The sequence below is a fragment of the Mustelus asterias genome, chromosome 11 (assembly GCF_964213995.1).
Source record: "Mustelus asterias chromosome 11, sMusAst1.hap1.1, whole genome shotgun sequence".
NCBI classification, from domain to species: Eukaryota; Metazoa; Chordata; class Chondrichthyes; order Carcharhiniformes; family Triakidae; genus Mustelus; species Mustelus asterias.
Window position 1 is genome coordinate 48,650,480 of NC_135811.1, and position 72,089 is coordinate 48,722,568.

At 46.7% G+C, this 72,089-nt stretch overlaps 1 protein-coding gene across 1 annotated transcript; it reads right to left on the reverse strand.

The window, feature by feature from the left end:
* Positions 1-18,873: 18,873 nt before the first annotated feature.
* On the reverse strand, positions 18,874-54,402 carry htr7 (5-hydroxytryptamine receptor 7). The gene is made up of 2 exons (XM_078224411.1): positions 53,855-54,402; positions 18,874-19,627 (listed from the first exon to the last, which is right to left on the reverse strand). The coding sequence occupies exons 1-2, from the start codon at positions 54,400-54,402 to the stop codon at positions 18,874-18,876; spliced, it is 1,302 nt and encodes a 433-aa protein (XP_078080537.1).
* Between the last annotated feature and the right edge of the window lie 17,687 nt (positions 54,403-72,089).

Below are 72,089 nucleotides of genomic sequence, written 5' to 3' on the forward strand. Positions count from 1 at the left end.
GTAAATCGCCTCTGCACCCTTTCAATCTTTTCCACATCCTTCCTGTAATGAGGCGACCAGATCATGTGTATGTTTCCCTCCATCCAGTCACCTTCCACCCTCCCCCTCTCATTTTTGATCCCTTTCTGAGTGTGGTTGATATTCCTGTCCACGCCCTGAACTGTTTGATGTTGATGCCCCCATGGCTCACGTTGACCTTACCCATCCCGACCTTGAGGCCTTTTGTACTTATCGAGCGCCCATACTAACGTTACCTCTTCCCCATCTGCAGGCTGCAGATGCCCCCCCCTGACTGTGCCATCTTCGGGCCAGTATGAAGCCAAAGACCCCCCAGACCCAGGGAATGACCACACCCTGCACACCATGCTGGGTACGATTGACAAAGAACTGACAGACCCTACCCCTCCCTGGCCTCGTCAAGCACAGCCCTTTAAATTGTGGTGCAGATCCACAGGACTGCCTAAGCTTTCTGGCCCTGACTGCATTAAACTCCTCCACGTAACCACCTCCCCTCCCCTCCCACCACGACCTCCACCACCCACTCCCACCATGATGTGTCTGTATATACTGATCCCCCCCCCCCCACCTCCCCTGTAGTCAAACCTTTACCTTTCAGCCCCTTCCCTCGCTTCCCCACTCCCACCGCTTCCCTCCACCGACAATGGTAGTCTCAGAGACCCCCATGTCTCCCCTCAGATCTTGCCTGCACAGCCTGGTAGAGTCAGAGCTGCCATGAGTGCAGTGCACTGAAAGGTGGACAAAGAAACCTCAAGGTCAGATATGAAGCGGTGCTTGCCTGGAATGGGCTGTTTATATCTGGTCATGAATCATGGCAGTCGATTTTGCCACCAGTATGGCCCTATGCTCGAGAATGGGGGGTGTGATTCAGGCCAGCTGCCTTTATATTGAGCATTTATGATACTTAAATGCGGTTCCCAACATGGCAACGGTGGGCCGTCCAATCCACCGTGTAAGTACGAAGTGGAAAATCGCAAACCTTTTATGTTGGCGGGTAACCGACTTCTGGCCCTCTGCTGCATTTTCCAGTCCCGCCTACCTTTGATTTGATTTGATTTGATTTAATTTGATTTAATTTGATTTGATTTATTATTGTCACGTATTATCATACAGTGAAAAGTATTGTTTCTTGCGCGCTATACAGACAGAGCATACCGTTCATAGAGAAGGAAACGAAAGAGTGCAGAATGTAGTGTTACAGTTATAGCTAGGGTTTAGAGAAAGAAAAGAGTTAGAATGAATTATTAGAAGTACAGAATGAGAGTAAAAGATAGAATTAGAAGGAATGCTGGGCACAGCTTGCACGAAGTCGCCTCACTCCGGTGCCATCTTGGATAACATGCCATGACGCCAGCCACTGATGGAACTGGAAGACCCCACCCTATGAGAAAATATTGAAGCTGGCTCTGGACTGCGGAGCGTTACTGGCATCAAACCAGCATTTCCAGTGCCAATGCCTATAATGCAGAGCCTCCGGCGTCTGGTTAATAAATACCCTTTGTGTTCACTAACGCAATCTGTGAGAGTGCATCTTAACAAGCGGAGAGGTGGGGTTGCTGCACAACTAAGCCTTAATCATGATGCTGGTCAGGGAATTGCTTGACTGACATCTAATTGTATCAGGCCTCCTCAATGGAAGCGATGCCTCCTTCCATACCCCCCCCCCCCCCCACCCCCCCACCCCGTTCTCCCATTGGCAGAGGGAGCCCACATCACTGGAACAAAATGCAGCTCAAAATTGATTCTTAATGGAGAAGCAAGGGTTAAAGAGAGATAAGCAGCACAGTTAATTTAGGTAAATAGGAGCACACGGTATTAAAGGGGTGGCGTCAACTTGGCTACTAAAATGACTAAAGGATGGGAGTTGGAGGGCCCATGGTGAACTAATATTTTTTGCTTGGAGGACAGTGTGCAGTGACATCCCCCATGGGTCAATATTGGAAACATTGTTTTCCTTCTTTGCATCAATGATCTGAACTTGGCTACAGGGAACACAATATCAAGGTTGTGGACAATACAAAACCTGGCAACATAGTAAGTCACAAACAGCTGAGTTTGGGAGGGCATAGACCAACGAGTGACATGAATGGACACATGGCAGATGCAGTTTAATGTGGACAAGTGTGGAGGAATGTACCTCAGGAGGAACATTGAATCGGGAGAAGGGAAATCATATTAAATGTCCTTAACAGATTTCTGGTTAGTCCTCAGCAGGTGTGTTGTGTACATTTCTGGGCGTCATACTTTAAGAAGGGTGTCAACATGCCAGAGAGGATACAAAGGAGGTTTACTAAGATGATTCCAAAATGAGGGTGCTCAATTATGTGGAGAGATTGGAGAAGTTGAGATTGTTCCCCTTAGAGCAGAGGCTAAGAGATGACCCAATGGAGGTATTCAAAATGATAGGAAACAGGTAGAGCAAGCAGGGAGAATCGATTTCTTCTGGTAAGTGAGTCAGCAAACAGAGATTGTAGTTGTAAAATAACTGACAGAAGAACTAGAGGGTAAATGAGGAGAAATGTCTTCACACTGAGGGCTATTAAGAGCTGGAAGAAACTGCCTGAAAGCGCAGTGGAATTTTATCCCAGAGGAACCCTGAAAAGGTAATCGGACGGGTACGTGAAGAGGACTAAGTTGCAGAGAAGAAACTTGAGAATAGAACCTAACCAAGATAGATATTTTAAACAGCTGGCACAGAGAAATGGACAAAACAGACTCCTCCTATTCTGTAGATTTCAATGATTCTATAAGTAGGGATTCTGTGATAATTAGAATTGATGGATCACATCAGGGTAATAGGTATTAAATATTGATTGTACATAACCTTGCCTTTGCCCATTGAATTTTTAGCGTGGCACGGTGGCACAGTGATTAGCACTGTTGCCTCACAGCACTAGGGACCTGGGTTCGATTCCGGCCTTGGGTGGTCGTCTGTGTTGAGTTTGCACATTCTCCCTGTGTCAGGGTGGGTTTAATTAGGATGCTCCGGTTTCCTCCCACAGTCCACAGATGCGTAGATTAGATGGATTGGCCATGCTAAATTGCCCCTTAAGTGTCCCAAGATGTGTTGGTTAGGGGAATTAGCAGGGTAGGTCTGTGGGGTTACAGGGATAGGGCAAGGGGTGGGTCTGAGAAAGATGCTCTGTCGGTGAGTCAGTGCAGATTTGATGGGCCAAATGGCCTCCTACTGCACTGTAGGGATTCTAGGATTCTAAATCTATGATTCTAACTTGAGCCCAGTTAGCACACAAATCCAATTCTGGGATGCAGAGCACCCACAAATGTAAGGATAATTAATTAGACATTACACATGGTGTACAAAACATTGCAGGATTCATCGTCGCATGCCTAGGTTTTGACACCTAGAATCCTACAGTACAGGAGGCCATTCGACCCTTTGAGCCTGCACCGGCAACAATCTCACCCAGGCGCTATTCCCATAATCCACATATTTACCCTAGCTAGTTCCCCTGACACTGAGGGGCAATTTAGCATGACCAATCAACCTAACCCATACATCTTTGGAGTGTGGGAGGAAACCGGAGCACCCAGAGGAAACCCACGCAGACACGGGGAGAACATGCAAACTCCACACTGACATGATACCGGATGCAACAGTTACAATGTTGGCCTAAATCAAACCATCCTGAAGAATATGAATTGAACGGATATTCTATGATATATATATAGTCTATGATATGATATTATGATTAACAATGGTTGGAAACTATTCAACAGTTAACTAACCAGAAATTAAAACATGAACAGCAATACAACAAGTACTGAACATTCCTTTATTTGTTTTAGTGTGCAAAGATGTGTTTCTGGAATGATCATCACAAGAAGCACTGTAACCTGGCTTCAGAGTCAAGACTGCACAACTCTAACAAGTTTCAAATGAATATGGCACAATCACAACCTTAATATGACAGCATCACAATCCTGCCCAGTTCAGCTTCATACATTCTGGGACTACACTATGTGTAGCATTCCTTCTCCATTCTGTGTATACCAGAATAGCCAACAGCAAGTGTGTGCTTCCCATTCAAATCTATGACTTACAACCTAATTGCTCTGTAAATGGATTGATTATACCAAATAAAATTTTCTTTTTGTGGCAATTTACTTCTGAACCTGCAGGCTGAGGAATCTAGGTTATCCTTCAAATTGTCCGGCATTCTCTCCCCCTTTGAACTGCTGCTAAATTAATTGCCATGGAATCGAATCTCTCTGAAATTGACTGGGAATTTCTTTCCTCTGTACAAATTTCTTTTTTTAAGCTTCTGAAAGAGTCGATTTCCTTTATTGGCTCCTTTCCAATATTTCTGGTCTTTCTGAGTCCACTTATGTCTGCGTATGACTTCAGGAGACATATAGACCACTCCTGACAATAGTTGGAAAGCTCCATTAATCTTTGCGGTTTGGACCTTACAGTCTGGACTTTCCGACCTTCGATTTCAGAGTGGCATTTTGGAGGGCGAGAGCGGAAAATGAAGCAAAGATCTGTTTTCCTGATCTCCTTCCTTTTCTCTGTCTGCCACATTGTTTGATGGAATTTCCAGGTAATGGCTGAAATTCTCATTCTATTTTAAATAAGGCAACAGGGTCACCTCATCCCTTCCGTTTCCCACCTCTTGCATTGAGAACTCATCAGATCCACAGTAACGTAAGCAGCTACCATAGTAAAGTGTTGCAAGGTGACAAGTCAAATAGATTTAGAGACAGGAGACAGCTGCAAAAGGATTTATTGGAAGCTTATTTAGCATCTGATTTAGATCTTTTCCTTGCAATTGCCTCACATGTGGTTGGCACTGCTGCCTCACATTACCAGGGACCTGGGTTTGATTCCGGCCTTGGGTGACTGTCTGTGGGGAGTTTGCATGTTCACCCGCGTCTGCATGGGTTTCCTCCGGGTGCTTTAGTTTCCTCCACAGTCCAAAGATGTGAAGGTTAGGTGGATTGGCCATGATCAATGCGCGGGGTTACGGGCTAGGGTGGGGGTTTGGACCTAGGTTGGATGCTCTTTCGGAGGGTCAGTGCAGACTCGATGAATCGAATGGCCTCTTCTGCACTGTAGGGATTCTATGTATCTTTATACCTTTTACTGTGGAGCTGAGTGTTCTCCCAATCCCCTTTCTAAAGAAGCTACAATCAGTTTTCCCACTGGGTCTTCCCCTGTACTTCTTAGGAGGATTAATGGAGATGAGAGGCTGGTCAGTGGTTGATTGGTGTCCTTATTCCAGAATAGGTGGACTGAGGTAATCCACCTCCCATCTCGGCAGCTGGCAAAATCTACATTTAATTAACAAAATCTGTAATATGAAGCTAATCGCAGAGCATGGCAACTAAATCGATTGTTGTTTAAAAAAACCCATCTGGCTCACTAATGTCCTCCAGGGAAGGAAATCTGCCATCCATACCCGATTTGGCCTACATGTGATTCCAGACCCAGAGTGGATGACTCTTAACTGCCCTTTCAAGCAGCCTAGCAAGCCAATCACTACAAAGGCAATTGGGGATGGGCTGGAAATACTGGCTGTTTTTTCAGTCTACATTTTAAACACCAAAAATGTGCAATCCTTCTCAAATTTCAAGCACAATGGAGTTTATTATCATAAAATCGCTACAAGTGTAAGCAGAAATCTCTATTTTTAGTCCTCACTGTGCCTTTAGTAACTGGTAAAACAGCAGGGGCATGAGATATTTTGTGTACCTCCCTCTTCCCTGCACAGTACGTTAACAAATATAAAGCACTGTATAGAGTTCCTTTATTAATGCAAATACAATATTCCTGACCTCAGGAGCTGAGTGATTACTCTGGTATTGCGCTTATCTGCTGTGACCAGATATACCTACTCTCATCCGTTTGTTCAAATTTTGAAAAATAAATTGGAGGAAATACAATTGGACACATACAATGAAACAATACATTTCAAGCATGTAGAAATACCACTGAAAGAAAGCTCCAAAAATATTAAAAAGTGCAAAAACAGAACATGACCACTTAATGACGTACATCAGTAAACTGGGAGCCATCTGAAATATCGGAGTAAAATTATGAAACATAAAAAACATTATTATCGTATAAAGAGAATAATGCATGAGCTTGAAATCAGTTTTGAAATCTATGGTCCTAGTGGAATGTAACATATTTTGTCACTTATTATTGTTTAAGTTTACTCTTATAAGGGCATTCCCTCTATGGATTCTATAATGTGCCTCCTGCTGTAACATGTTTTTTGGATGGTTAGGCTCAAAATGGGATGTTAAAATATTAATGCCCTGAATCCTGGTCCCAACCAGCTTTCAACTCACCCACTGCAATGGGATGGGAGATGGGGACCAGCAACCAAGCTGTTTGGAGAATGTGGCAGGGTAAACAGTATGGTGAGGCTATGTGCTTCCTGTTCATCGATCGTTTTAACGTGAATCTCCATTGGCAGTATTTCCTTTGAATCCTTTGGAGGCAAGGACTGCTGGATACAGGAGGCGGGTGCTTTTCCTCTTACCTGCTGCATCAGGTATACCTACTTTATCAAGCTCCATGACCAAACCTTCCAATCTGCTCCTCGTGTTTCCGACCTCAATTTTCCTTCCCTCAGCATTGTGATCTCCCATCCCAACCTTTCCGATCTCCACCATGCAAGCCTCCCGTCTCTCCCCTGACCCCAAACTCTGATCAGCCGCCACACGCCAATCTACCCACAGTCCTGAAGTTGCAACGCTGCACAACCTGATCATTCCCAGCAATGTCTCCTCATTCCTCCACAGCAAAGGACTTGTGCACCCTCCCGTCCCCGCTCCCCCACCCAATCTCTCCCTCCCTCCTCAATGCTCCCCGGTTGTGATCTGGTGGCAAAGGCCTAGCCTCCTGACAACCTTTCAATCCCGCTGTCAGGAATGGAGACAAAAATGGTTAATCAGATCCAGCCCTGAATTCGGAAGGCGTTTGGGAACCTTTATCCTTGTGGGTTTCCTGACTTCAAAACAGCAACCAAATCCTTCCCGCCTCTAATTTCACATCCACCCCAATCACAAGAATGAAAGAAAGTGTGGTGACTAGGGGATTTTCACAGTAACTTCATTGCAGTGTTAATATTAGCCTACTTGTGACACTAATAAATAAACAAACAGGAAACACTTAAAATAAACCATATAAGTGATGACACATGTTGTCAGGTGTGTCTAATTGCTCTAATCTGCACACTTTCTTTAATATTACAATCAGATCTATTTCGAATGCTTACAGACTTTTAATGGGTGCACCTTTTGACAGCAATCAATATGAACAAACCAGGTAAATTTAGCATTTAACCAGTTTCTTTTTCCCTCTAATTCCTTTTCTGTCCAGGATTTTAATTTTTCTGTGCATTTACAAAAAGAGAAATATCACAAGACCAGCAGTCAGAAATGGGTATTAATCCTCCCAGCTCATGTCGTCCTGCTGATCCAGCCTCTGGAACCAACCTGACAGTGCCAGACTGGTTCCATAAACACAGCGATGGTGTTACTACTCAGATCCGGGTATCTTGTTCAAATACACGGGTACCTGAGGAGCAAACTTTTCTTTTACAGTTTTAAAGATAAATGGCCAGTTTTAGCTTCAGAGCTTCAGAGCATGGTGGCACAGTGGCACAGTGGTTGGCAATGCTGCCTCACAGCACCAGGGACCCGGGTTCAATTCCTGGCTTGGATCACTGTCTGTGCGGAGTTTGTATGTTCTCCCCGTATCTGCATGGGTTTCCTCCGGGTGCTTCAGTTTCCTCCCACAGTCAGAAAGATGTGCTGGTTAGGTGCATTGGCCCTCAGTGTCCCTGAACAAGCGCCAGAGTGTGGCGACTTGGGGATTTCACAGTAACTTCATTGCAGTGTTAATGTAAGCCTACTTGTGACACTAATAAATAAACTTTAAAGGAGTTTTGTCTGGATTAATCATTGGCAGCGTAACAAGAAGAATCTTTTCTTGCAAAAGGCGATTACTTCTAGGGAAAAATACCTCACATAAACTGCAATTTCAAACACCAACTATTCCCATGTAAATACAATTAATAGCAAAGAGAGTCGTGAACAACAAGTAATTATGGTTTGCTGTCATTAGGTCTAATGGGAGGAACCTGTCAAAAAGTATGGAAAGATATTTGTTTGAAATTTGCTGTCACATGAAGAAATGATCCCCTCTAAACGTTCCCCGTTGTGAACAGCATGTTTAATGTGTGGTACCTTTAAATTTTTCCTGCCGCTGCCCACAGAATATCTTAAAGGAGACAATTAGGGCACAGCCTGCGCAATGTTTTTCACAATCACCGTGCGGCCATGCAGCTTAGAGGGATTGTTGGCAAAGAGTAATACTTTTCAATGTGCCTATTCTCCACGTCCACAAACCATATCCAAAATAAGGGGGGTTTTTTCTTGTGTGTTCATTCAGTTCCATTCAATACAATTTGATGTTGGTGGCTATTCAGTCTTGAATCTAGAAGAATTTCTCCATCTATAAATTGCATTGCAGTATGTGATATATATATTAAACATTGATCAGCAAAGACAAAACCCTACATTTACGCATATTCTGCAATCATTTTGATGCTCACATTTCATACAACGTACACTACGGGAAGGACAGCATAAAGCCGGTGCAAAACAACTTAGTATATTGAATAGTCATCCGCTTTTAGATGATAAATTGGCTAGCTTGTGGGGTTTCCTGCATTCTTTGAATGATAGACATCCATCACATATTCTAGTAGCTTCCACAAGCTTGATTGTGTCTGAAGAATGGAGATTCTTCAGAAAGCCCGTCACACAGCATTATGTGATCATGGGATCTCCTACTACCTCATTGGGTAAAGCCCAAGCAACTATACAGTCGCACCAGTTTGATTCGTCATGAAACTAACAAGCACTGGCAACGATAATCATTGTCAATTCAAATCAACTCTATCGGGGTTTGGCAGGGTGGGATTAAAGTTTGGGAAGGATGTCTGTCATTTGATGAATGAAGAGTCCCTACAAAGACCAGAATCCATCACACAGAAGAGGGACCAAAGTAGTGGTAGAGAATATGGAGGCCTGAACTGGAAAACTCTAAACCCTATTGTCAGAACAGATTTACCAGTATCATCATCCGTGCACTCGTCAGGATTCAGAGCTGTACTTGGTATGTGTGTCAACAGTATTTCATGGAGTTGCTTCCAACACTGAATCCTGATTAAGCAATGCCTAAGAATAGGCCGCAGAATAGGATCTTTACCTGGACTGTTTCTCAGGTAGATGGCAGCAGTGAATAACATACCCTACCAGCTACCTGTTGCCCAACTATCAAATGTCGGGTAAATTGTTTATGGAGTATACGCAAGTTTTTTTTTACATTTACTGAACGCTCAGGCATTGAAGGGAAACATCTTTGTGAGTATCTGCACATCAAAACCGGATTGATAAATGAAATGAGGAATGACTCTTGAAATTGGGAAACAATCTGGGGAGAAACCTGGGTGAGTCCTAAAAGCTATTGGAGCCACATGTCAAGTCAAGAAAGGTTGAACCCAGCCTCTGGTGGCTTTTTACAAACATTGCCAGTCTAATTTAACAATGGCTAGTAGCTCTTTCAGAGACAGGGTAGAAGGGTCTTCTTCCGTGCTAAAAAAAATCCGTGTTACTAATAAATCAGAAGCTTTAAGTTACATGTTTTAAGAGGCTTGAATGGCAGGTCCCATTAGTTTGCAAGGGACTATGTCCAGGTCACAATTGAAAACTATAGAGGCCTGCTTAACTGTAACTGACATCCCACATGAAGTGAGGCACCATAGGATCTGATTCACCAGGCTCAAAATCAAAGGCCAAAATAGCAGCAACATACAAGTGAAAAAAATTGTATTTTAGTTCAAATTTACATTGCATCTATTCTCATAGAATGTAACCCATAAGCTTTAATTAGTTGACTGGGAAACATTGTCAGTCTATGAATTTATGCCATTTAGTATTCTAAGCTCTATTAGCATATGTGTTATAGGGATAAATCAAGTTGCTAACTGCACTCAGTTAAGAATTTGATCTTCACAGTTATCAGCATCCAATTACCACATCCTGTTTTTTGTTTAGAAACAGTTGGAATGAAGAGCAATTTCTATCCCAGCGTATTTGCCGCTCCCTCTTTCCGAAGTTGAATAGGAAGCTAGAAACTTGACCTTTGACTCTTGATTTAATTCCAATCAAATCAAGTGCTATTCTTCTTCTTGGAATTCCTCAAAAACTGCCTCCTGAAATCTGAAAATGAATAGAGGGTAATAACAAAATCAGCCTACGTGCTCCTGGTGAAGCTTTAATTGTTTTCCATTCTCTTTGTCTAAAGTGGTTGTGTGAAGTGCCACTACACAATTAGCTTTAATCCACATCTCCCAGTTCTTGGTTGTCTAATAATTATAATCTCTCGACAGTTACATTCAGTTTAATTGAATGGAATGGTGTAATATTAATTATACAAAGGCTCTTCTGACATAACCAGAAATCCCAAGTCTGACACCAAGACTGGAATTAAAGACAGGGATAGAAATTTTAGATTTTGAGGTGTAGGGGGACGAGGAATCAATGTTATTATCTAAAATAAGAAAGCGTGTGAGTGTTATGGGCAATTTTTGTGACATTACCTATTCTCACAGTTTAAGGAATTGATGTACTTCACGCCATGTCTCTCTGTTGCTCCACACCCTTGAGCCACTTTGCCAATGTAGAAAAGGTGTTCAAACCTAATGACCCACATTTCCGATCAGACAAAAAAACTACCTATTCATTTTCCTCCAATTTTTCTGGTCAAAAGTCCAGTGGAGACTCCCTCAAAATTCCCTCAGTGCAGGAAACCCCGGAGAAATCAGCGAAGAGAATCTGCACAGAAGGTAGACCTCTTTTTTAAGGCAATAGTTGCCATATTCTGATAAGTAAAAGTTTAAATATCCCAAAGCTTCTTTGAAGAGCTATTGAGAGACTATATACTAAAGCACACATGTTCATCTTTGCAATCCATTTGAGCACTCCCGTTAAAGAGCTACCATTTTGTTTGGTACAAATAAAACTGGGCACTAATTCTCGTTTAATTTATTCACAACAAAAGAAAACATATTCTTATTTTTCTCAGCACATGATCTGTTTTTACTTTTGACTGTGCTGAGCAATATCCAGGGTCCACTGGAATACAAGTTGTACCAAACCAAGTACAAATTTATTGACTGTGCCACTGAAGGTGGCACGGTTGCACAGTGGGTTAACATTGCTGCCTCACAGCTTCAGGGACCTGAGTTTGATTCCCGGCTTGGGTCATTGTCTGTGTGTAGTTTGCATGTTCTCCCCGTGTCTGCGTGAGTTTCCTCCGGGTGCTCCGGTTTCCTCCCACAGTCCAAAAGACTGGTTCGGTGCATTGGCCATGTTAAATTCTCCCTCAGTGCCCCGAACAGGCGCCGGAGTGTGGCAGCTGGGGGATTTTCACAGTGACTTCATTGCAGTGTTAATGTAAGCCAACTTGTGACACTAATAAATGAGCTTCAAACTTCAAAGAAGCTATCTACAGGACATTGGTGGGCTGAAAATTTTGTCTTTTCATTAAAGGCAGAAAAATCTCCAAAATTATCAATGTACTCATAAAATCACTGAAAAATATCACATCAAAAAGTATGATTTCAGAGAACGTAATCTCGCTTGTAAGCTTTTAATGAATTAGTGAGGAGGTAAGTGTTAGTGCATGAGCGAATGAGTGAATGGGATGGTGTGTAAGGGGGTGAGGTAAGTGGGGTAAGAGGGGAGGATGGCAGCTGGGCACAGTAGCTGCTGGGTTAGGTGGTAGATGGGTAGGATGGTGAGGTTGGGTCAGGTCAGGTTGTGAGGGGATCGGGGTGGGAGCTGGAGGATCAGGGAGATTAGTTAGGTAATGAGGGCTAGATAGGCCAGGTCAGGGGTGAGTCAGGAGGGAATCAGGGGAGTAGGGGCGGGGGGGGGGGGGGGGGGGGGGGCGGCGCGGTGGTTGTGAGGTGGCAGCTGTATAGTTACCCAGGAGCTAAGCTAGAACTTTTCTGTCTAACATTTCCTACATAACTATTCAGATCAGTAAATCAGAACTTCTGAAAATCCCCTCTGACTCAGAGTTGAAGACATTTTGGGAGGGTACTGGGAGGCAGGGGAATTGTCTATTGGATGTTCAAACATCTCAGGCAATTCCCAAGGAGTTAGTGCACCAGAGTTTTCATGGGGTCCCAACACACATCTCCAGTTGCAGGTCTGCTCCCTGACGATCTGGAGATAAGAAGATCGGGGCCAGTGAGTACCACTTACTATCTTGCAAAAATCAATGGAGCTGATGGTGCCATCTTAGCTGAAATTACTCTGGAGTATGTGTAATAAAGAACTCCTCTGCAACCACCAGAGTGGCTAAAGATGTCTACACTCATTCTAAAAGATGTTCCTTATATTCCAGTTACAATCGTCACCCACATATTAATCTAGTGTACAGGATGAGCAGATCAGAAGATTTAATAAGTGTTTCTGCTCTTTGCAGATGCATCCTGGAAGACTTGGGTATAACCTGGGGGATATTTTTAGTTTTGACGGGCTATATGGAATTATATTGTATGTGATTGACTAAATGAGAGGTTTGAGGGGCTAAATGTTGCACTTCTAATCTCCAGCTGTGAGTCAACAGTTGCTTCTCTCGTTCAACAAACCATCATTCATAGATAACCAACTCCTGAAGGGATCATAGTTATTCCAGGATGAATGTTAAAGATTGTGTGCTTTTATGCATTTGGCAGCCATAATGGTTTCTATTGAAGTGGCTGCCAAGAAAAGTGGGGGTTTAGGTTTAATTGCTGTTGAGTTAATTGGTGGCAACCAAGGAGTTGGAACATACCTATTAAACTCCATATCCATTGTCCAGTGAAAGGGAAAATCCAGTTTCCAGCTCTTGATGCATGGTTATCGATGGTAGGGCCATAGAGTACAAGAGCAATAATGTTGTTAAACTTGTATAAAACACTGGTTTGGCCTCAACTGTGTCCAACTCTGGGTACATTTTTGGAAAGGTATGAAGGCAGTAGAGAGATTTTGGAAAAGAGAATGGTTCCAGGAATAAGAAACTTCAGTTTTATAGATAGATTACAGAAATTGGAACCGTTTACCTGAGAGAAGAGAATTGAATGTGATACAGGTATTCAAAATCATGAGGGGTCGGGACAGAATAGATAGGGCGAAACTGTACCCAGTCACGGAAGGATCGAGAATGAGAGTTTTTTTAGTTTAGTTTTAGTTTATTTATTAGTGTCACAAGTTGGCTTGCATTAACACTGCAATGAAGTTACTGTGAAAATCCCCTAGTCGCCACACTCTGGCACCTGTTTGGGTACACTGAGGGAGAATTTAGTCTGGCCAATGCACCTAACCAGCACGTCTTTTGGACTGTGGGAAGGTTGAGAGAGCTAGGGCTGTTCTCTCTGGAGCGAAGGAGGCTGAGGGGAGACTTAATAGAGGTTTATAAAATGATGAAGGGGATAGATAGAGTGAACGTTCAAAGACTATTTCCTCGGGTGGATGGAGCTATTACAAGGGGGCATAACTATAGGGTTCATGGTGGGAGATATAGGAAGGATATCAGAGGTAGGTTCTTTACGCAGAGAGTGGTTGGGATGTGGAATGGACTGCCTGCAGTGATAGTGGAGTCAGACACTTTAGGAACATTTAAGCGGTTATTGGATAGGCACATGGAGCACACCAGGATGATAGAGAGTGGGATAGCTTGATCTTGGTTTCAGATAAAGCTCGGCACAACATCGTGGGCCAAAGGGCCTGTTCTGTGCTGTACTGTTCTAAACCGGAGCACCCAGAGGAAACCCAGGCAGACACAGGGAGAACATGCAAACTCTGCACAGACAGTGACCCAAGCTGGGAATCGAACCCGGGTCCCTGGCATTGTTAAGCAACAGTGTTAACCATTGTGCCACCATGCCAGTGGGTGCAGATTTAAGATAATTGACAAAATAAACAATGGAGACATGAGGAGAAACTTTTCCATGCAGTAATAGTTAAGACCTGGAATGTGTTGCATGAGGGTATAATGGAGGCAGGTTCAGTTGAGGCATTGAAGAGGGAGTTGGATTATTAGTTGAAAAAGAATAATACACAGAGTTGTGGGAGAAGGCATAGAATGGTGCCTGGCGCATTGCCCATTTGGAGAGCTCATGCAGACAAGATGGGCCAAATGGCCTCCTTCTGTGCTATAACAATTCTGTGATATTAGTGGTATTCTTCCAGGAATGTGTTTGCAGATGTTCAGTAGCACTCAGTATTCTGGTAACACCTCCATGAGTACAACTGAAACAAAACACTTCCCTGTTGTTTAGGTACAGCCAGAGGCAAATTGGACACTTGTTGGCTTTGCACAGGGGTGATTGTTGATAATAAGTCTGAGCCAGCTACCCCGTTCCACTTCCGGAAATTGGCCAAAGGATCAGTGCCTTAGACAGACAAATATCTTCATGTACTCTGCTCACTGCCTTAAGGGGAGAACATATGCTTCTTGCTTAGAAGAAATTTACAATTAATTTTATTTTGAACTATGGGGTGAATGTCCCTCCTTCTACGCCGGTCTATTTGAAGGTGTGGGGGGCACGTCAAATAAAATGGGTAACCAGCCCACCACATTCCTACCCACTCCCAGCAATGGGCACTACTGCATTATGGTGCTGCTGGGGTTAAGTTGCTGCTCAGATTGGCAGCTCTTGAGGGTGGAGCTTCCTGTCCCTGAGGGTGGGGCTTCCTGTCCCTGAGGGTGGAGCTTCCTATCCCTGAGGGTGGGGCTTCCTGTCCCTGAGGGTGGGGCTTCCTGTCCCTGAGGGTGGGGCTTCCTGTCCCTAAGGATGGGGCTTCCTGTCCCTGAGGATGGGGCTCCCTGTCCCTGAGGAACAGAAATTCTACTCCCACCTCCCTCTAGCACCCAAACCCACCCCCACCCACCTCACCCTGGTGTATTATCGTTGTGGGGCAGCCCTTTTTAAAGTCGGCAAGCCGCTGACTGACTTTTCCACCAGGGTTGGGACCGAGCAATATGGGCCCCCGCCTTTTTAAAATTCACTCTGTTTCTTCAAGACATTGCTTTGTTTTGTCCTAAGGCAGTAGGAGAAACTTTGGGCAATGTGTGAAATGGGTGATATTGATTCAGCTGCCTGTTATAAAGCACTTATGACCTTCATTCACAGTGCCAATGAAACCCAAGTACCAACATAATGGATCATGTTTTAGAGAAAGTCAATTTGAGCAAATTACCTGCTCCTGTGCAGTGGAACAGAGGTTGCTGCATTATTTTACAGCTTCTGGGAGAACAGGAAGGAACAAAACATTCCCTCCTCTTTCCTGAATCTCTCACAGTCACAGGTCTGAATATTGTTTCAATTTGCACAGTGTGGAATTACTCAATCTCAGTTGCGAGTTTAACTCTTCTATTCTACAGTGAGAGTGGCTAGGTGTTTTATTTGCTTCTCTCCAGTTATCTTTATTGTCGCGTTCTCAGGTTTGACTCCGCACTAAAGATCATTTGATCACTGATTAAAGCTGTAAGCCGGAATTCTCCCATCCTCCCGCCACTGGAATTTTAGCGGCGAGAATCTGAAACGCCATTGATGGTCGGGTGGAAATTTCCAGCTTTTAGACCAGCACGGCTGGAGAATTCCGCCCACACTGTTTTTTCCACCTCTCTTTGTCAGAGTCTAAGGGTGGGATTTTCCAGTCTTTCCCACCAGCAGGATCTTCTGGTCCGGCCAAAGTCGATCCCGACCGTGGGTTTCCCTGTGAGGGGACAGGCGAGTGTGCAAATTACCATTGACTTCGGCGGGACTGGAAGATTCCACTGGCGGCCAATGGTGAGCTGCTTCCACTACGGGAAAACCCATCATGGTGGGGGGAGGAGGTGGATAGATGTTCTGGCCCAAGAGACTGAACCAGAATATTCCGATCCAAAGAGGGGTGTTTTTGTCTCCAATTAGTGGGGATCAACAGTTGTCCTAAAACTTATGATAAATGAATATTTGCCGATGTCTTGTCCAGAATTTCTATTCAAGGATTTAGGTGCTAAAAGAGAACACCATGAAAATGGAACAGATAAAAGGGGCTAATGCCATACTTGATCATCTGTAGATAATCGTTAGCTCAGCATTCTCACTCCTGAGACAGAAAGCACTGGGTTCAGATCCCAGTCCAGAATCAAGCACAGAATCTTTACTTTAACCCATACATGCATTGGAGGCACTTCAGAGAAGGTTCATTCAACTGATTCCAGGGATAAATGAGTTGTCTTATGAGGAAAGGTTGAGCAGGTCGGTCCTATACTCTTTGGAGTTTAGGAGTATGAGAGATGATCTTATTGAAGCACATATGATTCTGAAGAGGCTTGACAGGGTAGATGATACGATGTTTCATCTCAATGGGGAATCTAGAACTAGGTGGCACAGTTTCAAAATAATGGGTCTCCAATTAAGGACGGTAATGAGGAGGAATTTCTTCTCTCAGACGGTCATTAACTTTTGGAATTCTCTTCCCAGAGAGCAGAGGAGGATGGGTCATTGATTATATTCAAGGCTGAATTAGACACATATTTGATCCACAAGGGAGCCAAGTGTTATGGGAGACAAGCAGGAAAGTGGAGTTAAGGCCACAATCAGCCATAATCTTGTTGAGTGGAAGAACAGGTTTGATGGGCTGAATGGCCCACTCCTATCCAATTACTTATGAACTTATAGAGGGAGAGCTGCACTGTTGGTAGGTGCCACATTTCAGATGATGTGTTATACTAAGTCCCTGTCCACTCTCTCAAGTAAAGATAAAAGATTCCATAGCACTATCTTGAAGAGGTGCTGGGGAAATCTCCTGGTGTCCTGGTCAATATTTATCCCTCTCCTGACACCAAAAACATTCGCCAAAACCTCCGACTTTACTTGCGGTTGGGATTCTCCAGTGCTGCTGCAGTGAATGGAATTTGACAGGGCACCAGATTTTCCATTCTCGCTGGCAATGGGGCAGGAATGGATGCGATCGGAGAATCCTGCCCGAAGTAGCCAATCATTCTGACTTTGTCGTTTTTGGGAATTTGCTGCGTGCAAATTGGCTGCTGCAATTTCATCAATTTAACAGTAAGTATACTTTGAAAAAGAACTTTCTTTTGCTGTAAAGCACTTTGAGATGTCCTGAGATTGAGACAGGCACTGTACAAATATTGGTTCTTAGTTTATTCTTACATCTCCTGATATGCAAAGGCAGTTGTAATGAATGACCCAGATGTTGGGAAATTGCAATGCCAGACATAGACCTTTCTCCAAAAAGAGGGAATAAAAGTTCAGGCTCAATTGTGGAACTTTGCATGGGAATGGGAGCTCCTATGAAGTATAGCTGCCAGTTTTTGGGGTTTTGCGGATCACATGGTGATGTTGATTTGGACAGGAATGTTCTCTTTGGATGGGAGACCAGCCGGAGAGATCAGAGGCCTGAATCCTTTTTTATTCAGTATCATTAGCAGATCACCAATTGGATGTAATGAAATGTGACAGCTGCTCTGCCTGCTTACAATAAGCTAAAAAGGATGGTGGAATTTTTTTTAAAATCATTTTACGGGATGTGGGCGTTGCTGGCTGGGCCCGCATTTATTGCCCATTCCTATCTGCCCTCCATTTCAGAGAGTATTTGAGATTCAACCATTGCTGTGGCTCTGGAGTCACATGTAGACCAGACCGGGTAAGGATGGCAGATTTCCTTCCCTAAAGAACATTAGAATCTTAGAACCCCAACAGTGCAGAAGGAGGCCATTCGACCCATCCAGTCTGCACAGACAACAATCCCTCCCCTGACCCTATCTCCACAACTCCACACATTTACCCCGCTAATCCCTCTAACCTACAGATCCCGGGACACAAAGAGACAATTTTGCATGGCCAATCAACCTAACCTGCACATCTTTGGACTGTGGGAGGAAACCGGAGCACCCGGAGGAAACCCACACGGACACAGGGAAAATGTGCAAACTCAACAAAGTCACCCAAGCTGGGAATCGAACCCAGGTCCCTGGAGCTGTGAGGCAGCAGTGCTAACCACTCTGTCACCGTGTCGCCCATTGTGCCACCGTGTCGCCCATAGTGTACCAGATGGGTTTTTACGACAATTGACAATGGTTTTGTGGTCATCATCAGACATTTTAATTCCAGGTTTTTATTGAATTCAAATTTTACCATCTGCCATTGTAGAATTCGAATGCAGGTCTCCAGCGAATTACCCTGGGTCTATGGGTTACTAGTCCAGTGACAATACCACTACACCACCACCTTCCCTGCTGGAGAGGTAGCAATCATGAAGGAGTGTTGTGGAGGGAGGAGTTGGTTTGAGGGCTCTGCGGATCATTAATGTAGCAAACCACTGGTCAGGCCCCTCTGTGCCAAGTACTAATAAGCAGAGCTTGCTCCAGCAATTGGTACTTCAAACTCACATCAAGGTTTTATTAATATCCTAAAACCCCAGGCTACATGGGCTACAGGAAACTCTGGTCTATTTCCACTGGGGAACGGAATGATTCATTCCAAGGTCTCCATCCCCACCCCCACCCCCCCACCCCCACCCACCAAAGTGACAGTGGGCAATACCACCCTATTCCCACCTGGCGATAGCTCTAGAGCTAGCTTAGCTCAGGCGATCCCTTCGCTGTGTGAAGGATATCTGATGAATGGAACAATTCCTAATTCATTTTTTTCTCTGCTTCAGAGCACAAGGTACAGCAACATCAGTTTACAGACTTAAAGAGAACTCTTCTCTCCCTGAGGTATATCTGCTTCAAAGGACCTGTCCCTCTTACAGTACCAGTTCCGGCCTCTCCGCCAGCTTCAGAGCTTCGTGCATTCCTGCGGCAGAGAGTTTGCGGTTAATATTCCTGTACCTGCACCGCAACAGATTGTGATAGGTTGTCCGCAAGTCTCGGTTGAATAATGCATAAATGAATGGGTTCAGCAGAGAATTTGTGTAGCCAAACCACATGATCGTTCTTTCCAACCACAGGGGTATACAGCTGCACTCGGTGCCACAGATGAAAGGTCTTGCGGTAGAAAGTATGAAAAATGGCAACCAGCACAAGGTGAATGCCCCCACCACAATGCCAAGGGTAGTTGCCGCTTTCTGCTCCCTTTTGAAGATTGACATGTTCTTCCTGTCGTTTTTCAAAAGTCGGGCAAAGTGGGTGCATTCCTCCGACTCTTTGTGGGGTTTTGCTCCTATTTTAGCGACCTCGCTCATGCGTTTATCACCCGCCCGAGGGAATCCCGCAAACGTGTGTTTGGCAGCGCTCTTCTTGGCAGCCTTGAAGATCTGATGGTACATCAGAAGCATGACTGACATCGGGATGTAGAACGCCACTGCAGTCGAATAAATGGTGTAACCAAAGTCTTGGCTGATCAGGCAGACCTTGCCATCATTGATATTCTTGGCCCAGCCAAACAGAGGCGGTAGTGTAATGGATGCAGCCAGAAGCCACACACAAAGGATCATTTTAGCCATGCCTTTCCCATTCTGTCTGACTGGATATGTCAGCGGTCTTGTTATTCCTAAATACCTGCAACAGAAAAGAATAATCGATGACTTTCCACATCGAATGCACCCCACTTTTCATTCCATTAAATGTTAAAAAAATGTGCCGAATAAAACTTTGCACCACAAAAGAAAGCTAGAGTCTACATTTACATCTGTGTGCACAGTTGAGTCTAGTACAACAACAATAGTTTGTATTTATATAGCAACTTTAATAGAGTAAAATTTTCCAAGAACAATTATGAAATAAAATTTGTCATTGAACCACACAGGGTTAAAGAGGTATTTATTATTTGTAAGTAGGCTTACATGAAGCCACTGTGAAAGTCCCCTCATCGACACACTCTAGCGCCTGTTTAGGCACACTGAGGGAGAATTTAGCCTGGCCAATGAACCTAACCAGCACGTCTTTCGGACTGTGGGAGAAAACCGGAGCACCCGGAGGAACTCCATGCAGACACGGGGAGAAAGTGCAAACTCCACACAGACAGTGACTCAAGCCAGGAATTGAACCCGGGACTCTGGCGCTGTGAGGCAGCAGTGCTAACCACTGTGCCGCCGTGCCACACAGTAGGTTTTAGAGAACTTCTTAAAGAAAGAAAGGAGGGTTGGGAGGTAGGAGATTCAAGGAGGGAGTTCCAGATCTTCGAGCAGCGGCAGCTGAAGGTGTCAATGTCAGTGGTGGGACAATTAAAATCGACGATGTTTAAGAGGCCAGAATTAGACAAGCACAGAAATCTCAGGGGGTTGTGCGGTTGGAGGAGATTACAGAGAAAGGGAGGCAGTGAAACCATGGAGGGATTTGAAAAACAAGACTATGAAATTTAAAATCAAGGTGTTTCCAGAATAAGAAGGCAATGTAGGTAAGTGCGCAAAGGAGTGATGCATGAGCAGCACTTGGTGCAAGTTAGGACATGGGCAGCAGGATATTGGATGAACTCAGGTTTACGTAGGATGGGGAGTAGGAGGCTAACCAGGTGAGCACTGGAATAGTCAAATCAGGGAGTCACAAAGATATGGATGAGAGATTCAGTCGCAGATGAGCTGTGGGACATGTGGAGTTGGGCAATGTTACGAAGGTGGAAGTAGTCTTGGTCATGGGTGGAATATATGGTTGGAAGTTCATCTTGGAGTCAAATACGACACCAAGATTGTGAATGGTTTGGTTCAGCCTCAGACAGTTGCCAGGGAGACGAATGGAGTAAGTGGCTAGAGAAACTAATCCGTGGAGGGACCTGAAGACAATATCTTTGATTTTCCCAATATTAGCAGGAGGAACTTTCTGCTCATTCCACACTGAATGTTAGAGAAGCAGTTAGAGAAGACAGAGGAGCAATCGTAAATGGTAATGGTGAGGAAGAACTGGGTGTTGTCAGCGTACGGGTGGAATCTTATGTTGGGTTTTCAGGTGCTGTTGCTAAGAGGCAGCTTGTAGATAAGAAATAGGAGGGAGCCAAGGATGGATCTTTGGGGAATACCAGGGTTAGCAGAGCAGGAGATTTTCTGGCTGTGGCCTCAGAGGTAAGAATGGAATCAGAGGAGGAGAGGCCGCTCCTCTGAGCAATGGAGAAGGATGGTGTTGTCAAGCGTGCCAGAAGCTGCGTGAGGAGGGATAACTTACCAATCTCACAGTCACATAGGATGTCCCTTGTGTCATTAGTAAAGGCAGTATCAATATTGTGACAGGGGATTGGAGGGATTCAAATAAAGAGTTGCTGGAAGGTTGTGCCTAGATTTAAGAGACAAAATCATAAGCAAATTATTTGGAGAGGAAACATAGAAACTAGAAGTAGGAGTAGGCCCTTCAATCATTCAATATGATCATGGCTGATGTTCTACCTCAATACCATGAGTGGAATCCTCCGGCCGCGCTTGCCTGAAAACTGGAGATTCCCTCTCGACTTCAATGCATCTTTACATGGTCCGCCCCCCTGCCCACTAGAATTCCAGTGGCTGGTGGGATGGGAGAATTCCAGTCCATATTTCCGCTTTCTCCCCATAACCCTTGGTGCCAGTAAAGTCTAGAAATTGGAGCTGGGATGATAGCTTGCATGGACAATGGACAAAAGCACCAAGGGTGCAATTTTAAGGTGAACAATGATGATAGCAGACTTGAATGGGAAGGAAACAATACCTCAAGAAGGAACTGTTCCAATGAAAGATCATTGAACTTCCCTCTCTTCAGCTGCTGCCAGACCAGCTGGGTACTTCCAGCATTTCCTGTTTTTCCAACCATTAACAAAATGAGCTAATGTGAGGACCAAGAGGGATGGTTGGATGGTCAGCGTTTAGTGGGAATGGGGTTGAAGGATCGGGTGATGGGTTTCTTAGACAAGATGAACTCAGATGAGGGGAGACAGGAGAGAAATTCGAGAAAGATGTATGTTTAGGGCTAGGGCTTGGTGAACATTTGCTTCAGTGGGTTAGGGATAAGCAGCAAAGCAGTTGAAGTGGCTGAACAGATCGTTTCTTGTTGTTGGAGGTGCAGGTGAAGGGGGACAGAAGCGCAGGGTTTGATAAGGCAGTTCCTCATGGAGAGGTTAGGCTGGGGGTTATCTATACATTCCAGAATGATCCTGGAATAGTGAGTAATTTAGACACAGCAGAGCAAGATTGTGCTTCATGTGGTCCAGTGGTGGTGAGTAATAGCTGAACCAATTAGTCTGTGGGCTTTGAGCTCAGGGGATCAGTGACAAAGGCTGCACCATGGGGACAGCCAGGGTGAGAGAGTCATGGTTTTAATCGGGAAAAGGGCATTAAAGCTGGAGGTGAGGGTATGATTGAGCAGTTGCAGAAATTTAACCCTAAGAGGAGCATCACAGGCTAGAGAGTTGGAATTTTGAAAGGTGAGTTGGGAGAATGTTTTGTCCAGGGATGGACACAGAAGGATGGGGAAAGGGGGATGAGAGTGGAGGGAAATACAGGAAGTGATTGGAGATGGCCTTAGCTATGATTGATGTGATAGGTGTAGTGAAGCCACGGGGGATGACTAGGTCAAGGTGGTGGCTGCGAATATGTGGAGGAGAATTTATATGGAGGAAGAGATTAAGGGAGGATAGGTAGACAGTATTCTCAGAGGAAAGTATTCAGAATGAATTGGGATAGAAGACAAGAGCCAGTCTAGATCCTATAAATGAATCAGACTTAGACAGTGAATGTGAGTAGGCTGTCGTTTGAAAATGAAATGTAAATTTGCAGCATTGAAGGTTAAACATTGAATAATGAACCAAATATAAAGCAAAGGGTAGGCAGAAAAGAACTGGACGAGTGTTATCAGATGGGTTCAAAAGCAACCAGTCTATCAGATGTTAAGGGTGTTAGTGCTATTAGTGTCGGTACCAAGTGACTTTTACAGGTTTAATTTGGTAGAAAAGGGATGATTTTGATTGTACATTCAAGGTCAGTTAGTAAATTATGTAGTATTTATCGGGCACCGTCTTCACATTTTTCTCATTGCCTTTTATACAAACACTGCATTTCTGGAAATCTTATTCCATTTTCAGACATAAAATCAAAAACATTAATGCGAAGCAGAATAGCACATCTTTCCAACAGGTTTTCATTACAATTGAAAATTTCTTTCAATGAAATGTTCATCTCAATTGAGTCGAGATTTGTTTTTGCAAGAATAGTCTGTTGCTCTGATGAATCTGGGTTGAGGCTAGTGGCTGAGTAAGTTAAGAGCTGGAAAATGGTCTCTGATAAATAATGATTTGAAATACAAGTTGCATAACGCTTTCAAGATTACAGAAGCTATCGTAATTGCCTCATTACCCTCTTTGCAACATGTAACAATGGGCAGCTTCAGATTCCAGCTGACAACTCTTCAGGTACACCAACAGACTGGAAATCTGCACTGCTGGATGGAATTGTTTGCTGAAGGATCAAATACACTTATTGCATTGTACCGGTCATGTATGTTATATGAGTAGAAAATCGGATTTGGCACATGCTCAGTGTGATTGTTTTGTATACTGCCTTGACTATACCTTTGAAAACAGCAGAGGAACCTGCTACATGCAATAGGTCAGGACTGCAGGAGGTAAGTCTAAACCAGATCTGCATGAAGCAAGAGGCTAAGCAACGGTTTTTATACTGAAACCTTAATTCTATTTCAAAGTTTATTGTGGAGGAACTTGGTGTGGACTGTGTTCCAGGGCAAATTTTTGAAATGTGTTTTTCCCCCTCATTACCAGCCTCTTAATAGTGGCAAGACTCTCTCTTTCAATCAGTATCTAATAATTAGACTGAAATTTCCTGGTCCATTGGTGATGGGTTGGGAAGTGGGAGGGCTGCCAAAGTGGCAGGGGGAGGTATCAGGAGGGGAGCCAGATGTTTCCCCGCTGCCATGATATATTGCCCATTGGGTGGCAAATTGAGTCGCTAAAGTGGCTAATTAAGGGTCACTTCTCATCTCTGCAGATATTTTGCCCTTGTTGGCAGAGCCCGCTGTTTATGTGGGGATAATGCTAGGCAGCATCCCTGCAGCTTCCTGGTGGGCCCTCCTTTAAGGACACTCCATGGTCTGCAGAGAGGTCTCCCCATGGTACTAGATGTCCACATGGCAACAGCTCTGCCGATATTGAATGACCATCAAATCCCATTCTGATCACTGGGGCCTGCTTGCTAAGCACTGGTTTCGTGCAATCTTACTCACTTGCCTTCGAGAGTGCCCCACCATTGAGGAACTCTCTGCCCGGTATTGCAATCTTAGCAAAAGCCATCTCGAACAGCGAGTTCCAGGAGCTACTGGCCCTCTGCTCGGGACAACAGCTCCCAGAGATCTGGTCACCATTCTGATTGGATGGCAGTAGCTATATCTGATTGGCTGGGAGTGGCAGCACACCTCCCTGCATACAGTTGCTCACCAAAGTGGGGACACCACCTGCTTTTGACTCCAGTGGTGGGAATTGCAGATTGGCAACACAATTCAATTTGTCCTTGCTCTTGATGATGTGGACAATTCCCCCCAGCATGGCTATACCTATTGTCCATCCCTCTTTTCATCTTCTTAAACTTTTACAACCCTTATGGTGATGGCGCTGACACCACATGCTGTTGGATAGGGAGCTCCAGCATTTTGACACAGAAATGGTTGAGGAATGGTGAGCAATATACGCCTAGGTCAGGATGGTGTGTGACTTGAAGGGGAACTGGGAGGCGATAGGGTTCCCATGGCACTGGTGACTTTCTCCTTCTCAGCACTGAGGGTCACTTTGTTGAGTTGCTACGGGGCATCCTGTCGCTAGCATGTGCTACAGCCATGCTGTAGACCGATGGTGGAGTGGGTGGTGAACATTATTTCCCCTATGCTACGCAGATTTAAAGTAACTGCATAGCGCAAACAAGCAGGCATGCAAAGCAAGTTAAAATCAGAGGGATCACTCGTCAAGTCCAGTAGCAAGAATACTGGTTGAGCAAATTTCTCCGTTATGTATAATACAGCCACATGTGCAAACTCAAGACAAGGACCGACCTTTGACATTGTTTACCACCAGATTATGGTGTAGTAACTTGATCCCGTTACTCTTCCAGCCTGTGTTGTACATGTCTGGCTCAAGTGAAAGCCTTGCTTGGGAGCTGAAGGCTTTGAGACCAACAGATGTGCCTTATTTATTATTATTTGGACGTTTGATCCACATTTGTGATGGGTCCAAAATGCCATCTGAATTAAGAATTCTTTTATGGGAGGGGAGGGACAGAAAATGCCAAGGAAAACTATCAGGTGCCAGTTTACTGGAAAAGTTTAAACTTAGAATGAAAAATGAAAAGTATCCAACAAGTGCAGGGTAAATATGTGGGGTTATGGGAATAGGGCCTGGGTGGGATTGTGGTTGGTGCAGACTCGATGGGCCGAATGGCCTCCTCCTGCACTGTAGTGTTTCTATGATTCTAAGTGTCCTCCATACCCTGTGCTTATATCGACAGTTTCAGTTTCCACTTATTAAGTGTTGAGTTCATCATTGAGAATTATCCTGCATAGTAGTTTGGTTCTTTGACAGAAGGTAAGCTACACGGGGAAGTACCTGGACCAGTATACAGTACAAGAGGGGAAGCATTAGACATTTGGAATTTGGTTCGCTGAAATTGCAAGATTTTGTTTTATTCATTCGTGGGACATGGGCATCGCTGGCTGGCCAACATTTATTGCCCGTCCCTTGAGAAGGTGGTGGTGAGCTGCCTTCTTTGAAATGCTGCAGTAGTGACTGATACAACTGCATGTCTGACTAGGCCATTTCAGAGGATAGTTGAGAGTCAACCACATTACTGTGGCTCTGGAGTCACATGTAGGCCAGACCAGGTAAAGACGGCAGATTTCCTTCTCTAAAGGACACTAGTGAACCAGATGGATTTTTCCAACAATTGACATGGTCATCGGTAGATTCTTAATTCCAGATTTTTTTATTGAATTCAAATTCCACCATCTGCCATGGCGGGATTCGAACCCGGGTCCCCAGAACATGAGTTGAGTTTCTGGCGACATTACCACTGGGCCATCGCCTCCCCTCTAAAGGAATTAAGATGGGAGGGGATAGACAAGATGGGGGCTGTTGTCAGCAGATTAGGGTGAAGGATTCAGGGGAGTTAGTAATAGAATACATAGAATTACATAGAGTTTACAGGACAGGTCAAACTGGACTTTGCCAATGTTTAGTCTCTATATGGGGCCTCCTCCCATCTTACTTCATCTGATCCTATCCACCATCCCCTTCGATTCCTTTGTCCCTTTGTACTTACTTAAGTATGCTTCCCCTTAAATACATCTACATTATTTACCTAAATTATGTCATCTAGCAACAAGCTCTGCACTCTAACTATCCTAAATCCGCAATCTGCACTGACAGTCAGCCATGCTGGCTGTCAGTATATGTTTGTTCTGCATCAAGGCATCAGATCCTGTCTCTGCTGCACCATAAGGGTCCACAATAGTCAGTAATGGTTAAGAGACTTTTCAAATGAAAGTATCATCATTACCACTGAGAAGCTTGAAGGGAACAATTCAGAACTGTTTGCATTGACAGAATGCCACAGCACAGTTAGAGTCATTTGTCCCATTACATCTGTGCTGACAGTCAGACAGGGCTATCAACTGAAGCCTATTCCCCTGTCCCTTCAATGTACCCTTTCCAAATCGTTATCCGCTTCCCTGACAGAGACTTTTGCGGATTCTGCTTCCCCTCATTGAGGGAAACTTTTACCCACATCATTTGGATTTCCCGCTGCTCACAGAACTGTCTGATTTGCCATTCTGTGGAAATGTAAAGCAGGCAGGTCTGAGAGTTCACTCCATTAAATGGTGGTCTTAGCAGTGAAGCAAATGACTCCCTGTTTCTGCTAGGACTTTCCATGCCCTAACAATCATTGCACAAGAGACTTGCTGACTCCCTTTGTTTCTGTATGGTAATCTTAAATTCATTGCTTATATTTACAAGGTGGAATTTTCCCAGAAAACCGATGTGATTCCTGCCAGTTCAGGCGGCACGATCCCGGTTTTCCCAAACTCAGCGCAATAAATGACCCCCCCACGCGAAACATGCCAGCCAGAGACCCCAGGCATCTGATTCGCCCAACCCAGGGCTCGGCTGAGTATTGCAATCGAGGGGGAACTACATTTAAACGGTCCCTCACTCCCAGTAAAGCCAGGAGGCAGGCTGCGAGGGGACCTGCTCTACATTTCTTGGAGGGGGACCTAAGCAGTTTTTGGACATGGTGGAGGAGAGGAGGGACACCATTCACTCCCCTGTTGGAAGGAGACCCCAAATTAACGTCACAAATTCTGCCTGGAAAGTGGTGTCAGTAGTGGGGGACGGTTGGGGGGGGGTGGAGGGGGGGCCCAATGTCACAAGAAAATAAATGATCTCCTCCATGCTGCAAAGGTGAGTGACCATCTATCTCCACCTCTCATCAGCCCCATCTGTCACCTCCGGAATGTCACCCTTAATCCACTCACTGTCATCTTGCACTCCCAACATCCGACCTCCCAGCATCTTCCTCAGAACCCCCTGCACTCCTTGTCACAACCCCTTCCTGTCTCAGCATGGTGCCCACATATGCCCACATATTGCTGTAGACCTCAGACCCGCCACCTATTCGGCCCACAATGTCCTCTCTGTGTCCCCACAGAAGAAGATTGTCCATAATAACAGGGAGAAGGAGAATACGGGTGGAGAATGCCCAAGTTAAGACTCCTCACCCCGATGAGGAAAGGGCTATGGAGTTCGTAGGGGAGGGCCAGGAACGTGCCATCATTGACAGCGATGTTGGCCTGTGCCAGAGAAGTGAGGATCCACAGCACCTTTACCCAGATGACCTGTCTCAATTGAATTGTTTATTGCGATGACCCTTGTCCTTTCTGTTTACTGAACCCATGTACCTTGTCTTGCAAGATCACCATCTGATGAGGCCGGGCCATCACGAGGCACAACCCCCCTGCTCAACAGCACCTCGGAGGAGATCCCTGAGGAGGACACCAAAGAGGCATCACATCTCTCACCCGCACCATCCACCAGCCCAGAGAAACACACCTCGATGGGGCACGTTAGCAGACAGGCTTCTGGACCACTATCTGGTGAGCACCACATAGCTGCTGATGTACATCAGGTGGAGACAGGAACATCCCAGGGATCGGGCAGTCAGATGTCTGCTGGATCCCAGGACACAGCAGCCCTCCAGCCAGTTGCCGAGCCTCTGGAAAGGTTTCTCCCAGAGCTGCTGGAGATGCAAAGGCAGAGTTGGGAAAGCCAGGAGGGGTTGTCAGCGACATCCCCACAACTGCAAGGCCATTGGAAAGAGCGCCAAATCCTTCAGTCAGAGGAGATATCACCTGCATTGTGTGGCACCCAGGCCAATACTGCAAGGGTGGCATCTGCAATGGAAAGCTTGGGGCAAGATGTCCGAGTCATGTGTGGTGGAGTCCAAGGCATGAGGACTATGGCTGAAGGCCTCCAGAACATGGCCCAATCACAGAGAAGCATGGTCCAGTCACAGAGGAGCTTGGCCAGTCACAGAGGAACATGGTCCAGTCACAGAGGAGCATGGTCCAGTCACAGAGGAGCATAGTCCAGTCACAGAGGAGCATAGTCCAGTCACAGAGGAGCATGGTCCAGTCACAGAGGAGCTTGGCCCAGTCACAGAGGAGTTTGGTCCAGTCACAGAGGAGCATGGTCCAGTCACAGAGGAGCTTGGTCCAGTCACAGAGGAGCTTGGTCCAGTCACAGAGGAGTTTGGTCCAGTCACAGAGGAGCATGGTCCAGTCACAGAGGAGCTTGGTCCAGTCACAGAGGAGCTTGGTCCAGTCACAGAGGAGCATGGTCCAGTCACAGAGGAGTTTGGCCCAGTTACAGTTACAGAGGAATTTGGTCCAGTCACAGAGGAACATGGTCCAGTCACAGAGGAACATGGCCCAGTCACAGAGGAATTTGGTCCAGTCACAGAGGAGCTTGGCCCAGTCACAGAGGAACATGGCCCAGTCACAGAGGAACATGGCCCAGTCACAGAGGAGCATGGCCCAGTCACAGAGGAATTTGGCCCAGTCACAGAGGAACATGGCCCAGTCACAGAGGAACATGGCCCAGTCACAGAGGAGTTTGGTCCAGTCACAGAGGAACATGGTCCAGTCACAGAGGAGCTTGGCCAGTCACAGAGGAACATGGCCCAGTCACAGAGGAGTTTGGCCCAGTCACAGAGGAGCTTGGCCCAGTCACAGAGGAATTTGGCCCAGTCACAGAGGAGCTTGGCCCAGTCACAGAGGAGCATGGCCCAGTCACAGAGGAACATGGCCCAGTCACAGAGGAGCTTGGCCCAGTCACAGAGGAATTTGGCCCAGTCACAGAGGAGCATGGCCCAGTCACAGAGGAGTTTGGCCCAGTCACAGAGGAGCTTGGCCCAGTCACAGAGGAATTTGGCCCAGTCACAGAGGAACATGGCCCAGTCACAGAGGAATTTGGTCCAGTCACAGAGGAGCTTGGCCCAGTCACAGAGGAGTTTGGTCCAGTCACAGAGGAACATGGTCCAGTCACAGAGGAGCTTGGCCAGTCACAGAGGAACATGGTCCAGTCACAGAGGAGCTTGGCCCAGTCACAGAGGAGCTTGGCCCAGTCACAGAGGAGTTTGGTCCAGTCACAGAGGAACATGGTCCAGTCACAGAGGAGCTTGGCCAGTCACAGAGGAACATGGTCCAGTCACAGAGGAGCTTGGCCCAGTCACAGAGGAACATGGTCCAGTCACAGAGGAGCTTGGCCCAGTCACAGAGGAGTTTGGCCCAGTCACAGAGGAACATGGTCCAGTCACAGAGGAGCTTGGCCAGTCACAGAGGAACATGGCCCAGTCACAGAGGAGCTTGGCCCAGTCACAGAGGAACATGGCCCAGTCACAGAGGAGCTTGGCCCAGTCACAGAGGAGCTTGGCCCAGTCACAGAGGAATTTGGCCCAGTCACAGAGGAGCTTGGCCCAGTCACAGAGGAATTTGGCCCAGTCACAGAGGAGCTGGCCAGTCACTGAGGGGCATGGTCCAGTCACAGAGAAGCATGGCCCAGTCTCAGAGGAGCATGGCCCAGATTCAGAGAAACATTGCTGAGGGCTTTGGCACCATGGTGCAGACAATGTTGGGCTTCCAGCAATGGTAGTGCCAGATGACGCTGAGGCTTCTGAAGTTCACTCCAGCTGCTCCTCCATCTCATGGAGCAGTCCAGAGGCCCACAAGCATCATGAGGGAAGGGGAAGCACTGGAGCCTATCCCAGGGCCTTCCACCAAAGAACAAAGAACAGTACAGCACAGGAAACAGGCCCTTCGGCCCTCCAAGCCTGTGCCGCTCCTTGGTCCAACTAGACCAATCGTTTGTATCCCTCCATTCCCAGGCTGCTCATGTGACTATCCAGGTAAGTCTTAACTTACCAAGGAGACTTAACCAAGGAGACTCTGGCAGTCTGCAGCCTTTCTGAATCCCCTCTTCCTGACACTGATGCACCTTGGATGCAGCAGGCAGAAATGGGTGACGTGGCAACACCAGTGGCAGGAACCTGTTTTAGGCATCTACCAGATTTAGCGGCCAATGTGATTTGTGCGCACAGCTAAAGGGGCTGGAGAATTCCACCCCCCAGACTCAGCAACTCAGGAAATATTTTGCCCGATTTACCTTTTGAATACATCAATTGAATGCCTTCATGTAAAATCCTACACTTAGATCTCCTCTGAGCTTTCTTTATTCTCATGAAAGGGGCTCCGGTTTATCTCGTCTTTCAGAACTAAAGTCTCTCACCTATAGGATCAGTTTTGTGATTTTTTTCTGCATCCTCCCCAAGGCCTCGCTATCTTTCTTAATGCAAGACATACAAAACCTGGCACAATATTCTAACTGTAGCCTTGAGAATGCTTTGTGTGAATTCAGCATTACCTGTTCGCTTTGATGCACTATATCCACTTCTATACAATCTAACAGCCCAAATGCTTCGCTTTTCAAATCATATTAAATCAAATTTAAAGATTGCTACATCTGAAGCAATAAATCTGTCTTTCTTATTAAAGGTTTATTATTTAATGTGCATGCCCTTTCCAGCATCATACATCCACAATGTATCAGTGATATGATTTACAATAAATTGCATTATGTGAGACCTAATAATGTTGGTAGTATGAGTATCTGTGGCCTTTTAAAAAGGTTAGGAGCCAGGAATTGTCTATTTTGAAATCCTGTTATGCTAGCCTTCAAAAAACACAAGTCAGGAGTGTAATGAAATACTCTCCAAATGCCTGGATGGGTTCAGCTCCAACAACACCACAAGAAATTCAGCACCACCTAAAACAAAGCAGCCCACTTGATTGGCACCCCATCCACCGCCCTAAATATTCACTCCCTCCACCACCAGAGCATCATGGTGTGTGCTATCTTCAAGATGCACTGCAGCAACTTGCCAAGGAACCTCCCAAAAATATGACCCCCTACCATGTAGAAGAATGAGTGTAGAAGGCAAATGGGAACATTGCCATCTCCAAGTGAAGACTCTCACTAAAAAACGTGTTGCCATTTCTTCATCGTCGCTGGATCAAAATGCTGGAACTCTCTTCCTCAGTAACACAGTGGGCGGAATTTTCCCGTCCCATCCGCCACGGGAATCATAACGTGTGGGACACGGACCATGAAAAGGTCCATTGACCTCGGGCGGGATTTTCCGAACTTGGGGTGAGCGCAGCTGGAAAATCTCACCCAGTGAGTGCACCTACAGTGCCTACAGCAGGCACTGCAATGGTTTAAGCCACCTTCTCAAAAACAATTATGGGTGGGCAATAAATGATGGTCTTGTCAGTGTTATTCACATCCCACAAACACATTTTTAAAAAGCCACAAAAACTAAAACACCTCCACAGAAGAATAACATTATCGCAAATGCAAAGTTTGGAGATGGTCAACAGAACAGGATTTCAGAATAGGCTGATTTACATGTCAATGACAACAATAACTTGCATTTATATAGTGCCTTTGATGTAGCTGAATGTCCCAAGGTGTTTCACAGGCGTGTTAATAAACAGAATTCGTCATCGAACTATATTAGGAGACATTGTGATAGATGACCAAGGGGTTGTTTGAGGAGATAGATTTGAAGCAGTAGTTTCAATGAGGTGACAGAGGCAGGGAGATGGAGGGGTTTACTGAGAAAACCCATCGCTCTTGGCAATGGTGAAACAATAAAAGAAATTGAGGATGCACAAGAGGCTAGAATTGGGAGAATATAGAAATCTTCGAGGGTTATAGGGCTGGAGGATGGGAAAAGGTTGGGAATGCGATGATGTCCGGGAAAGATTTCACAGCAATTAAATTCAGGACTGGCAGCCAATGTAGATCAGAAAGCACAATAGATGGATGGGTTAACAGGGCTTGAAGTGAGTTAGGACGCGGGCAGCAGAACTTTGGAAGAGTGCAAGATGATGAAGGGTGCAAAGTGTCAGCGAGAAGCGCAATGCAATAGTCAAGCATCAATCGAATAAGTTTAATGTTTATTTATTAGTGTCACAAGTAGGCTTATATAAACACTGCAATGAAGCTACTGTGAAAATCCCCTAGTCGCCACACTCCAGCACCTGTTTGGGCACTGTGGTGAACCATCGTTGGTTCCCACTAGGTAGTACTGAGCCGTGGTCTGGCCAGTACTACAAGTATGTATATATGTTGCTGTTGGGGTTAGGGATGGGTTGTTCTACTTGTTGCTGTTGGGGTTAGGGTTGGGCTGTTACACCTGTATTATAGTTATTATGGTACATCCCAGTCGGGCTCCGCCTCCTGGGAGAGGTATAAAGGTCACTGCTCTGTCTGGGACCCCTCAGTCTGGGATCGTGTACTATACATGGTAGCTTCGTTGTAATAGTAAATAAAAGCCTTTATTTCCTTGAGCATCTCAAGCCTCGTGTGTGATAACGCGCGTCAATTTTATTTACTATTAATTAAACTCTCGTCGTTAAAAAAAAAAGAAAACGATACAGAGAGTATGGAGCAAATGTTAAAACCCGAACGTCTTACACTGGATCCACGTGCGGCGGGCGCCTCTAACACCTTCGACCACTGGTTGAAATGTTTTGAGGACTACCTTGCAGCCTCCGCAGCGATCACCACAGACGACGACAGACTCCAGGTCCTCCACGCGAGGGTAAGCGACACCGTATATCTCGCGATCCGTGCGGCCACCGACTACACAAGGGCCCTCGAGCTTCTTAAGAAGCGTTACATTAAACCACCTAACGAGATGCATGCTCGATACCTCTTAGCCACTCGACGACGGCAGCCCGGCGAAACGACGGAAGAGTACGCGAACGAGCTCCTACAGCTAGCCAGGGGCTGTAACTGCAAAGCAGTGTCGGCAGACCAGAACATGAACGACCTCGCTCGAGATGCGTTTGTGGCGGGAATCGGATCATCTTATATCCGACTCAGACTGTTGGAGCAAGGTAATCTTGATCTCACTAAGTCGATAGAACTAGCGGATACGTTGGAGACGGCCTCCAAAAGCCTAGTATTGTATCCCGAAGACCACGTGGAGACAACGCGGCAGGAGCAGTCGCTGATCCCTCCTCGTCCCTCGGGTTCGAAAAGCTGCGTGATGGCGTGCCCACACTCGGGCCTGATGACGGCAGCAGCTCCGGGCGGCCCGCGGTGTTACTTCTGTGGGGGAGTGAAGCACACTCGGCAGCGATGTCCCGCTAAAGCTGTGTTGTGCTCCGCCTGCGATAAGAAGGGGCACTATTCGAAGGTATGCCGATCCAAACTTACTTCCAGGAACAGCAGTGCGGCCTGCGACTCCCCGGAGCCCGGTTCTTCGTCGTCGGCATCGTTGAGGGTTTCGTCCACGTGCGAGGCCAGGACGCCGCCATTACAGTCGACGGAGTCGCAAGAGATGCGCGACCACCAGGGGTCGCTGATTTTGGCGCCATCACCCACGTGCGACCTATGGGAGCAGCCATATTGGTCGGCACCGACCGCGAACGACCAGCAGGGGTCATCTTCATCTATCTCAGCTGCCTGCAGTGGCGCTCACGAACCAACGGTGGCGTCGATCATCCTGGACCAGGCCAAGCCTCACAGACTCGACAAGTCTATGATGGACATTCAGGTAAACAAACACTTGATTTATTGTCTGTTTGACAGCGGGAGCACTGAGAGTTTTATTCACCCAGACGCTGTGAAGCGGTGTGGCCTCCAGATCCAACCTGTCAAACAGACGATTTCGATGGCATCAAGGTCCCGGTCTGTCACCATGCTAGGGAGTTGCGTGGTAAATTTAACGGTGCAGGGCACGGTTTACGAGCGCTTCAAGCTCCTGGTGTTACCGCACCTTTGCGCGCCAATACTCCTCGGACTAAATTCATGGTCCACTTGAAGAGTGTAACCCTACAGTACGGTGGGCCACTCCCTCCGCTTTCAGTGGGAGAACAGCAGCTTCCAAATTGCCCAATGCGCCCCGCCTGTAGCCTCTCGACGCTGAAGATTACCACACCCTCCCTGTTCCAGAATCTTGTGCCAGGCTGCAAGCCCATCGCGACTAAGAGTAGGCGTTACAGCGCTGAGGATCGGATCTTCATTCGATCTGAAGTTCAGCAGCTCCTCAAGGAAGGGATCATGCAATCTAGCGCTAGTCCATGGAGAGCGCAGGTCGTGGTGGTCAAGAGTGGGAACAAACCCTGGATGGTCATTGACTATAGTCAGACCATTAATAGATACACGCAGCTGGATGCGTATCCCCTCCCGCGCATATCTGACATGGTCAACCAGATTGCGCAGTACCGGGTGTTCTCCACCATAGACCTCAAGTCTGCCTACCACCAACTCCCCATTCGCCCAGAGGACCGACAATACACGGCTTTTGAGGCGGATGGTCGCTTGTATCACTTTCTCAGGGTTCCTTTTGGTGTCACCAATGGGGTCTCGGTCTTCCAGCGTGCTATGGACCGAATGGTGGACCATAACGGACTGCGGGCTACCTTCCCGTACCTGGATAACGTCACCATCTGCGGCCATGACCAGCAGGACCACGACACAAATCTCCTTAAGTTCCTATGCACTGCATCTCGCCTGAATCTGACCTACAACAGAGAGAAGTGTGTATTTCGTACGCGTCGTTTAGCCATCCTTGGATACGTGGTGGAAAACAGGGTCATTGGCCCTGATCCAGACCGTATGCGTCCCCCCTTGAACTTCCCCTGCCCACTAGCGCAAAAGCACTGAGAAGATGCTTAGGCTTCTTCTCTTATTACGCACAGTGGGTTCCCAATTACGCGGACAAAGCCCATCCGCTCATCAAGTCCACCTCTTTTCCCCTAACACCAGAGGCTCGATTGGCCTTTGATACACTAAAAGCTGACATCGCGAAAGCCACGATGCACGCTGTTGATGAGTCCATCCCTTTCAGGTGGAGAGCGATGCATCTGATTTCGCCCTGGCCGCCACACTTAACCAGGCGGGCAGGCCCGTCACCTTTTTTTCCCGCACCCTCCAAGGCCCCGAAATTCGACATTCAGCGGTGGAAAAGGAGGCCCAGGCCATTGTGGAGGCCGTCAGGCATTGGCGCCATTACTTGGCGGGAAAACGGTTCACCCTGATCACGGACCAGCGGTCCGTGGCGTTCATGTTTAACAACACGCAGAGGGGCAAGATCAAGAACGACAAGATCTTGAGGTGGAGAATCGAACTCTCCACCTATAATTACGACATCATGTATCGTCCAGGGAAACTCAACGAGCCCTCGGATGCCCTGTCGCGTGGAATATGCGCCAGTATACAGGAGGACCGTTTGCAGGCTCTCCATAATGACCTATGCCATCCTGGGGTCACTCGGCTCTACCACTTCGCAAAAGCCCGGAATCTGCCCTACTCGGTGGAGGATGTCAGGCCCATAACGAGAAGTTGTCGGGTATGCGCGGAATGCAAACCGCACTTTTACCGACCTGACCGGGCACAACTCGTCAAGGTCACTCGTCCCTTCGAAAGACTGAGTGTCGACTTTAAGGGCCCCCTTCCCTCGACAGATCGGAATGTGTACTTCCTCAACATCATTGATGAGTACTCGAGGTTCCTTTTTGTTATTCCCTGCTCTGATACATCCGCTGCCACGGTTATCAAGGCATTCCGTGATCTTTTTACTCTGTTTGGGTACCCCTGCTACATTCACAGCGATAGGGGCTCGTCGTTCATGAGCGATGACTTGAGGCAATACCTGCTCTCATACGGGATTGCCTCTAGTAGAACCACGAGCTACAACCCTAGGGGTAACGGACAGGTGGAACGTGAGAATGCTACAGTCTGGAAGGCTGTCTTACTGGCGTTGAAGTCAAAAAGCCTTCCAGTCTCCCATTGGCAAGAGGTGCTCCCTGATGCGCTCCATTCCATACGCTCACTCCTGTGTACGGCAACCAACGCTACTCCTCATGAGAGGCTGTTTTCATTCCCTCGGAAGTCTTCCTCTGGGACCTCATTACCGTCTTCGTTGACGTACTCAGGACCTGTCCTCCTGCGGCGACATGTAAGGGCCCGCAAGTCCGACCCGTTGGTCGAACAGGTCCATCTCCTCCACGCCAACCCTCAGTATGCCTATGTGGCATATCCTGACGGGCGAGAGGACACGGTCTCGATTCGAGACCTGGCGCCAGCAGGGGACGTAGAAACCCCTGTCGCTCCCATACCTCCTGTTAGAGACCCCCCAACTATTGTTTCCCCTCCTGACACGGCGCGGGCAGCATCGGGACCATTACTTAACCCTTTTACTCCCATGTACAGCTTGCCTGAGTCCAGGAGATGGTCACCACTTCAAGGCGTGTCGGAACTCAACGGATTATCATCACCTCGGGGTCAGCCGGCCCGTGAGACTGTGGAGGAACCGTTGGACATCGCCTTGGGGAGAACGCCACCGCGAGTGCCTACTCCGGTGTCATCACCGGTGTTGAGGAGGTCACAACGACGGTGCGGTCCCCCTGACCGTTTGAACTTATAGACTGATGACAAATTATTCTGGGTTTTTTTGTACCCCACCGGCCTTTGTCTTCAAAGGAGAGGTGAATGTGGTGAACCATCGTTGGTTCCCACTAGGTAGTACTGAGCCATGGTCTTGCCAGTACTACGAGTATGTATATATGTTGCTGTTGGGGTTAGGGATGGGTTCTTCTACTTGTTGCTGTTGGGGTTAGGGTTGGGCTGTTACACCTGTATTATAGTTATTATGGTACATCCCAGTCGGGCTCCGCCTCCTGGGAGAGGTATAAAGGTCACTGCTCTGTCTGGGACCCCTCAGTCTGGGATCGTGTACTATACATGGTAGCTTCGTTGTAATAGTAAATAAAAGCCTTTATTTCCTTGAGCATCTCAAGCCTCGTGTGTGATAACGCGCATCAGGCACACTGAGGGAGAATTTAGCATGGCCAGTGCACAAGGTGTGATCTTAGCCATTTAAGCGGTTGTTGGGCAGATGAAGTACATAAACTATAATTATCTTCCAAGCATAGCTGTTCACAATCTCAAGGGGAGTCTCCACTGAATGATTTCCTGAATAATACCAACAAAGGTATCCTTAAAAAATTAGGGAACACCAAGGGAAATACCAGGAAAATACCTAAAAAAATGTTGTGTAATAAAATAATTAGCATTTTAGAAGAGTAAAAATAGGAAATACAACAATAAATCTTTCAAAAGGTAGAGATGAAAAGAGAAAATATAAAAAATAGTGGTTAAACATATAAGTGGGTAGCACGGTGGCCCAGTGGTTAGCACTGCTGCCTCACAGTGCCAGGAACCCGGGTTCGATTCCCGGCTTGGGTCACTGTCTGTATGGAGTTTGCACATTCTCCCCATGTCTGCATGGGTTTCCTCTGGGTCATCATAGAAATCATAGAAACCCTACAGTGCAGAAGGAGGCCATTCGGCCCATCGAGTCTGCACCGACCACAATCCCACCCAGGCCCTACCCCCACATATTTACCCGCTAATCCCTCTAACCTACGCATCCCAGGACTCTAAGGGGCAATTTTTAACCTGGCCAATCAACCTAACCCGCACATCTTTGGACTGTGGGAGGAAACCGGAGCACCCGGAGGAAACCCACACAGACACGAGGAGAATGTGCAAACTCCACACAGACAGTGACCCGAGCTGGGAATCAAACCCGGGACCCTGGAGCTGTGAAGCAGCAGTGCTAACCACTGTGCTACCGTGCCGGTACTCTGGTTTCCTCCCACAGTCTGAAAGACATGCTAGTTAGATGCATTGACCCGAACGGGCGCCGTAGTTTGGCGATGAGGGGGATTTCACAGTAACTTCATTGCAGTGTTCATGTAAGCCTTACTCGTGACTAATAAATAAACTTTAAAGTGCTGGAAATACACTGCAGGTTAGTGAGGATCTGAACGAGCAAGGTAAATGGATGTTTCCCTTCTTCTTCACCTACTGATCTACTGCTGTTGTACTTGAGCCATTTACTAAGGGCGTACACATAGTGGTCATGAGGCTTCACTTCATGACAGCTGTCTAGCTGATCATTAACCTCTCGACAACAGCTTCCATTCCTCCAAGACACCAAACCATAAATGAGCGTTCGATGGGCTTGGGTCCAATACAAATGAAAGATTAGCACTTCTTTTCATACCCTAACATAGCCCAGTAAAATTTCTATCACAACCTCTTGAAAAGGAAAATCTCTGTTCCCTTTACAACATTGTTACTGCGTTGTGATACGTAACAATTACTGGCACTCAAGTCTTCCAATTCATGTAAGAAACAAAGTCAAATGGGATTGTTTTTGATAATAATAGACTTCTCTTTACTACAATCTGACAATATGTAATTTATTAAAAATGCAGCCCGAATAGATCCAAATACTTTAACAAACTTGGCTGTTAATTGTGTAATTATCCACAACCAATCAGCACTTGCCCCATGCTCAAAACCCAGCTATCAGACACAGAAAGGGTGAAAGGTAGCCACCCTACTGGTGTCCCCTGTGCCACTAGACTCTGCCTACATGACTCACACATCGTTCAGCTAGGGTGAGATGGACACTGGTGCCTCTATGTGACACAAGTGTGTAACTGAAAGGTGCTGATTTGAAGCTAATTGACGTCACATTGGCTGACACAGATTAAAGTTTGATGCTAGTAACCCAAGTTTGGGCAACGATTATCCAAGCACCATCTGTGTTATTTACTCCAGAATAAACAAGTGTGAAGCAGCTTTATATAAAGAACCAGCTAATCTGATTGCAGGGAAGTTCAATTTTTGGAATTTCTTTTCCATTGTAAAGTGTTTGGAGATATTCCCAAGTTTTTTTCGGGGGTGATTTGGTGAGCTCCTGCATTGTCGGAGAGTGCTACCTCATTCTCATGTTTGGCGAGGGGAGTTGGGGCAGTGGAGGTGGGCAGAGTAGTGACCTGTTCACACAAAGGCTGCAACTGGTAAGGGACAGCCTGGAAGGCTGAGTTTTCCAGCCCCCCCCGCCAGCAGGATCTTCCGGTCCCGCCAATGGTGACCCCTGCAACGGGTTCCCAGGCGGCAGAGGGGGACAGCCACTCAAAAGACCTAGACATTGGATGGACCGGAAGAGTCGGTGCAGATTCAATGGGTCAAATAACCTCCTTCTGCACTGTAGGGATTCTGTGATTCTATAATCCACTGGCAGCCAATGCCAAGCCACCATGCCACTGGAAAACATGCCACGGGCGTCCATAAACTCCCCCCCCAGTGTCTGTAGCATGACAAGGGAGTAGAGCAGAGGCTGTACAGCAGACAGGCTCCGTATGATCCCCTTTGCCACATTGGAGGCAGATTTCTCTGCTTCTTGGCAGAGACAGGGGGTTGTCTGATACGCCAGTCAGTGTACCCACCTTCTCCCTGTGTATGTCCATCAATGCTCTCCTATAGGCCCTCAGCTCAGTCCTCTGCAGCAGCACCCATCTGACACTTTGCCCCCTGGCGAACTTGCCCCCACCCTGGCTGTAGTCCACTCTTGCTGGATGTTTCACCACATACTGATCCCAGTTCTACACTAACCTCCAAGGTGTGTGAAATGCCAGCATCTGAGTTGGTGGCTACAAGTATTAGTTCAAGTACCACTTTATCAATGCCATGTTCTTCCTCTCTTTTCTCCTCCTGGGTTCCTTGTGGCTTGGAAAACAGCAATTCTTGGATGCCTGAAAGTTTGGTGAGCGGGAAGGAGGTGAGCAGGGAAAGGTCAATGATCACGCTATCAGCAGCATGCTCACCATGCCAGACTGCGGATGTGGGTCAGCTGTGAGTTGAGGAGCGATTTAAGGCAAACACAAACAATCATCCTCCGTGTTATCAGGGGCTATCTCACCACTGGCCCCATGATGCAGCGAGTCACCTCCTCTGTGGGTCTGAGGAGATGCAGACGTCCTTGTCCCTCATTAGCTCTGCTCTGGCCCCTTCTATTATATGCCATCTTTTCCAGAAATAGAAAGAGCAAAATGTTGCGGTTATGTCGTACGGTACTTGGCTGATGTGTATCACACAGGTAAAAATCTGGAGGTATCTGAGGGCAAAGAGAGGTGGATCTGAGGCTGGTAGCATCAGTAGGTATGTGAGGAAGAATTGGGATATCTGGATGTTACGCATGATGAATGCCTGCTGAGTGAGTGAGAGGTGTATGCATGCATTGGGCAGTGAGGAGGACTGGTTTTCTGATGAATAGGAAATGTCATGTGAAGACAAATGCACTGAAGTTCACCACTTGTATAAACTTCTTGGAGTTTAGAAGAGTGAGGAGTTACCTTCTTCAAACAGAAAAGATCCTGAGGAGGCTTGACAGGGTGGATGGTGAGATGTTTTCACTACTGGGAGAGTCTCGAACAAGGGGACATAGCTGCAAGATAAATGGCTGGTCAGTTGTAACTGAGGTGCGTAAACATTTCTTCTCACAGAGAGTGGTGAATTTCTGGAATTCTCTGCCCCAAAGGGTGGTGGATGCTGGATCATTAGAATATTTAACGTGGAGGTGGATAAATATTTGGTAGATTGAGGAGGGCTATGGGGAAATTGCACAGAAAAGGAACTGAGGCCAGCATAGACCAGTCATGATCGTATTGAATGCCTGGGCAGGCTTGAAGGGCCTGGTGGCCACTCCTGCTTTAATTTTTTGTGTTCTCATTATTCTTTTCCCAAGATCTCAAGTCCAGCCTCTGGGAGTTGGCTTCCTTGGCCATTTTCTCCTAGTATCTCCTGAAGGTGGTCCTTGGGAATCTCCTTATTCACCACCCCTCCCCCCCCACCGAACTCCCATGGAACCATGACATATCTCCTCCTGTCAACCTGTACAGCTAAGTCCTCCAGCATTGCATCCATCACCACAGATTCATCTCTGCCCTAGTATTCACTTCACAGTAATTTACTCTGTAGAAATACTTTTGTGCAGCTTCCCTTCCAGATGCAGCATACTTTAGGAACAGCTGCCGAGCTGTGGTCTACAAACAATATTGCCAGGCCCTCTTGCAAAGCACAGGGGCCACCCGTAGATATCAGATGTAGACGGCACAGCAGGAAACTCTCAGATCAAGGCCACATTCATTCAGATACGTTTGGCACAAGATGTTTGCGTACGTCCACCTCGTGAATTAGAATTTCCACACTTAAGAATGGGGCCCACCAATTCCTAGCCACGGACACTAAGGGCAAATTGCTCATCATTACCATATAATGGAATCAATTTTGCTTGCGCGAAGACATTCATCAACTCGATTGGTGTGCATGTTGGAAATTGATCAACTTTCCAATGCGTTGCATCATTAAAGGTTACATTTAAAAATATGAAATGTGGAAATACTTCTGCATTGAAAAAATAAGGCACAGCCTACCAGTCTTAAAACTGAGTTCAATAACTTTGGATCTTAACCATGGCTTCCACGTTCTCTCAGGCAGCAGGTAAGGGAGCATGACTGTAACGGTGTCACTGTGAGTGGAATGGGGGCTGGTACTTGAGGTAGGGACCTCCTATCAGTACATGTCTGGCAGGATGCTCTACATCCCTGAGATTAATCTACCTTTCTTCCCCCACTTCTCTGAGAACTGGAAGCCTTTTCCGCTGTGCCATATATTCAGTGCTTCCCTTCCCCATTACTATTCTACTGTTTACCTCTCCTCTGGGGCATCTTTCATTTTTATGCTTGTTCCATTGTCAAGCCCTTTCGCCCTTTCAACATCAGTCTTTGTTTCATCATTCCTGCCCCCCACACTGCACAGACCTCTTCCTCGTGTTTCTTTCCCTGTGCTCTTTTCCCTGGCTCTGTAATCACTCAGAAGTTGTTCATCTCTAACATCTTCCTGTTCTCATGAAAGGTCATCGGTCTAAAATGTTAACTCAGCTTCTTTTGCAACACATGCTGCTTGACCTGTGGTATTTCCACCATTTTCCCTTTTCACTCCGGATTTATAACATCTGCAGTATTTTTACTGTTGATGAATAATTATTCTTTCTGTGACATACAGTGTGGCCCTTTGTGCAGCTGCTGGTTTTATATATTTTGGGTTTGCATAGACTGTTTTGTGAGTGTCACAAAGTTTGAATGTTTACTTAAAAAAATTAGAGAAGTTCTTTCGTAGATTTACTTCACAGATTAAATGCCAGAATTTGAAATGGGCTAAATGTGATTCAGAATCTATTGACTGAAAGGCTAAATTCCCCCATCTTTTAAATTCTCTACCCAACATCTACTGTGACCTCTCTGTCCTTAACATCCTACACCATTTCCAATGAAGCTCAACTTAAGCTCAAGGAACAGCAACTCACCTTTTGGTTAAGCATTTTACAGCCTTCAGAACTCAACATTTGAGTTCAACAATTTCGGATAAAGTTTATTTATTCGTCCCAAGTAGGCTTACATTAACATTGCAATGAAGTTACTGTGAAAATCCCCTAGTCGCCACACTCTGGCGCCCACACTGAGGGAGAATTTAGCATGACCAATGCACCTAATCAGCACGTCTTTCGGACTGTGGGAGGAAACCGGAGCACCCGGGGGAAACCCACGCAGACATGGGGAGAACGTGCAAACTCCGCACAGACAGTGACCCAAGCCGGGAATCGAACCCAGGTCCCATGCACTGAGGCAGCAGTGCTAACCACTGTATCATAATGATGCCCACTTATCAACATCTTGTCTCTTTTTTTTGTCTTTTTGTGCCTTCCATTTTTGACTGGCAGCTGTTGGGGGTGATTCTGTTTGTCCTATTTACATAGTCTCTGGACACATCTTTTGTTTCTTTACTGACCCATTGCCACATCATGTTGCCTGGCACCATAAACCTCTCTTTTGTGCCCTCGACCCTATTCTTTTTGTTCTGACCCTCTGCCCCCTTCCCTTGTCTCTGTACTTGTTTTGAACCTATTACACCTCTAAATGTGTCGATATGACAACCCCCACCAGGTCAATGGGGAATCACTGATTGATCTCCTGTGAGGTTCGTTGAGTATGAATTCCCCAGGTAAGAGGCAATGAACTGCCAGCATTACATAAGCCTTTTATAAGGCAGGCCCAGGAATGGGCCTGCTGAACTACTGGTCCCAGGCAGGGAGTAGTGTGTGTACAGCACGGTAATGGTTTTACTTTGCATTCTATAAACAAAATATCTTCCTTTCCGTTCAGACCTCCTGAGTTATTATGGTCGAGTTCTGACGAAAGGTCACATTAACTCTGTTTCCCCCCACCATGGAATGGATGCTGCCAATTCTGCTGAGTGTTCCCAGTACTTTGTTTGTTTTTATTTCATATACCCAGCATTCATTGTACTTTGCTTGTGCTTTGGCTTCATTTTAATCCTTAAATGAGAGTTGCACACCATGATACTCTGATACAGGAAGTTTGACGAAAAGACAAAAAGTGAATTGAAGTTTCTGTGGCTGGAAGAATTTTATCAGACCTGCAGAAACTCTCCTCAATTTAATGGACCATTTTTACTCAAGGTAGTTCATACATTTTAAATTTTCTCACAATACATATTGCATATATTTGCTGTTCTTCATCATATTTTGTGCTGCATTTTGGTATTTAATTACATACCAATTTACTGAATGGTTTAGTCGGTAAGAATGATGTAGCATAGTTTGATAAAGAGTTTGGCAGCACATAATGGCACAAAACTCTGCATGATGCTTAAACTGATTGCTATAAGTGCTATGATTGTTAATCTTAAAATGAAGAAAAATTGCTGTTTTTGGATTTCAGGGTGTAAGGTTTTCTTACAAGGTGTGGTTATATTGAAAGAGAAGACAGTCCTACAAAACTTCTATAAAGACTCAAATTTTAATCAGCCATCCAAAATATGCTAAGGCTCAGCTTAGAGATGTGTTCTCAGTTGCCAAGTTCACATGTCCTCATACCGTGTGACTGCAGGATCACAAAAGTTAGAGGTTAGAAATATGCATGTTTATCAATACGTGCTTTTGTGCTCTACCCCAGTTTGGATCTTCATTTGGGTTCAGATTCTAGGTCAATGAGCTAAGTGGTAAAGTAAAACTTTATCTCTTGGACCAAAGCTATAATGAGTTCTGGAGTTCAGAGGCCCTGCCAGAACCCAAACTGAGTATCGATGAGCAGGCTATTGTGGAGGCCGTTCTTCCGCAAAGCATTGCCGACAACACCTTTTGCTCACTTTGTTGATGGTTAAGAGTGGACTCATGGGCTGGATTCTATTTGTCTTGTTTTTTGTGGCCAAGATGCACCTGGGAATTTCCCAGATTGTTGGATAATGCCTGTTTTGTAGCTGAACTAAGACAGCTGAGGTATCCTAGTTCTGGAGCACAAGTCTTCAGTACTACTGACAGGTTGTTGTCAGGGCCCATAGCATTTCTTGTATCCAGTGCAATCAGCTGTTTCTTGTTATCACATGGAGTGAATTGAACTGACTGAAGACTGGCATCTATCTTGGTGTGGACCTCAGGAGTTCCTTAGAGGGATTTCCATTCGGTGCTTCTGATTAAAGATGGTTACAATTGGTCTTGTTTTTTGCATGGATGGGTGAGGCTTCCCATCACTGAGGATATGATGTTTCTGGAACCTTCTCCTCTGGATGGTTGTTTAATATCAACCACCATTCATAACTCATTCATGGGGGCGATGGGTGTGATGTAATGTCACTGGACTAGTAATCCAGAGGCCAGAGTCATGAAATATAATCATGGAATCCCTACAATACAGAAGGAGGCCATTCGGCTCATCAAACCTGCACCGGCAACCATAAAAGCTTAAGACCATAAGACATAGGAGCAGAATTAGACCACTCGGCCCATTGAGTCTGCTCCCTCACTCGATCATGGCTGATAGTTTTCTCATCCCCATTCTCCTACCTTTTCCCCATAACCGCTGATCCCCTTATTAATCAAAAACCTATCTAGCTCTGTCTTAAAGACACTCAATGACCTGGCCTCCACAGCCTTCTGCGGCAAAGAGTTCCACAGATTCATCACCCTTTGGCTGAAGAAATTCCTCCTCATTTGTGTTTTTAAGGATTGCTTCTTGAGCTTGAGGTTGTGCCCTCTGGTTCTAGTTTTTCCTACTAGTGGAAACATCCTGTCCACGCCCACTCTATCCAGGCCTTGCAGTACCCTGTAAATTTTAATAAGATCCCCCCTCATCCTTCTAAACTCCAACGAGTACAGACCCAGAGTCCTCAACCATTCCTCATACGACAAGCTCTTCATTCCAGGAATCATTCTTGTGAACCTCCTCTGGACCCTTTCCAAGGCCAGCACCTCCTTCCCTAGATATGGGGCACAATACTCCAAATGGGATCTGACCAGAGCCTTATACAGCCTCAGAAGTACACCCTGCTCTTGTATTCTAGCCCTCTCAACATGAATGCTAACATTGCATTTGCCTTCCTAACTGCTGACTGAACCTGCATGTTAACCTTAAGAGAATCTTGAACAAGGACTCCCAAGTCCCTTTGTGTTTCTGATTTCCTAAGCATCGTCCCATTTAGAAAATAGTCTGTGCCTTAGTTCCTTCTTCCAAAGTGCATAACCTCATACTTTTCCACATTGTATTCCATCTGCCACTTCTTGCCCACTCTCCTAACCTGTCCAAGTCCTTCTGCAGCCCCCCTGCTTCCTCAATACTACCTGTCCCTCTACAATTCCCGTGGTTGGTGGGGCGGTAAAATTCCAGCCAAAAAGTCAGGAAGTGAGTTATTCATTGCAGAATTCCCTGCCTTCGACCTCCTTTTGTAGTTGCAATATTTATATGGCTGGTCCAGTTCAGTTTCTGGTTAATGGTAACCCCCCAGGATATTGATAGTGGGGGATTCAGCAATGGTAATGCCATTGAATGTCAAGGGGCAATGGTTAGATTCCCTTTTATTGGAGATGGTCATTGCCTGGCACTTGTGTGGCATGAACATTACTTGCATTTATCTGCCCAAGTCTGAATGTTGAGCAGGTCATACTCTCAGGCATACTCTCTTTCACCTTCTTCCATCAGGAAAATGATACAAAAGTCCGAGATAACGTATCAACCCACTCAAGCACAGCTTCTTCCCTGCTGCCATCAGACTTTTGAATGGACCCATCTTATATTAAATTGATCTTTCTCTACACTCGGCTATGACTGTAACACTACATTCTGCACCCTCTCCTTTCCTTCTTCCCTACGTACTCTATGAATGGTATGCTTTGTCTGTATACCGTGCAAGAAACAATACTGCTCACTATACCAATGCATGTGACAATAATAAATCAAATCAAATCAAACCAAAGGTCTTGTTGCATATGGAGACAGACTGTTCCAATATCTGAGGAGTTATGAATGCTGCTGAACATTATGCCATCATCAGTGAACATCCCCACTTCTGACCTTATGATGGATGGAAGGTGAAGCAGCTGAAGATGGTTATGCCTCGGACACTACGCTGAGGAACTCCTGCAGCGATGTCCTGGAGCTGAGATGGCTGACCTCCAACTACCACAACCATCTTCCTTGGTGCTGGGTATGACTCCAACCAGCGGAGAGTTTTCCCCTGATTCCCATTGACTCCAGTTTTGCTAGGGCTCCTTGATTCCACACTCAGTCAAATGCTCCCTGGATGTCAAGAGCAGTCACTCTCACCTCAGCTCATGAGTTCAGCTCTTTCGTTCATATTTTGAGCAAGGCGGTAATGAAGTTAGGAGCCAAGTGGCCCTGGTGGAACTCAAACTGTGAATAGGTTATTGCTGTCTAAGTATTGCTTGATAGCACTATTGACACCTTGGGTGGAATTTTCCAGCCGTGTTCGCCCCAAAACCGGAAAATCCCACCTGAAGTCAACAGACCTTTGCATGGTCTGCCCCCTGCCCGCTACAATTCCTGTGGCGGGCAGGACGGAAAAATTCCCACCTTTATATCACTTCATTGATGATCGAGAATAGACTGATAAAGTGGTAATTGTCCAAATTATGTTTGTCCTGTATTTTTTTGGACAGGACATTTCTGGGTAATTTTCCACATTGCCGGGTAGATGCCAGTGTTGTAGCTGTACTGGAACAGCTTGGCTAGGAGCATAGCAAGTTCTGAAGCACAAATCTTCAGTACAATACTGCTATTGGAATATTGTTAGGTCCCATAACCTTTGCAGTTTCCATTGCCTTCAATTATTTCTTGATATCATGGGAGTGAATAGCATTGGCTGAAGACTGGCATCTGTGATGCTGGAGACCTCAGGATAGTCCAAGATGGATTATTCACTCGTGGGACATGGGCGTCGCTGGCTGGCCAGCATTTATTGTCCATCCCCAGTTACCTTTGATCTTCTACATTCTTCCATAACTTTATTTACGTCAGCTTCCAAAACTATGGATTAATTCTACAGTGGCAAGTCAAATTTTAAAGGTTTAATTTTTTATTTTTTCTGATTATATTGTTGAAGTACAGAATTCACACTGTTGTTGTGAAATAATATTGTAAATTATTCTCAAACTTTATCTTTAATCTTTAAGAAGATTGTGCACAGTTTTATAAGGACTGCAAACTGCATCAATTTCTTAAAGATGAGAATGCATTTTCCTCAATAATCAGCCATGGCAACAAAGAAATTTCTCCCAAGGCTTTTGAATGTCCCTAACAGTGAACTGTGTGAGGGAAACAAGATTATAGTGTTACTTGCTTGAATCCCAATCAGCACATCCCACTTTAGCAGGAAACCTTGCTTCCCTTTTCCCCAGAAAAAAATCTGCCCACTTTTTCTCCCTTCCTATCTCCCTCTCCTGAACACTTTATTAACTCCCTATGGTTGCAAGGATATCCAGTGGCTTGTGATATCTTGCTGGAGTATTGTTCCAAAGCTGTTGCTATTTCTTTATTAACTCACCTGATGCTGTGCTGGGATATCATTTCAAGGTTCTCTGAGCCCAGCTTTATATTATGCATAATTCCAAAATTGCTGATGGGTGGCCCAATACCTCACCTGGCATCTTCCTGGATTTTCCTATCAATGATGCTAGCGATTTTCTGATATTTTATCTAGTATCTTGCTAGTAAATGGTTCAAGAGGTACAAATGGTCCTCTGATAACTTACCAAGAGCCTAGAATTTGTGTGAGTTGTGGCAATGATTTTTATTACCCTATAGCCAGACATTTACACTCTTATAATTAAGCTTTAAAGTAAGACCCTGCTTTTAAACAAACCCTGCTATTTAATATTGCTTCTGTGTATACTTGTCTTATTTTTTGTGAGTTGCTACTATTTTATAAGAATAGTCTGTTTTCATGGTAAAAGGAACTTCACATCACCAAAAGCTTGTTGGTGAAGTCTTCCATCTGTAATATTGAGTACCTGAGTAGGCTGAGAGTATTGAGCGTATTAACTTTATTGTATTTGGATACGTTTTTATCAAATAGGTTCTTAAGTAATTCACTTATCAAAATATAGGTTATACTTGAATTTCTGCAGTTATTTTCCTTAACGATTCTCTATAAAACTTTTTTAAATTTCGTAACTTTCAGTCCTGGTGCTCAGGGAGCACATGCCAGAGGGTGAGGATGGTGCAGAGTAGCGTAGTGTTAAGCAAGACCTGGGCAACAACCAGGTTAAGGATGATAAGTGGCAGGTAACATTCATGCCACACAAGTTTTCTTTTATTCATACTTGGGATGTGGCCGTCACTTGTTAGACCAGCATTTATTGCCTAATTGCTCTTGAGAAGGTGGTGGTGATCTTCTTCTTGAACCACTGCAGTTCCTGTGGTATTGGTACAATCGTTCCAAAATTTTGACCCAGCAACAGTGAAGGAACAACAATATATTTCCAAGTCAGGAGTGTCTTGAAAGGGAAATTCCAGGTGGTGGAGTTTCCATATGTCTGCTGCCCTTATCCTCCTAGAGGGCAGTCGTTGTGGGTTTGAAAGGTGCTGTCTAAGGAGCCTTGATGAGATCCTGCAATGTATCTTTTATATAGTATACACTGCTGCCACTGTCTATTAGTGGTGGAGGGAGTGAATGTTTGTGGATGGGGTGCCAATCAAATGGGTTGCTTTGTCCTGGATGGTGTCAAGCTTCTTGAATGTTGTTGGAGTTGCATCCATCCAGGCAAGTGGAAAGTACTAGACTTGTGTCTTGTAGAAGGTAGGCAGGTTTTGGGGAGTCAGGAGGTGAGTTACTCACTGCATGAATTCTAGCCTCTGACTGGCTCTTATAGCCACAGTATTTCTATGGTTAATACAGTTCAGTTTCTGGTCAATGGTAACTCCCAGGATATTGGCAATGGGAGATTCAGTGATGATAATGCCATTGAATGTCAAGGGGCAATGGTTAGATTTTCTCTTGATGGAGATGGTCATTGCCTGGCACTTGTGTGGCACGAATGTTACTTGTCACTTGTCAGCCCAAATCTGTATATTGTTCAGGTCTTGCTGCATTCAGACATGGACTGCTTCAGTATCTGAGGAGTTGCGAATGGTGCTGAACATTGAGCAATCATCAGCGAACATCCCCACTTCTGATCTTATAATGGAAGGAAGGCCATTGATGAAGCAACTGAAGATGGTTGGGCCTAGGACACTACACTGAGGAACTCCTGCAGAGATATTCTGGGTCTGATATGATTGACCTCTAATGACCAAAGCATCATCTTTCTTTGTGCAAAGTATGACTCCAACCAGGAAAGTGCCAGGCAATGGCCATCTCTGACTGCAGAGAATTTAGCCACGAGCATCATTCAATGCCAATACCATCACAGAATCTCCAAACTTCAATAACTTAGAGTCACCATTTACTAGAAACTTAACTGGACCAGGCACCTGAGTACTGTGGCTACAACAGCTGGGAATTCTATGGCAAGTAACTCATCTCCTGACTCCCCAAAACCTGTCCAACATCTCACAAGTCAGGAGTGTGGTGGAATATTCTCCACTTGCCTGATTGAGTACAACACTCAAGAAGCTTGACAGCATACAGGACAAAGCAACCTGCTCATTCACCCCCATCCTCCACATTAAACATTCACTCTGCCCATCACTGATACACGGTGACAGCAGTGTATACCATCTACAAGATGTACTGCAACTCACCAAGTTTCCCTTGACAGCATCTTTCAAACACCCAACTCTTTCACATGGGTGGCACGGTAGCACAGTGGTTAGCACTGCTGCTTCACAGCTCCAGGGACCTGGGTTCGATTCCCGGCTTGGGTCACTGTCTGTGTGGAGTTTGCAAATTCTCCTCGTGTCTGCGTGGGTTTCCTCCAGGTGCTCAGGTTTCCTCCCACAGTCCAAAGATGTGCGGGTTAGGTTGATTGGCCATGCTTAAATTGCCCCTTCATGTCCTGAGATGTGTAGGTTAGAGGGATTAGTGGGTAAAAGATGTAGGGATATGGGGGTAGGGATATGGGGGTAGGGCCTGGGTGGGATTGTGGTTGGTGCAGTCTCGATGGGCCGAATGGCCTCTTTCTGTACTGTAGGGTTTCTATGATTCTTCTATGTTTCTAGAAGAATAAGGGCAGTTGGTGCATGGGAACACCATCATTTGCAAGTTCTCCTCCAAATCTACACCATATTGACTTGGAACTGGATCATCGTTCCTTCACTGTCATTGGGTCAAAATCTCAGAATCCCTCCCTAACAGCACTGTGATGCTGGGGTGTGACAAGAAGGGGATTCTCACAGTAACTTCATTGCAGCGTTAATGTAAGTCTAGTTGTGACATTAATAAATAAATTTCAGAGGTTCAAGAAAACAGCTTCAACAGCACCTTCTCAAGTACTATAGGAATGGGCAGTAAATGTTTGTCTCACCAGCAACACATACATTGAATCATAGAATAGAATCATAGAGTCCCTCCAGTGCCCGAAGAGGCCATTTGGCCCATTGAGACTGCACTGACTCTCTGACAGAGCATCTCACCCAGGCCCTCTTCCCTGCCCTATTCCCACAACTCCAGATATTTCCCATGACAAATCCCCCTAACTTACACATCTTTGGACACTGAGGGGCAATTTAGCATGGCCAATACACTTAACCTGCACATCTTTGAACTGTGGGAGGAAACTGGGAACACCTGAAGGAAACCCACGCAGAGATGGGGAGAATGTTCAAACTCCACACAGGCAATCACCCAATGCCAGAATTGAACCCTGGTCTCTGGTTCTGTGAGGCAGCAGTGCTAACAACTACCATGCTGCCCTGGACAAATAAAAAGAGGTATAAACTAAGAATGGGAGAGAACATTTCTAGTGGTGTGGTATGATCTCTCAAGTGACAGTCTCCATTCCTGAAAGAATTGCTTTTCCAAACTCAAAACCTGGAATATCGGGAACTCGTCAGCTCTTTTCTCTCCTTACAGATGCTGCCAGACCTGCTGAGATTTTCCAGCGTTTTCTCTTTTGGTTTCAGATCCCAGCATCCGCAGTAATTTGCTTTTATTTAAATGTTGGGGTTAAACCCAATTGATTGGTTTGATTTAAAACTGCCCTCCTCGGATATTGTAAAGTGGACACCGGGAAAGGAACAAACTGCCCATGTAATGGAAACAAATAATGCACAGATCAGACTTGTTTTACATTAAAGAGGATGCCACGTGCCTTTCTTTCTTTAAAAGGCCCATTAAAATATATACAGTTGCAATTTCTAATTCAATTCAATGGTGTTGATTCCAAAGCTGGTGATTGGTTCTTCAATTTGGGTGAATTTAAACTTTGCAATAGGATTTTCTTGCATTAAAGGTCAGCTTTTGAATCCAAACACAAGCGATTCGAATGATAACGCATCGTGATTACCTACAGGGAACGGATATATAGCGTATACTCATCAGGATGGCGGCTGGAGGGGGGCTGGAACATGTTGCTCCCGCTCTTTCTGTAAGGGTTCTGTTTCTTAAGACGTGTTTGCAACATTAGATGTGGATCCTCAACACAGTTTTGTGCTTCGGAAAGGTTTGTACAGATGCGCTCTTGTAATCTCACCAGGCATCGTAACGCACACTGTAACTGATAGGAGAGATGTTCACAGTGTACTGTAGCTCAGACCTAAATGCAGTGTAAACGGTGATTTGTAGGGTCACTGCCCTTAGAAGTGAACTCTGTTCCTTTCTCCACTGCTGACCTGCTGAGTATTTGCAGCATTTTTTGGCTGTTTTATTTCTCTCTCTGGTGTGTATAACCAGGTTATTAGTGAGGTCCCTACAGCAGGGAAGCGCTGCTGAAACGGGCATCGATCCCTCTATCAGCCACACACACACACGCGCTACTTGTTGCAATTACAGGCGATGGAAAACGTGAGTGGGGGTCTCTCCCAACCTCATTCATCGTGGACATTTAAACAAAAGGCACTCACAACTCATTGCACCACACACACACACACACACACTAATAACTGCAAGTGAAATCCGGCAGTGTAACCATTGTGACTGTGAACATGTATCCAGTTGCAGATGTGTCGGTGCTGACAGCTGAATCCTTTCCCTCTTATGTACTAACCGAGGGTACCTTTCGCACATCTGTACAGTCAGTTAAATGAGAACGTGAAGTTTACTCAGCTGAGTACCACCCGTGTATATATATATAAATGTAGATTCCTGTCTAGTCCATCCAGTGTCAAGATGCCTCTATAGTTGCTTATAGAATCACAGAATCCCTACAGTACAGAAGGAGGCCATTCAACCCATCGAGTCTGCACCGATCACAATCCCACCCAGGCCCCATCCCCATAACCCCATACATTTACCCTAGCTGGTCCCCTGATTGGCCATGCTAAAATTGCCCTTAGTGTCCCGGGATGCGTAGGTTAGAGGGATTAGTGGGTAAATATGTGGGGATATGGGGGTAGGGCCTGGGTGGGATTGTGGTCGGTGCAGACTCGATGGGCCGAATGGCCTCTTTCTGTGCTGTAGGGTTACTCAGTTTCGAAGGGGCAATTTAGCATGGCCAATCCACCTAACCCGCACATCTCGCAGAGGGGCTCACCTCAGCACCATGAACTCGTTCACTCCATTGTAAATTTCACACTATTCTTGTGTTTTCTTCATTCTTATTATAATTACTTCTCAATAGCTGAACCAACTAGTTCTCCATTCGACAGCAATCAGTAGCTGGACAACTCACCCAGTTCCTAAGGATAAAAGCAAATTACTGCGGATGCTGGAATCTGAAACCAAAAGAGACTTTCCAGCTTTTTCTCTTTTGGTTTCACCCAGTTCCTACCCTGCCACTCATTGCCTGGAAGGGACAAGATTACACAGAGGGGAGAAATGAAAGCAGATCATTCTGAAGCAAGTACATGGGTTTTTTTTAGTAGGTGGAGGTTGGAGCTCACCTGTCAATACTGATGACACACAGAGTCATGATGGAAGCGGTGCAGCACATCACGTCCATGGCGATGAAGACATTGCAGAAGACCTGTCCAAATATCCACTGGCCCCCGATCAGGTCGGTAACGATGACAAAGGGCATGACAGCCAGAGCCACGGACAGGTCAGCCAGGGCGAGAGACACGATCAGGTAGTTGGAAGGCTGCCGGAGCTTCTTGACAAAGCAGACGGAGATCATGACCAGGCAGTTACCGGAGACGGTGAGCAGGGTGATCATGGACAGGATGGCCCCGATGATCACCTTCTCCGTGTCGCCGTGGGGGAGGATCTGCCCCCCGCAGTTGGTGCTGTTGTGCCGCAGGGAGGGGGTGGCGGTGGGCTGGGGGCTGGCGGTGGGGTAGTGGGCAATCTGGAGGAGCCGGCTATCCCAGGAGCCGGGTCTCATCATGGGGGTGTGCAGCTCCTGCAGGGTACCCTCTCTGGTCTGCCAGCGGATGTTGCCAATGTAGCTGCCGTTAATGCTCATAATCAGGTCGGAGATTGTCCAGAGCATTTGGTCTGAAGTTAACAGCAGCGAGTAGACTGAGTCCAGACTCCCTCTCCCCCCCTCCAGACCCACACTTTGTCCACTCAGATCAGCTCCGAAGTTATCTGTGCAATGGAGGTTGGGGGGAGGGGGTGAGTTGAGAAGTAGCTAGGACCAGTGAGGTTCCTCTAGCTGGGGCTATCCAACAAGACCATTCTCCCGGTGCCTCTCTGAGCCTGCCACTCCACACATTGTGCCCACAGGTGAGCGCTGGCTGGCCGCTGGCTGCAGAATGAAGCCTCCAGCCCCGGGGGCGATGAGACGGGCAGTCTGACAACCAGCAACATATTCCACACTCACTCCCCCCCCCAAAAAACTCCAAATGTCCTTCCGTCCACTACAAGAGTGGAGTTAGATTGCAAACTCACTTGTTTAATTCTTCCTGCAGGACATCAGTGGAAATTCCCTCATGTTGTATCCTCTTCCAGCGAGCTCATCTTCCAATGTGCTCATGTCCAGGTAACACACTTAGCTCCCACTTTCGTCCTTTACCCCTGCAGTCTGCTGCAGACAACTCTGTCCAGCACATTTCTCAAAACAAGAAAAAAAAAAGATTCAGTCTTTTTCCCTTTCCTTCCCCCGCTGCCCGGAGTGAAATTTATTGTTTTAGCTGTTGTTGTTACATCCAGTTTTCTTTCCCCCACCTCTCCCTCTCCCTCTTGACAGCAGCACTGGGTTCGTTCACACACTGAGGGCTTTTGAGACGCAAGTGTGAAATATATATCCCAACAGCCTGACGTTGCAGGAAACAAGGGTGAGCAATTATACAAATGTCGTTCGGTTGTGTGTCTAGTTAATCAGCAGCTTGGTTCAGTTGGGTAATGAAACTGAAGATCAGGCTGGATGCCGTTTCTTCCCATATTTGGGCTCTGGATTGCTCCCATAGACAAACTGGCAACACGCCCATCAGAATGGTTATTTTCAAAATTATTTAGAGCATTATTTTTGATGAATGATTTCATTTGTATTGATTTATTTTGATGTGGTCATTTCATTTGTCTCTCTTTTTGCTTTGCTTTTAGGAAACTTTTATTTTGTTCACACGTTTGTTTTTGACGTGCAGGCGGGAACGTGTAGAAAGAAATAACTTTCATTTGTAAAGTAGCTGTCATGGCCCCAGGAGATCCCAAAGGGTGCCATTGAAATCTAAGTCACTGTTGTAATGGAAGGAAGGCGCCAGTTAATGTGCGCACGGCAAGCTCCCACAAATAGCAATCAGATATGGACCAGAGGCCACCTTAAACCCATCTGAGGGAAAGCCCGACCCCTTATAATGCTTGCTGCAGAAGACAGCTCCTCCTACAGTGCAGCACTCCCTCAGTGCCGCAGCCCAGATTTGGAGCACATTTCTCGGCGCTGAGAATTGAAAGCCACAACATCCTGATTCTGAGGCCAGAGGAAACCATGGCTGATATTTCCATATTAATGACCAGTAGTTAGCAGACTGTATCACGTCTTTGATTTGATTTATTATTTTGATTTGATTTATTATTGTCACATGTATTAACATACAGTGAGAAGTATTGTTTCTTGGATGCTATACAAAGCATACCATTCATTGAGAAGGAAACGAGAGCATGCAGAATGTAGTGTTACAGTCATTGCTAGGTTATAGAGAAAGATCAAATTAATGCAAAGTAAGTCCATTCAGAAGTCTGACAGCAGCAGGGAAGAAGCTGTTCTTGAGTCGGTTGGTACATGCCCTCAGACTTTTGTATCTTTTTCCCGACGGAAGAAGGTGGAAGAGAAAATGTCCGGGGTGCGTGGGGCTGCTTTGCCGAGGCAGTGGGAAGTGTAGACAGAGTCAATGGATGGGAGGCTGGTTTGCGTGATGGATTGGGCTACATTCATGATCTTTTGTAGTTTCTTGCGGTCTTGGGCAGAGCAGGAGCCACACCAAGCTGTGATACAACCAAAAAGAATGCTTTCTATGGTGCATCTGTAAAAGTTGGTGAGAGTCGTAGCTGACATGCCAAATTTCCTTAGTCTTCTGAGAAAGTAGAGGCATTGGTGAGCTTTCTTAACTATAGTGTCGGCATGAGGGGACCAGGACAAGTTGTTGGTGATCTGGACACCTAAAAACGTGAATCTCTCAACCCTTTCTACTTCGTCCCCATTGATGTAGAGAGAGGCATGTTCTCCTCTACGCTCCATGAAGTCAATGACAATCTCCATCATTTTGTTAACATTGAGGGTGAGATTATTGTTGCCATGCCAGTTCACCAGACTCTCTATCTCATTCCCGTACTCTGTCTCGTCATTGTTTGAGATCCGACCCACTATCGTGGTGTCGTCAACAAACTTGAAAATCGAATTGGAGGGGAATTTGGCCGCATAGTCATAGGTGTTAAGGAGTATAGTAGGGGGCTGAGAACACACCCTTGTGAGGCACCGGTGTTGAGGATGATCATGGAGGAGGTGTTGTTGCCTTTGTCTTTAATAAATGCAAGCCTAGCATCCTTCAAAAATGACTTTCATCAAACAAATCTTTCCAGCTCCAGAACCTGCCTTTACTGACTACCCCTAACCCCTGGACGCAGAATGAGGCCAGTTGGACCGTCGTATCTGCACCAGCTCGCCAAATGAGCGTCATGACTTAGGACAGAATTTTCCCGTTCCGCCTGCCACGGGAATTGTAGTGGGCGGGACATGGACCATGCAAAGGTCTGTTGAGCTCGGGCAGGATTTTCCGGCCTAGGGATGAGCCTTTTCCCATATCCCTGCAAATTGTTTCTATTCAAATAATCATCTAATGCCCTCTTAAATGCTTCAATTGAACCCGTCTCCACCACATTTCCAGTTAATGCATTCCAGACCCCAACCATCCATTTGCTTCTTTTGCAAATCATATTGAATCTGTGCCCTCTTGTTCTTGATTCTTTTACGAGTAGGAACAGTTTCTCCTTAACTACTCTGCCCCCTCTGGGTTTTGAACATCTCTCTCAAATCTCCTCTAAGCCTTCTTCTCTCCAAGGACAACAGTTCCAACCTCTCCAATTTATCTTCAATACTAGAATTTCTCATCCCTGGGCCATTCCAGTAAACTTTCTCATCCCATTCTTGTAAACACACTCAACACCTCCGCATGATGTGGTTCAAGCCATCTCCTTCTCAAGGACAACTAGGGATAGGCAATAAATGCTGGCCAGCCAGCAATGCTGCTTCCTGTAAGTGAACTAAAACAAATTTAAACCGAGCTTAGGCTGCGCCACCTGTTTGCAGAGGTAGTAAGTCATAAATTCAAACTCCACTTTTGGATTGAAGTATAGTCTTGACTGACACTTCATTGTGCTGTGCTGGTGGAGTTGCCATCTTTTGGTTGAGATGTCCCATCTGCCTATTCAGGTGAACGTAAAAGATCCTCTGACAATGTCTGAGGAAGAGAATGGCCGATATTTATCCAGCTATCCAGCTATAGATTAACTGATTGTTATCCCATTGGCCCAGATCTTCTGGTCTCCAGATCATTGGAGGACGGGTTGTACGCTTTCCCCACGTTGCGCTACACAACCGCTCGGAAGTCCCAATGCATTAATCCACTGGGAGTTACTCGGAAGTATGAACTGCCAATGGATAAATCTGCTGCTCCCTGGACTATCTGAACAAGTCTCAAACTCTGAATTTGAGTCAGAGGCCTGAACAGCTCCACCTGCCTTACTTGAATAATTACCCAGACAATCCTTAGAATCCCTACAGTACGGAAGGAGGCCATTCGGTCCATCAAGTCTGCACTGACTCTGTGACAGGGCATCTTACCCAGGCCCCATCCCGGTAACCCCACATATTTACCTCACTAATTCCGCTAACCTCTACATCTTGGGACACCAAAGGGCAAGTTACCATGGCCAATCCACCTAACCTGCACATCTTTGGACTGTGGGAGGAAAACAGAGTACCCGGAAACCCATGCAGACACGAGGAGAACATTCAAAATCCACACCGAGTCACCCAAGGTCAGATTTGAACTCAGGTCCCTGGCACAGCAGTGCTAACCCCTGTGTCGTGCCGCCCCAAGGCATATTGCTTTGAATATTGTTTTGAATATTTTAAAACATGTTATTTACAGCTGATACTGAAAGTAATGTTCTGTATAACTCTTGAGAAGGTAGGCACAGATTTCTGTATAGCTGTTTTGATATTCAACAGTCTCTCATTTATGTACTATACTCAGGTCTGTATAGCCTGGAACAATTTCTACTCAGTTGCCGAAAGTGCTTTCATCAATACTGTGGCAGTAACTGATGGTGGGCCACTGTAAATTTTAATCTCTGGAATCATTTGTCCTGCCAATATGAATTCATTAATTGACAACTTGGGAAGTCATGTTATATATTAAGTCTGGAATTTCAATTACAATTCAATGATAAATTATTAAAAATGAATGGTTGTAGCTGGTGCCACCAGTAAAGACTTTTAACATTAATTCCTGTTAATTCCTTTTCAATATGGTGGACAAAATTTCCAAGATAAGATCTGGAGCCACTTGACGCTAGCACTGCTGCCTCACAGCACCAGGGACCCGGGTTCAATTCCCAGCTTGGGTCACTGTCTGTGCAGAGTCTGTACATTCTCCCCGTGTCTGCGTGGGTTTCATCTGGGTGTTCTGTTTTCCTCCCACAGTCTGAAAGATGTGCTGGTTAGGTACATTGGCCATGCTAAATTGCCCCTCAGTGTACCCGAACAGGCACTGGAGTGTGGTGACCAGGAGATTTTCACAGTAACTTCATTGTGTTAATGTAAGCCTACTTGTGACACGGTGGCACAGTGGTTAGCACTGCTGCCTCACAGTGCCAGGGCCCCGGGTTCAATTCCTGGCTTGGGTCACTGTTTGTGCGGCGTCTGCACGTTCTCCCTGTGTCCTCGTGGGTTTCCTCCGAATGCTCCGGTTTCCATCGATAGTTCAAAGATGTGCAGGTTAGGTGGATTGGCCATGCTAAATTGCCCCTTAGTGTCAGGGGGGACTAGCTAAGGTAAATGCATGGGACTATAGGATAGGGCCTGGGTGGGATTGTGGTTGGTGCAGACTCAATGGGCCGAAAAGCCTCCTTTGCACTCTAGGGATTCTAAGAAATAAAATAAATAAAAAGAGCTGAAACAAAATTGATATTCAAAATAATATTTTTTTGTAATTACCATACCATGGGTTATCTCATGTTAATAGCAACCAGCATGAAATCACATTGAAATAACATAATTCCAATTAATTCTATTCACTATTACTCACAAAATGTTGCACCATGTTATCAGATTTTACTTTGCTAAAGTCACTGTTCTGGTAAGACTCAAATAATTATTTGGATTTAGTTCAAAAAATTGAAAAAAGGTGAAGACACAAATCATACAACAATTGCAACATGAACTGACATTGTAAAAATAGGTAGAAATTAGAAAATGATTCCAAGGAGAACAGCACTTTGAATTCCATTACCCTTTAAATCCCAGTACAATATATTATCATTCAAATTATTGTCCAACATCTCACTTCACAGGACACAAAATCCACTGAAGATCACTCCAGCAGTCTTGGCTTGCATCAAATAACAAGATGTGCTAAAGAGAACTGTTTGCATAGCAACCGGCTCACCTTGTTCCTTGTTCCATTCCGGCATCTCTCTGTGATTGAACACATTGCTTTCAGGTGAGCAGCTTGTAATTATACCGCTTTCTTCAGAGATCAGTCAGTAAACTATTGCAAACAGATGCAAATGACTACATAACGCTTGAGCAACAGCTACAAGTGCAGTGAGCACAGGTAAATTCATGAGGCAGCTGAGCACGTAGTGATGTTTCTACCTTTCTGTTGCTGAAAAACGTTTTTAACTCTGCATCAATGGAAAAATGGAAGTGTGATTCTAATAGCGATGAGTCTCCCAAATGTATTAAAACCAAATGGCTCTCACCAAGTGCAGTTGGTTGGAATTCCGGGGAATTTTAAAAACTTTGCTTGGAATCTCTTTAAGGTGGGAAGGGAACATATGTTCCTGAATTCTCTCACCTAATATTAAAAGCTAATTTCCCATACCAGGAGTCCTGTGTATGCATCAGACAAATGTGCGGAGTCCCTTTACGGCCAGCCTTGTTGAGACTGAAGGTGCAGCTGGTAATGTAAGTCTGCTTTGCTAACAGCGTGTTGCATTACACAAGGGACAGTGGTAATGGTCTAACTACAGCTTAAATGTCATATCACATCGCCTTCATGTAACACAAGTACCGGAGTTGAGTTGCTTTGCACCCAGGCATCAAATATGTTGGTTGCTCTCAAGCTGACCAATCAATAATCGATTTATCTTATTTCATGTTCTATTCGGTGTCTGTTGAACACCAACTTTGGGCCACTTTCGAATAATTTCTTCCAACTGCTTCAAAGGGTTCAAACCGTTGATCTGAATTTTCTATATTGGAGGGAATCCACATGGTTAGTAAGCAGAGTGCACCTTCAAAGGAAGGAAGAACCTTGCAATTAGCCAGTACCTTTCATGACCGCAGTCAATGAAATACTTTTGAAGTATAGTCACTTTGTGATGAAGGAAATATGGTAGTAAATTTGTGCACAGCAGGGTCCCACAAGCAGCATTGAGATACATGACCAAATCTTCTATTTTAGTGAGGTTGGATCATAGAATCCCTACAGTACAGAAAGAGGCTATTTGGCCCATCGAGTCCATATTGACCACAATCCCACACAGGCCCTACACATAACCCCACACACTTACCCTGACACTAAGGGTCAATTTAGCATGGCCAATCAACCTAACCCGCACATCTTTGGACTGTGGGAGGAAACCGAGGCACCCAGAGGAAACCCACGCAGACACGGGGAGAAAGTGCAAACTCTACACAGTCACCCGAGACTGGAATTGAACCTGGGTCCTGGGTCCTGGCACTGTGAGGCAGCAGTGCTGACCACTGTGCCACCGTGCCATCCCATCGACCCGGGCCTACGGGGAACCTCTTGCATTTCTTCGAATTGTGACATTGATTCCTTTATGGTAGGGCCTTGTTTTGACATCTTATCTGAAAGGTAACCATTCTGACAGTGCAGCTCAGACTCAGTTATGAGCACATATCCAGAATAGAGCTTCAACCCCTGTCTTTCCTGATTTAGAGATAAGAGTGCAACCACTGGACCATGGCTGACACGCAATAGAAACAGATTGTCTTTGCCCTAGTGTACAGCCTAACTAATATATCTGTTCCTGGCTCGTTGTGAAAGAGTTCTTTTGATGTTGATTTGTTCCAGTTTGGGCTTTGAAGCAAAGAGAGTGTACAACTGAGGGCTGGGTTTTATTTAAAAAATACACTTTTTCAGATAGTTAAATGAACTTAGGAAATGGAAGCACCCCATAAATATCCACTTTCACATGCAAGATTTTTCTCATTGCATGCATGTATCCAAGTAACAAAAACTAGTAAAGTTTAAAAATATCCGTTACTTCACGATGCGTCTAAAGCAGTAAAGAGAAACCAAATACTGCTTTACTGCAAATTAATGAATTCTCTTTGGTTTCTTGCTTCTGCTTGATTTTGGCACAGTGGTTGGCACTGCTGCCTCCCAGTGCCAGGGACCCAGGTTCGATTCTCGTTTGGGTGATTGTGCAGAGACTGCACATTCTCCCCATGTCTGCATGGGTTTCCTCCGGGTGCTCCGGCTCCTCCCACAGTCCAAAAGACGTGCTGGTTAGGTGCATTGACCATGCTAAATTCTCCCTCAGTGTACCCGAACAGGCGCCAGAGCGTGGAGGCTAGGGGATTTTCACAGTACTTTCATGGTAGTGTTAATGTAAGCCTACTTGTGACACTAATAAGTAAACTTTAAAATTAAAAACATTTCCTTCTTAATAAAGCTGATTCGTAATTTGCAATTTGGAGATCATCTCTTTAATTTTTTCATGGGTGTGGATGCTGCTGCTCGGGCCATGTTTATTGTCTATCCCTTCTCCTTGAACCAATGCACTCCATTTATTATTGATGAATCATAGAATCCCTACAGTGCAGAAGGAGGCCATTCGGCCCATCGAGTCTGCACCAACCACAATCCCACCCAAGCCCTATTCCTCACATATTTACCCTGCTAATCCCCCTGACACTCGGGTCAATTTAGCATGGCCAATCAACCTAACATGCACATCTTTGGACTGTGGGAAGAAACCGGCGCACCCGGAGGAAATGCTCGAAGATACGGGGAGAATGTGCAAACTCCACACAGACAGTGACCCGAAGCCGGAATCGGACCTGGGTCCTTGGCACTGTGAGGCAGCAGCGCTAACCACTGTACCACCGTGCTGCCCCACAAAAGTGTTAGAGAAGGAATTCCAGAATCCTGATACTGTGCTGATGAAGGAACGCTGACATGCGTTCGAATCAGGATGGTGTGTGACTTGGAGCCAATGGTGTTCTCATAACATTGATCCTATTTTTCCTTCTTGCAAAGAAGAAGATGCTCCAGGAACGTTATTTGTCAAATCAGTTCAAGAGGTTTGTCATTCCTGTGCCCTGTGTCTAAAAATGGTGTTGGATCCTCCTTATCATTTTAACTCAAATATAATTTTAAGGGATCAAGAGACAGTAATATGCCAGATAACTCATTAGATTCATTAGTGTCTCAAAATATTCATGGCATGATTGCATACAGTGCAAGGCATCCCTACATTTACACACCTCACATTCACTGTTCTTTTTCCTTATTCATTCGTGGGACATGGCCATCGCTGGCTGGCCAACATTTATTGCCCTTCTCTAGTTACCCGAGGGCAGTTGAGAGTCAACCACACTGCTGTGGGTCTAGAGTCACATGTAGGCCAGACCAGATAAGGATGACAGATTTCCTTCCCTAAAGGACATTAGTGAACCAGATGGATTTTTCCGACAATCGATAATGGTTTCGTGGTCATCAGTATATTCTTAATTCCAGATATTTTTTATTGAATTCAAATTCCACCATCTACTGTGGCAGGATTCGAACCCGTGTCGAGCGATAATACCACAAGGCCATTGCCTCTTCCTTGTACCTGCTCCAAAAGTGATTAACGTCCTTACTTGAAACTTGCCTTTTATCCTGATCAAAACAAAGTGGTAAATGATCCCTCATCCAGACAATGATGTGGCAGCTTTAATTTTCCAGTTTAACAGTTGTCCCAGTTTACAAGTGGTCAACCATTGACTATCCCCTCTATTTATCCTGTGTCCAATATTATCAAGTGTTTCCTTTCTGTGCTCAAATGTCAGTTAATTTCTTTAAACTGGTGCTGTGTTTCTGTTCTAGTTAATCTTATATTTCCTAGGATTCCTCCATTAATTACCATTCTGCCTTTGTCCCTAGACTGCAGGTATAATCTTAATTATTTATATCCCAATAAGTGAATTTAATTTTTGCTCAGAACATAATACCTCTCATTGCATCAAGGATGAAGGCAAATTTCAGTTTGTACGAAGCTTCCAGTTTCTTGCAAAATGGCTGTTTACACTAAACACATAAGAAAGTATCTAAGAAGTGCCTCCATCATAAGAATGTGAAGTAGCTTGTACTCTGAAATAAAATGTTATTGTTCACTGCTAAATAAGAATGGTTTGGCTAATTTTAAGATTTTCCCTGTTTTTGTTTACTGAATCCAATGTTTGCATTTGAATGAGGAACAAGAGATAAGAATCATAAAAAAAATCAGAGGTTATCCCACGCTGTTGCTTATGCTAAATCAGTGGATACTGGCTTGGATGTTTCCATGATGGGTTCTCTTCCACACAGTTCTCCTGAAATTGGCCAAACCAGCACAAAGAGTTAAGGAATATCAAGCAGAGGTTACATTGAGTACCATCATTTGGGTTGGTTTAACGAAAACATCATTGAAACATAGGAATTAGGGGCAAAAGAGGCAAATTTGGGGCAGCACGGTAGCACAGTGGTTAGCACTGCTGCCTCACAGCGCCAGGGACCCGGGTTCGATTCCCGGCTTGGGTCACTGTCTGTGTGGAGTTTGCACATTCTCCCCGTGTCTGCGTGGGTTTCCTCCGGGTGCTCCGGTTTCCTCCCACAGCCCAAAGACGTGCTGGTAGGTGGATTGGCCATGCTAAATTCTCCCTCAGTGTACCTGAACAGGCGCTGGGGCGTGGGGATTTTCACAGTAACTTCATTGCAGTGTTAATGTCAGCCTACTTGTGACTAATAAATAAACGCAACGTTACTTTAAAATTCAGCCCTTTGAGCCTGTTCTGCCATTCAGGGGGCGATTTTACAATTTTGATTCTAAGTGCTGAATGTGGGCGCAATTCAGATCTGACTTGGAAACCTGTTCTCAGGCGCCCTCATTTGCACTTAGCCTAAAAAAAATTGTGAGTCTGAATTGCGCTGTGGGCGGGGCTTATTGTGCCCGAAATGCTGCTGCTCCAATTGGAGTCTTCAACTGCGCATGTGCAGTAAAAATAAAATTGAAGAGTGCTCCCCTGGCACATCGCGCCCGGGCCGGTTAATGCCTCCCCCTGGCCCCAACAGACATTGCCCCACCCCCACAACATAACAAACCCACTTATCCCCCCGCCACCCAGACCGATCGCGGCCCCCTCCCCCCTTCCCCTCCCCCCTTCCCCTCCACCGATCTCAGGCAGAGTGGCAGCGGACCCTCCCTTCCCCCTCACTCATCTCAGGCAGAGAGATCCACCCTGCCCCCTCCACCCTACAGCTATCAGGCAGAGTGATCCCCCTCACCCCCACCCCATACCCTCCCGCACTAGGCCCCCATCTCCTCCGGACTCCGATGGCTGTGTGACACCTCCCTCTCTCTCCCCTGTCCCCAATCATTGCGACACTGGTCCACCACCCACCCCCCTCCCCCCCCCAGTAGTGCACCTACAAGTGCTCACTTGCCTTCCCCTCAATGCTAACAAGCAAACTGCATGGAACTTGCTGGAATGTTCTGTCAAACTACCTGCAGCTGATCTGCCCTAACGAGGGGCAGCTCCATAAAAAACTCAAGAATGGACAGGCAGGCAGTGCAGGGAGAAAATGGGCTCATGACCAACTCCCCGATTTTCTGAGGGCGACCTGGGGAGGCTGCTGGATGCAGCAGAGGCGAGGCAGGACGGGACACCCTCTTCCTCAGGAGGACGCAGACCCAGGGGGGCTGATGGAAATGTGGCCTGGGAGGAAGTCGCCGCCTCGGTCAGTGCCAGGACACTGGCCCCCCTAACCGGGAAGCAGTGCTGAAAAAAGTCAATGACCTCATCCGTGCAGCAAGGGTGAGTGTTGAACCCCATTTAGCATCTTTCCCCAAATCTCCCCCAGATCCTCCCATCCCCAGCACCCTGCATGCTTCCAGCTCCTGACCCCTAAGCAGCTCCTTCCTTTCCCCCCCAAAGAGCCCCACTGCGCTTGCCCTCTGAGGGCCAACACCTGATACTCTGCAGGAGTCACGCCACTATTTCTTCCATGGCTCCTTCTGTCTCCACAGGAGAAGACCGACCATAACACCCGTGAGAGGGCGAAGACAGGGGGTGGTGAGCCAGACCTCCGGGTCCTCACCCCCTTTTGAGGAGCAGGCCTCCAGGGGGTCTCAAGAGAAGGGGAGATGCGGGCTGTCAGTGACAGCATGGTCGGGCTGCCGTCAAGACGTGAACACCTGTCATTCCTCCACTCACTTTGAGGAACTTCTCAGGGGCATGAGTGTCGGGTGCGAGGGGCAAGGTTTAAAGGAGATGTACGAGACATGTTTATTTGCACAGAGGGGGTAGTGGGTGCCTGGAACTCGCTGCCGGGGGAGGTCACGGATGCAGATACGATAATGACATTTAAGGAGCACCTTTACAGCTATGTGAATGGGATGGGAATAGAGGCATATGGTCCCCAAAGGAGTAGGAGGTTACAAATCAGATGGACAGCCTGGTCACTACAGGCTTGGAGGGCCGAAGGGCCTGTTCCTGTGATGTAATTTTCTGGGTTCTTTGTTCTATGTTCAATGAAGAAATGTGAATCACGTGTTTGGCATCCCGGATTCCTCTTCCTCCCTTGCACTTAACCTTGTGTCCTGCGTTTCAGAGACAGATCCGGGCGTCCCAGGCCCCTGGACCGCAGGCCCCGGCTACAGCTCCCACCCATCCTGATAACGATAACTCAGTCGAGTCCTCAGAGGATATGGGTGAAGGGACCTCTGAGGGTGGCACCGTTTATTCATCAGCTTCCACCTCACAACTCACCATCCCAGAAATTGACACGTTGGTGGGTCCAGTTAGTGCTGAGACTTCTGGGTCACTCTCTGGTGAGTACGACACATCTGCTGATGTACATCAGATGGAGGAGGGAACATCCGAGGCCTCTGGCAAGCGGGGGCCTGCCGGAGACGAGGACTCAGCTGGCCCCAGGCTACATGCTGGGCCTCTGAGATCACTTCTCCCTCAGCTGCTGGAGATGCAGCAACAGAGCCAGGGAATGCAGGAGGGGCTGACGACCACACTGGACCGACTGTGAGGCCGCTGGGAGGAGTCCCAAAGCTTTCAAGTGGACCAGATTTGTGTGCTTCCCAGGCCAACACTGCAAGGGTGGCATCTGCAGTGGAAAGCCTGGGGCAGGGGATCCTCACCATGAGTGGCAGGCTCCAAGCAACGGCTGAGTCACAGCAGGCCACAGCGGATGGACTGAACAGGCTTCTCGAGATTCTGCGGCCCATGGCTGAGAGGCTCGAGAACTTTCAGGAGACCCAGCGAGACAGCACTGGGACACAGCGGGCTATCATAGAATCATAGAAACCCTACAGTACAGAAAGAGGCCATTCAGCTCATCGAGTCTGCACCGACCACAATCCCACCCAGGCCCTACATCCATATTCCTACATATTTACCCACTAATCCCTCTAACCTACGCATCTCAGGACACTAAGGGCAATTTTTAGCATGGCCAATCAACCTAACCCGCACATCTTTGGACTGTGGGAGGAAACCGGAGCACCTGGAGGAAACCCACGCAGACACGAGGAGAATGTGCAAACTCCACACAGACAGTGACCCAACCCGGGAATCGAACCCAGGTCCCTGGAGCTGTGAAGCAGCGGTGCTAACCACTGTGCTACTGTGCCGCCCTTGCTGTGCTACCGTGCCGCTATGGTAGCAATCCTTGAGAATGTGGCCCAGTCTCAGAGGGCCACGGCTGAGGGCTTGCAGAGCACGGCCCAGTCTCAGAAGACACTTGCTGCAGCCATTGAGAGATGGCCCCCAACTCAAGTGGCCATTGCAGAGGGGTCAACCACCATGGGTAGGACGCAGGTGGTCCTCCAGGACTGGCAGTGCCAGGTGACGCCGGAGCTTCTGGAACTCACTGCAGAAGCACCAGTGTCCCATGGAGTGACCAAAGGGGCCAACAGAGACCCCAAGGGAGGGGGAAGGCTCGAGCCCATGCCAGGGCCTTCCAGCCAGGAGACTGTGGCTGTGGCAACACTTTTGACTACCCCCTTCCTGACACCGAGGCATCTCAGGGGCAGCGGGATGAAGAGGGTGTCATGGAAGCATCCCAAACACCTAGAAGCAGGCCAGGGCCCTCAAGGTCCAGGGCCTCCAGAGGATGCCCGCCACGCGCATCACAGGCCACGGGGTGAGGTAGGCAGCTGGCTCCCTCCACCTCCGATGTACATTCTGGGGAGTCACTGAGACGTAGTGGAAGGCCACGTAAGGTTAGGAAGATGTAGTTGCACTGAGATGGCATTGGTGAAGGACTGCACTAGTTTGAAAGAAATGTAAGCAGCTTAATGTTTCCTGTTCACAAGTTTTTATGTTACAACAACTTATCTGAACACCTTTATTGTAAATAAATGTTTTCTCACCACCCACCTGCGAATATGTTGTCTCGATTATGATTCCTGCCCCATTGACGATCACCTGACGGATGCCTCATGTTGATATCAGTTGGAGAGGCCCCTCAATGCTGTGTCCCTGAGAAAAGGAAGCTTTTGGTCTCACATACCCCACGAGCGATTCCCTCCTGTCCCCCACCCCACCCACCTCAGGGCCCTCTATGGGGGTTTCAGATCCCTTACCCACTACACAGACGTGGGCCCAGGTGCCAGCGTCCATGCGGAGCTCAGGTAGGAGTCAGACTAGTTTGCACCAGGGCATCATCATAATGGTGTTTAGCGAGTCGTCATCACCCTCCTGCCTGCCAAAGAAACTCACGAACACTGAGTACCCAGGCCCACCACTCTGATGTCATGATGGTGCAGAATATATAGAAGGCATTCGTGGGGGGGAGTGGGGGGAGGGGTGGGGAGTGGGGGGAGGGGTGGGGAGTGGGGGGATGGAACCTACAAACACCATCCCCCAGTGACTGAACCACCTGGTTATCAGGGCCTCCCTTGCTGCCCACACATGCCTCAGCTGAGATGTCAGCCCTTCACTGCCTGGCTGGTGTTCCAAGGTGTGCTCTTCCTCCTCTTCCTCCTCCTCCTCCTGTTGCTCATCCTCCTCAGCGACGGCCGGCTGGTCGTTCACCATGTCCTCTTCCTCCTCCAAGAGGTCACCTTGCTGCAGAGACAGACTGTGCAGGGCACAGCACACCACCACTCTGCGGGAGGAGATCAGGGGGCTGTACTGGAGGGCCCCTCCAGATCGGTCCAGGCACCAGAATCGCATCTTGAGGAGCCCAATGCACCTCTCTACTGTTGCGCAGGTGGCTACATGGACCTCATTATAGCGGGTCTCCGCACAGGTGTCATCAGCCATGTCCGAAGCGGGTAACCCATAATCACCCAGGAGCCACCCCCGCAGCCTGGGCTCCTCCTCAAATGTCTCCCGGATGTCCGAGCTCCTGACAATGAAGCTGTCAAGCACGCTGTCTGGATGTCTGGTGCAGACGTGCATGATGGTCATGTTATGGTCGCACACGAGCTGAACATTCAGGGAGTGGAACCCCTTCCTATTAACAAATCTTCGTGGATTCTGTAGGGGGGCTTTAGGGTGATGTGGGTGCAGTTGATCATCCCCTGCACGTTTGGCATCCCCGCAATGGCTGCGAACCCTGCAGCCTGGGCTTCCTGATGGGCCTGGTCCAGGTTAAATTTGATGTACTGCCCAGCCCGACCATACAGGGCTTCAGTGACCTGCTTGACACAGATGTGCACAGCTGATTGGGAGCTGCCACAGACATCTCCGCTAGGGGTCCGGAAGGAACCAGTCACATAAAAGTTCAGAGCGGCCGTCAATTTGACAGCCACTGAGAGTGGGTGCCCCCCCCCCCCCCCACCCCCCACCCTGCCTCTAGGTGCCAGGTCCTGCAACAGGTGGCACAGGTGTTGCACTGTTTCCTTTCGGAGGCGGAGATGTCGGCGGCACACGGTGTCCGACATTTGCTCGAAGGATGCTCGTGCATAGAACTGCCGGGGTCTGTGCTCCCTCCTTCTCCTACGTCCCCCCGCCACCCACAACCCGCCCCACCCCCCTCACCCCCCACCGTGTGAATGGCGGACACCTCCTGCCTCTGGTTGTCGTCTCCCTCTGGTCCTGCAAGTGGGAAGGCCCAGGCCTCCTGTGCCTGCAATTCCTCCTCCAGTTCCTCCTCCTCAGCTCCAGCAGCAACCAAAAGAACAGCAAGATCGAATTGGTTGCATCGCAAAATCCATCTCGTCTCTCTGAAGGGGCTGGGGGAGGGGAGGAGGGGAGATGGAGAGGAACACATGTAGAGGTTATGCAATGCTGCTTGCCCCTAGCACATCAACAATCAAAGCCCCCCCGCCTCCCAATTCCCCCAGCCACATGCTCCCCACAATCACAGCCCCCCCAATTCCCCAGCCACATGCTCCCCACAATCACAGCTCCCCCAATTCCCCCAGCCACATGCTCCCCACAATCACAGCCCCCCCAATTCCCCAGCCACATGCTCCCCACAATCACAGCCCCCCCAATTCCCCCAGCCACATGCTCCCAACAATCACAGCCCCCCCAATTCCCCAGCCACATGCTCCCCACAATCACAGCCCCCCCAATTCCCCCAGCCACATGCTCCCCACAATCACAGCCCCCCCAATTCCCCCAGCCACATCTCCCCACAATCACAGCCCCCCAATTCCCCCAGCCACATGCTCCCCACAATCACAGCCCCCCCAATTCCCCCAGCCACATGCTCCCCACAGTCACAGCCCCCCCAATTCCCCAGCTACATGCTCCCCACAATCACAGCCCCCGACCCCCAATTCCCCCAGCCACATACTCCCCACAATCACAGCTCCCCAATTCCCCAAGCCACATGCTCCCCACAATCACAGCCCCCCCCAATTCCCCCAGCCACATGCTCCCCACAATCACAGCGCCCCCCAATTCCCCCAGCCACATGCTCCCCACAATCACAACCCCCCCAATTCCCCAGCCACATGCTCCCCACAATCACAACCCCCCCAATTCCCCAGCCACATGCTCCCCACAATCACAGCCCCCCCAATTCCCCAGCCACATGCTCCCCACAATCACAACCCCCCCAATTCCCCAGCCACATGCTCCCCACAATCACAGCCCCCCCAATTCCCCCAGCCACATGCTCCCCACAATCACAGCTCCTTGCAGTTGAAAGGCTGCAGCAGTGCAATTTGCAAGGGCTTTGTGCACATCCTTCAGCTGGAGGTGAGCTGAGTGCACTAGGACCCAGTGGCACCACAAGACCCGAGGTCAGTGCTGAGACCCCGGTCCGTGCTGCAAGTCGGACATCGGAGACCCTGCTGAGCAACAGCCCCCCACCCCCCACACACTCGCAGAGCCACCTCCGACCTGAGAAAAAAAATGGCCGCAACTAAAGAACACCCATGAGTATCAGAGAGCCATCGGACATTACGCACTTACCCCCTCACTAACCCTCACTGATGGAGCGCCTGAATCGGACTTATATTGAGCATGCCCGTTTCGCGCCAATTCGGGATTGGCGAACGTGGTGGTAAAGGGGGAAGTGCTGGTAAAGTTGGGCGGGCAACCCATTAATTCAATTTAAATGCATGCAAATGCATTTAAATCACCGTTGTGCCCCTTTCGGGTACGGTTCCGATCGCGACCATTTTCGGGGCTTGGTAAAGTGGGAATCTGTGTGGACACGGGCGCGGACCACGTTAATCGCCTCACACCCGACTGTACCAAGTTTTCATGCCTGAAAACGGGCGCGATGCAATGGTAAAATCGGGTTATCAATCAGATCATGGCTGATCTCTCCCTGGTCTCAAATCCACCTCCCCATATCCCTTTATCTTTATTAGAAATATATCTATCTCCTTGAAACTATTCAATGATTCAGACTCCACCGCGCTATGGGGCACAAATTCCACAAGTTGCACCAATTCACCACCCTCTGCGAGAAGTAGTTCCTCCTCATCTTAGTTTTAAATCTGCCGCCTGTCAACCTACACCTGTGACCTCTTGTTCCAGATTGTCCCACAAGAGGAAACATTTGGGCCATATTTACTTTATCAATCCCTTATAAGATTTTATATACCTCAATCAGAATGCCTTTCATCACGATGAAAGCCAGTCTGAATCACACGAATCCCCATCCCACGCTTTTGATAATTGTGCCCGTTTTGTGGGTGTTCAGGGAAATTCAAGCTTCTTTCAGGGCACTAACGGGCATTTTTATACACTTTACAATATTAAAAATATTCCATTTGCCATGAAACTGCCTTCTGTGCACTGCTGAAAGTGAATGATGT

What these genes read in the sequence shown, in the direction of transcription:
- htr7 (XM_078224411.1), bottom strand. Translation starts at nt 54,402, where the DNA reads ATGCTCTGGACAATCTCCGACCTGATTATGAGCATTAACGGCAGCTAC. An exon ending in TGTGTCATCAGTATTGACAG is followed by an intron (nt 19,628 to 53,854) that starts GTGAGCTCCAAC and finishes TTTCTGTTGCAG; the next exon opens with GTATTTAGGAATAACAAGAC.